This window comes from Falco cherrug, chromosome 6 (genome assembly GCF_023634085.1).
Source record: "Falco cherrug isolate bFalChe1 chromosome 6, bFalChe1.pri, whole genome shotgun sequence".
Lineage (NCBI taxonomy): Eukaryota > Metazoa > Chordata > Aves > Falconiformes > Falconidae > Falco > Falco cherrug.
The window spans coordinates 739160-811248 of NC_073702.1; positions in this window are offsets into that span (position 1 = coordinate 739160).

Sequence of the window (72089 nt, forward strand, 5' to 3'; positions counted from 1 at the left end):
CAGGCTGCAAGTATTGCTGGCCTTCATTTGTAAGGCTTAGGAATTATTCTCAAGGCTTAGCAGATATAGATGTTTATATGATTACTTTAGAGTGTAAAGAACCAGTGAGAAACTGAACCCAGAGGTTTCCTAGACTCAGCAGTGGGGTATCAGAGTTACTGAATGAACCCATGCTTGAGTTTTCAAGGCAAATTTAATTGAAGAAGTGACATGACTGTTCATAGACTGTGAGAACACAGAACATCTGCAAACTTAGCAAGGAAATGCTGGAAGAATTTGGGTTTTTTTTCACCATTTTACCAGTTTTACCAGGCTGTGGTATCTGCTATCATCTTCTTGCTGGGACAGCAATCGCTGACTGTGAAAAATGAGTGTTGACAAATTCTGTGCAAATTTCTGTGCATCATTCAGTGCCAAGTCATAAGCTGCAACAGCTCTTCTATTCTTTAGGAATTAGCCTGCAGTGCTTGCCAGACTAGAACAGTTTTGTAGCTTGTGCAAACAGGACTAGGAAGACACCATCATATTCATTTCACTTGAGCCCTAATTTGACCCAAAGATCTGATTTCCATCTGAACTTCCATAAATTCATTATACTACTAACCCACTCCTCCAGCTAGGCCCTTGAGTTCTTTACTTGCTGGAAATTATGCTCCTATTTAATTATAAATATTTATAAAACCTCTGTGATCTTTAAAAATGTGAGAATTATCACAGTGTTTATAATTGTTATAAAAAACATCCCAAACCCAATAATTGAATCTTTCAAATGTGAGTAATTTTTTATTTGAATTCTACATCCTTATGTATTATGTAACAATTAGTAATGATGTGATAGATAATTTTTGGAACAGTTCCTGATTCCATTACTCAACTACTTGATCGACCAGTAATTATGAATCATATCTTTAATTAGCTGCCGCTCTTCAGAAACATATGAAAGCCAAGGGCATAAAGTAATTGGCATAAAAGTTTTACTAATTAATTTATCTGTCCATGTGAGTAACCGGGACTGGAGTCAGGGGAACATTTATAACTCCAGGAAGGCCAGCCCTAAAACCCAATGTCAAATGAAATTTATATTTCTGAATTATATAAAGAACAACAACAAGCCACAAAATTACATTATCCCCAAATCCAACAATGCAGCACATAACGTGTTGTTCAGAGATGAGCAAAAACTTCTTATTGATCCAATTCATTTTCATCGTATTCTCTAGTGGGTCTTTCAAATCTCTCTGGCTATTTCCCTCATTCCACATAGTAACAGTAATCAAGCACATTAAGCAATTCATTAAACAACAGCCCCACTGACCACAGGGAGTATTACAGCTAACATTCATTAGGCAACTAGCAACTTTATTTAAGCAGAAGAGAGCTCAGGAGTGCAAGATGTGACTCTGTCTTTCCGGAGAAGCCTGGCCTGCCTAGGCAGTTCTGTATCTGCTTTTCACAAACTATAAAACCTTTAAGCTGGCTGGCACAGACAGTGCCTTTTCCAAGGAGCTGCCTGGAAGGGAAGACAAAATGGAGTGTGTGCTGGTTTAATTCTCAGCCTGCCAGAGATTAAGTTAAAATTTGAGCTCATTGTTAAGTACGCGTTGTTAAGATTTATGCCTGATATAAAATGAAAACCTTACAGTATTGATATTTAGGTCCTATATTTTTCCGATCTGATTTCAAGAGGACAAAAGTTGTAAAGCATCCAGGTTTGTTCATTTGAATATCCTGTCTTTCCTGGCACTTTGCAGTAAAAATGATATATATTGTCCTTCATAATAACGGAGGAAAGGCTAAAACAACAATGGAAAAAAAGCCTTTCTACAAACAACTACTAAAAAAAGTGTTAGAAAAGTTTCACTAACATTTGGCTAATGTGCCTGTATGGTGTTTCTGTCCTAATTAACGAAGGATCCGAAGTTCATAGAATCATAGAATCACAGAATCATGTTTGTTGCAAATTCCCTGAAAAGGAGATAAGTCTTACAAGCAAATATACTGCTTGTTCTCTTGCTTGACTACTTATTTGTTGTTTGTTTGTTTGTTTGTTTTTTTTTAAGTCAGACCATATTACAGAAAGGAGGAGACAAAATTAGACAGTATTACTCAGTATCACTGTTTGTATAAAGATTCCTACAGAAATCCAAGCTATTTTCTTAAAAAGTTGACACTTCTAAAGCATTAAACCAATGTTTAAGTAGCTATTTCCACACTCTATTCAGTGATTACATGGAATGAATATATATGCACAAAGCTAAAAAACCCACCTTCCCCTTCCATAGTATCATTATTTTCTATTACTCCTATGAAAGCATAACCAAGTTTGGGACAGTTACTACTAAATCATACAATGCTCGAAATGACTTGGCTTCTTGTATGGTGTAACTTAGCATAACTCCCTTGATTTCAGAGGAACTAGATAAACCGAGAAGCTGATTCATTTTGTCACGGCCCTATTCTGGCTGTAAAAGCCTCCGCTACAGCATTCATGTTATTCCCTTTTGCTGTTACAGAAATTATTAAGAGTATTAAAAAGAATTAATAGCATTACTGATTACTGACACTTATAACTGGAGGGTAGTCAACCCTGCTCTAATCTGAAAATACATTTCTGGGGTGTTTAATTATTTGAAACCTGATGATTAAACCTGCAAACCAACTTCTCCAGAGTAGATTTTCTTGCTAGAACATCGGCTTTCTTTCTAAACCTTGTATCTCACTGGAAAAATACCGGATTCATTCTTTCTCACTCAAATGTATTGATTAAGCATTTGAGATGGTGGCATCAGTAAATAAAAAAATAAAATAAAAAAAAAATCCCCACTTTCCCCAGTATTCTGTAGCAGCAAGGATAAAACCAAAGCATGTGCCAAATCTGACAGAGTGGTGCAGTGCGAGCCCTTGTGGAAACCTGGGCTCAAGGCTTGCTTCAGTCTTGCTCTCTGGGCTATTGTGGCCAGAAACAAGGGAAGAAGTAGGAGGGTCCTTGCCAGAAATGTGATGTTTGCCCCCTCTGGATGGAACCATAATGAGGGGCAGGATTCTCCCACTAAGCAGAAACCATGGAGAACACTTATTGCCCTACATTAAGGAAGATGAAGCTTGACAAGGGATGGGGCTTAATCCAAGAAGCTAGCTGGGGAGGTCACTGGAACCTTCTTTACCGGCCTGTAGGAAAGGGTGTCAAAAGGCAGACAGGTGATGGGCCAAAATGCTGGTATGAAAATGAGCAAGCGGTGTGGGCTGATGGGAGAGCACCAAAATCAAATACAGCCCATTGGGACCCGCTGCCTCCCGTGCCCCTCCACTCACAAGCACTAACATTCATAAGAAACCATCAGAAGATAAGACATTTATCTCTGTCAGACATCTTGACAGCCTTGTGAGCAGAATGCATTTGGTTTGGTTGTATGACTAAATATTTTGGGATAACATGAACCCTGGGTCCACGTTTCTGGCCAGGCAATTCAAACTCCACACAATAGCTGAAGCTCTAACATTGTTACGAGATTTAGAGGGCAAAGAGGGTATTGTGCTCTTTCATGACACAGTCTGCGATCTCAACTCTGTCAAACTACCCTTGGAAAACAGAGCTAGTGACTTATTTTATTAGTAACAGAAAGTATTACAAAAAGTGTATCTAACATACACAGTTGACTGCTTGCATCTTCAGTACTCAGTTCTGATACTAGCATATAAATGCATTTGTACTAAGGTGGAGAGTTTATTATGTATGATCAATGACACTGAAATACTTGTTTTATCCTTCGTGTAAAAACAGGGGCCATAACTCATGACAGGTGCAGCCTCCAGATGCCAACAGTGCTATTGGTTTCAGGGCCAGGACCAGGAAGACACAGATAATTTTGCTAATTCCCTCCATTATATTATTATACTCTTACCTGCAGTGTGAGACAGCTTATCATGGAATCATTAGAGCAAAAATTTATGTTTAATGTTATATTACCAAAAATTAAATGTGTGCTGTAACTCTAGCACCTTTCAAACATTATGCATTATATACTGAACTCTGAGAGAATGCAAACTGTTTGTTCTATTTTTATTTATTTTGGTAGCTGGAATGTTTGAAGACCATGCTTTTATGTTGGGACTTTTAAAGGTCTCCATCATCATACTGTCTGGGTGTGGAGGTCCTTATTATATATATGCTTTCATGATAAAGGACCACTGAGCACAGGCATGGGTCCTGAAACAAACTTTTATGGTTTGTTCTTTCCTTTCTAGTTCTCACAGAGTTTATTTCCCTAGATGAGGACTCCTTAGCTGTAACTACATAGTAACAACAGCTGTAGTAACGGAGGGGAATTGTTGCTTCATTTGTTAATACTACAGGACCACAGAGGAACTTGTTTGGCACTCCCCTACAACCTTGATTGCCCCTCCAACAATTAGGTTAATACTGTAATTCTTGCTTTATAGGTGAGATGGGGCACAGAAAGGAGTTACTTTCCAGAACTCCCATAGGGAAACTAACAGTGCAGGGATGCAAACCAGGGTCACCCAGACTCCAGGTAAATGCGGTAATCACTGCACCAGTGGGCATTTAATAGCTTTCAAATAATCTTTTTTTCTTTTTTCTTATTCTGTTTTTCCACCACTTTTAATTACCTCATGGATTTCAAAGATCTCCCGCTGCCTCTTGGAAAACATTCATTTTTAGAAACAATTCTGCTGATATGTAGTTTACCTTATATAGCTTTCTTTCTTTATTATTATGCAAATGCCTTTGGAAGAGAATAAGTGTACATCTGAAGAATTGCCCTGCTAATATGGCTTGTGTTGCAAGCCATTCTCATTTTGTTTTTGTAAACACAAGCAGCAAGCAGGGAACATGCAGGAGAGCAGACTACGAATCAAGTTCACATTTTCCTTAAATATTTTGTGAAGGTGCCTTGAGAGTACTGAGAGTTTGCACTTTGACCTTATCTGAGGCTCGGATGTTATTTTCACTCAGTTTTTACAAAACCGGCCTCTATAAGAGAAGATTTAGCCGCATTAGAATCACAGTCTCCTGCTGATCTCTGGTATGACAGATGAGATCAACTGAGCTGCTTTAAATGACAGTCACCACAGGAGAACAGAAAGGGAAGGGGACTTGCCATTACTTACAACCCATCAAAACATAAGTCTGACTTAATAAAGAGCTTCACAGTGTCCAACATAACATTACACAAGCTATCCAACAAAACAAAATCTAAATCACTGTGTGGTGAGTACAAACTGGTTGAAGACTTTTGTTTCATGAACAGTCACCAGTGTCTTTCTGCCAGAAGATGCAGGGGAGCCTTGCGACACAGGGTGTGGAGAATACGCAAGGCTCGAGTGGAGGCTGGTCTCTTCATCATGCCTGCAACAGAGGAAAATGTAAAAGTTAGAAGTGGGATGAGCATGGGAGGGGTAGCAAACATTGGAGAGGACAGGGTTCAGGAAGATACTAGAAATTGCCTGGTTACTTCTACACCCATATTCTCCCTCCCTTAGAGCTTCTCGACCTTTGTGTCCTTTGAATTGCTTTTCATACCTTTCCTCTCTGCTCACCCCAAACACAGCCAGTTCACAGAAATTAGCCACGCATGTACGGTGGGTAATCTAGATTGCCCTGGTTGCATCCCAGTGCAACAGCTGAGATAGTAAATCTTTAGAAGATTTTTATGTTCCTACGGTGTTTTCAAGCCATTGTTACATTCACTCTGATTACATCACCCATTTCAGTTCCCCTTTTCTTACTTTATCTTCTCCATAGAGATTAAACTCTCCAGCCAGAAACTGTCACTGAGTTTGTACAGGGCCCAGTACAGCAGGGTCTTGTGCTTGGCTGATCGCCACGTACAAGTGTACAAACCAAATTAATAGAACTGTACAGTTCAACTACAGATGATATGCACACAGGCAGTATAATCTAAATTTTTTCTTAGCATTTACGATTGCTTAACACTATACATTAAAACAATGTCATTGTCAGGCTCCACACCACGAAGTCTCTCTCACAAACTCTCACAGCTTCAAAGGCACTTAGGTGCCCAGTTCCCCTTTCATTTCACCATATACCTTTGAGGAAACTGAGCTAAATTTCTAGGTTATACAATATATTTCCAAGATCCAATATCTGCAGCACACCTAGATGTCACCTGAGCCCTTTCCCTGACATGCCTAATTTTGTCCTTGCATCAGGCTTCTGGCTCTGGATTTGCAAGTGGGCCACAAAAGTGAACACACACAAATGCAGCTATCCTCCAGGACTGAAGCTAAGTTAAATAATGTTTTTGTTTTTTAAAATGTTTTTAAACATTTTAAAATGTATTTAAACACTGCTCTCCCAAAGATGTGACCTCCATTCAGTCTCCAGTCATGTGCCTAAATCGTTAGCTGCTTAATGTGTGAATCAGTGGCCCGGGACATTTGCTTCTTTCTAGTGATATTTGGGACCTTGAATATGGTTGCAAGGTGCTGTCAGAGAAGATGCTGAGTTGTGTACAGATATCTGGCATAGAGATCATGGTGAAATCCCCACTCTGACACCTTAAACTCTACTGTGACAAGTAACATACTTGGCTTATTTAAATTTTATGTCTCCACCATCTTCCAGTAAAATATGAGTTATAATCAGCTAGAAATGAAACATTTTGAAACTTTAATTTTAAAGCCATCACACCAACCTTCTTTCTACTAAGATGCTTTCTACCTATTGGAAAAGAAGATCCAAATGGATGGAAATTATAGGAAGTGACTGATTTAATGAAGTGAGAATAACAGTTTATCAGCACTATTTAGTCCTCTGCAATGCTTTATTAGTAATAAGTACACCTAATACAGTGTTCTATATTCTCCAGTAGTATGAAAACTTGAAAACAAATTGTAAATATGTCATCACTGAAATGCAAGTGCAGAATGACAACTTACTTCTTTTTCTTTACCCCATTAGAAAAGGCTTAATGAGTGTAAATTTGTGCAATTTTCCTTATATTTTTCTTTAAATTTAGTGAAGTATATTGTATTGGTACTTTTTACTATCTATTTGAAAAACACTGGAGCAAGTACTTACTATAGCACTATATTTCTGTATCACCCAATATTGCCATGTATTTTCTGAACATTTCCTTATGCTGGACTGACAAACACTCACACAAACCAACCCAGACAGTTCCATGTAAATAACCTGATACAAAACTCTTCCTAATTAGAAAGCCATTCACCATTTTCCATAAAGATATGTAATTAGAGCTTTTTGGCTGCACAAAAGCTTGGAAAGTTTGAGGGTTTTTCCAGAGCTTTAGCAGTAGGATCTTGGAATAGTTTTGTCCTGACTGGAGCAGGAACGGTGTGCAAAGAGAGGCTCGATGCACAAAAACCTTCTTGTTTGAAGTCGTCCTGTACTTTTATTCAGGAGCTTGATGCACTGGCAGATATGTGCCATTTTGAGGGCTCCTGATCCAGTGCAGCTTGGGAGCCAGTGGGTGCAGGGAGATGGTACCCAAGCAGAAGATGATGTTCCGGTGCTCCCAGCTCTCCCTTGGGAAACCTGAAGCAGAGCAGAGGGCAGATTCAGCAGTGGTCTCAGCGGAGCCATTTGAACCCAGCCCCAACACTGAGATTCAATGCTAAATATCTACCTTATAAAAGAAAATAATCCGGGCTGAGACACATGGCCAGTGCTGCAATTCAATAAAGACTTCCTTTCTGAAAGCTTTACTTTCCTTTGCAGCCGCTACACACATCATTATTTGGCACATGCTTTAGATCTTTAAAGTGTGTATGTGTCCGTTTTGTTCCTTTCAGCCAGATCTTATTCTTCCCCTGCCCTTAACACTTCCCCCTGGGGCCGCTCTTCTCCCCCTCCCACCCACATCCACCAGCTCCTCCTCCCCCCCCACCTCTGGCATTACAGAACCACTGCCTCAAACTATATAAAACCCTTGGCCTCAAACCAGAGAAGACCTAAATGCAGGAAAGTAAGGATAAATTAAAGTGACAGGGTCTCAGCAGTGGAAATTAGTGCAACTCTTCTAATTGCATGTCTAGCCTGAATGATGGGATACTTAATTCTTACACATCCCAGACAATTGCTTTATACTAACATGAGCTCTGGGAAAAAGGCAGATTCCAGAGACATATGGAGCAGTAGATGGAGTGGAAAAATAAATCAGTTGTCCCAGCCACAGTGGAAAAAATGCTTTATCTGCACTGTTAATATAAGGTGTTGCCACCATTAAACAAAACTGATAATGTCTCCTTCATCCATTCTTACTATAAAAATAGAACATTAAATAATTAAGTGGCAAAGCAGGCTTTAGGCTCTATTTATTGTTACTTGAACAAGAAATGAGCTTTGGGTGAGGAGGTTACATTTCTCTAGTTAGTGGACACAGTCCTAAATACAGGATCCTGAGAGACATAGATGCAGAATGCTCTACTCCACTTCTATAAAGACTGCTAATAAAAGGCTTCAAAACTAGCATGGGTTCTTATATCTATTTAACCTTTTGCCCCAAGAAGCAAAGAGCATCTGGTTAAGTGGAGAGTAAAAGCACAGCTACTTTTCATTATCAAGGCATAGAGCCAGACTATGTGGAAGCCTGAGCTGCCAAGCCTGGGTTAAATGCTTGTTGCCTTCACTGCCTGAGGCCATCTAGCGTGTTTAGAAATGATTAAGTACTGCAGCCTAGAAAGGACCTGTCCTGAGCGTTCATCTCTGACTTCCAGCAGAAAAGAGAGCCTGGCAATGACAGAGGCAGATGGATGAGTCTCATTAGTATGGCGAAGCAGCGAACCTTCACAGAGCTGTCCAAAAAAGAGAGAGCAAATTAAAATAGGAGCTGAGAAAACCAATGAGCAAGTGTTTTAACTCTCTGATACCTGGATTCATCCCCAGTAGGTGAGGCAGCTGGCTGTCCTTCCCAAGAAACTCTGATCCATAAGCAGGTGATGAGTGCTTGGTAGGCACAGGAATTTCCACCTGTCCATACTTTATTTTTGCATCTGTTTTTTGGTGAGCTTTGGAAAAATGCAGGTGTCTTATACATACTATACCTCACACACACATACTTGCAATATTCTGTAGCATGGCAAGAGCAAACGAAAGCATCTTGCACTTACAGTATTATATTATCATGCTTAAATAATTATAAAAATCCACCAAGTATGGTAATCAGGTTATGACAGAGAATGATGGTATACAACAGTGGAATGGGGATGTCAAATCTCTTCCATAAATAAATACTACACCCACAAGAGCAATGAAGATATGCAGTAAGGAGGATTATTGCCACTCTAAAGAAGAACATCTCACTGACTGGGACATTATCTGAAACTCCCTTGCACAATAAAAAAGCTGCAATTCTAGTGCTGATGTGCAAGAAGCCCCAGTACAAGAGTTTGTTAACTCGGTGGCATCAGACACATCACCCTGGAAGTCTTCATAGCTTGATGGACTGGCAAACCTGCAGCTATTTTGAATGAGACTTTCTGCAAGACTGATGGGAAATTATATCAATTTATTACCCGCTTTGATTGTTTGAGTTGATTCAGGCACCATCTAACCACGAGAAGTGAAAGAAAAAGCACTTGAATAATTCAGAGTGCAAATTGCTGCATGCAAGGCAGCCATTTTGCTTTGCCTTTTCGTAGAAGATAAATAGTGTAGCACAGTAAAAACGCACCTAATGCCCTTCATTTTTCTTTTGACGAGGTAAGTAGGATCAGAAGCCACAATTTAAAAGAAGAACCTTGAAAGCAGTCAGAGATCTAGGACCTTCTCATTGTAAAAGAGGCAGTAGAACTGCCCCAACACAAATAACACCACAACAGATCTTTAAAGAAATCAGGATTTTGTTATAAATAAAACTGTATGTTACAGTGTTGGTATCTGAATACCCAGGAGTGTATTGGAGGATGTGTTGAAGAAAAAGTTTCATTCTGCACTACAGGTCTCTTTTGTCAGCGAGGGGATGGATGAAGTCACCTAAGAAAAGGGATCTCACGGAGGTTTTGTTTTCAAGGAGTCATAGAAAATGCCTTCTATAATTGCTGTAGAAAGTAAGATCCTTAGGCACTCTTTAATGTCTCTGAGGTCTACAAGGACATGATTTTCAGATGTGTTAACAACTCTGTGCAGTTCCACTTCTTCTTTCCTGCTCAGCACTCTTGGCTTGCAATACTTCTGTGTTTACTCAGAGACTTCATTCCACTGTTGTCATTGTGACCAGAAGAGTCTGGATATAGAGATGTTAATTTTTTTTTTCTTTTTAATTTGACTTCTTCTATTCAAAATGAATGAGAGACCAGTGCTCAAGGGGTATTAGGAGCCTGAATGTTTCTGGGGAGGAGGAACAAAATTACTTTTCTCCTCCAGTGAAACTGAGCCATTACAACAAGGATTGGGAAGCTGTGGGAGTTGTCGCCTCATCCCCAGCTCCTAAGTTATTTAGCATTCAAAGCAGGAAAGATGACCTGACAGAGCATTTTAGTAATCCCTTTATTTTCACTTACCACCTTCTCCTCTGTGCTCTCTTCTACCTGCCAGTGCCAGGCAGCTCACCACTACCCACTGCTCATTCACTTGTTTGGGGCCAGGCTGGGGCTATTAAGGCCACAATTACCCAGGAGGAGAATATTCTTTCTTAATCATCTCACACAGATGATTATGGGATCTGAAAGCCTACAGAAATATTTCTTGTTCACTCCTTTTGTTTAGCTAATAGAGATCAATGCCATCTTTTCCCCAACTGCTTCAATTTAAGGTTAGGTTAGGTTAGTGATTAACTTTCAGGTTTCAGGGGAGACCATGGTGGGCAACTAATCTGAGCTGTGATATGGCAAGAGTACAGACAATACTGACTTCTTAAATTTAATACTTGTTTGAACTAGAGCATTTGCTTTACTGAAAATCTAATCTTGAATCAAAAGCTACTTGAGATAGTGAATTAAAAGCAGTTCTTAATAAGTTCTTCCAGTGGTCAGATGCTTTTGATATTAGATAATTATAATTCCTCACTAATCTGAATTTATGGAGTTTTAACACTCAGCCATTCATTTGAACACCTAAGACATTTTGAAAGAATGGTGGCTATAGTAAATGGTTTAGGCTTCAAACTGCAATTTTTCAGGTGGGTGCCTGGAACATGTAGGGCTTGCTAATAAAAGAAAGACTTTTAAATAAATTGCTTTAAAACCCAACTGCTCGCCACAGAAAAGGACTTGGGTATTTAAAGGACACCTAAGCTTCCATCTCTGAAAAATCACAGTTGAGATATCACCTAACACTGGAAATACTAGAACCCACAGCCTCTGCCCTTTTTCACCTTTACTTTTCCCACAGGTGTCTCAGTATTTCCACGGCTGAACGACTGGGTGCCTTGCTCATGCCTAGAGCCTATCATCACCCACAAGTGAGACGTTCTTCCTCTTAGCTTCATGCAAGGTTTGCGATAAGCATGCTCGCTTGTACACGCCCTTGGAGGAGGCCACTTTCTTTCAGAGTCCAGATTCAGATAAGTTTCCAGGTAAGGTTCACTCCAACATATACCTGACAACACGTTGTGGGAGCACAGACAGCATGTCACTAAGCTGGGTGGATCTACCGAGAAAACTCTTTAGCCGCACCACATGCAAGCAGGCTCATGACCAGCCACCTGTACGCAGCCACGTGATGAAGGACCAGCAGAGCCGGCGCTGAGCTCCCAGGGGGCGGCTGTGGTGGGAAGGGGCCTGGGCTGCTGCCATGACTCATGTTTGGGGATGAGGAGCTGTGTGCCTCATTTGCCAAATCTCACACAGAAGCAAGCTGCTGATTGAAGGCCAGAGAAAAGATACCTCCTCCAAAATACTATTTGGTGCCAGTTATAAGAAAATGCTTATGGACAGGGGTCAGGAATTATACTGCTGTGCTGACCTCTGAAGAAGAGAGAAATAGCAGTAGGTTTACAATCAGATTTAATTACATATTCCAAATTGACCATGAAATTTTATCATTAGGTAACTAACCTCTTTCAAGTGGGAAAGGTGAATGATGGAGTGAGACTGCCTCATTGACTATTATTGCTTTACCTGGATTCCTGTCTCCCTAATGCATCTACTAATCCTTTAGTTTAACTTAATATAAGGAAGAAGTCAGCTTTGTTCAATCCATTTGCAAAATGAGAAGATGCCAACTTTTCCCTTATACACTGGTATTTATTTTAACTAACAACATGAAAAAGAGCAGTAGAGTTAATCACTTTCAATCAATGTCAGCTACATTGTTAGTTAATGGGAGTTTATACTGCATAATATTTGTTTGTGAGCCATTTTCTGATGTGTTACATCTAGTTAAATGCCTTACCCTTGCGTATATTAAATAGAGAAAAAAATGAAGGCTAGAATTGGTGAATTTGTAAACATTGGCATACGGAATTATTTTACTTGATCATAATTAAGACGTAAGTTACTAATGGGAGAGTATGACTTATTTCTGTGAACCACGTGTAGAAAGCTGTACATACAGCCATATTTTGACTTTTAAGTCTTTTGCCAGCTGATTCTGAGCAGATCATTATTTCTACAATCTGATCTGTAAAATTACTATTTATATATAAAAATATTATTTGTGTATAAATCTAAAAATTTCAACATTGTGTGTAGTTATGCAAGTTTTTTAAACCCCATACGTACACCCCATACTCCAGCCTGTTGTCTGCACACTACTGTATGCATCTTCTTGATGTAATCTCACTTCTGCCATTTGAGGATCTGGGAAAACATTCAAAAGCTGCAGGTTTGCCTTGAATGAAGCAAACTCAAATCAGAAAAAAAGCACATTGTAATGAACTTGCCTATTGCTGAACTGGCCAGGAGTCTTGCATTTACCAACATTTTCCACTCCTACTCTGACTTATTATTCCCTCTTTGCTCCTATACAACTCCTCCTTTGCATCATCCCAATCATTAACTAAATGGCCACGAGTAATAGTAGAGTAACAAGTAGATGGAGCTTGAATGAGAAAGGAATGAACTATATATGACATAACTCTTTTTCTTAAAAAGGGCTTCCTGTTCCATTATTACTTTATAGTACAACAAAAGCCTGACCTGAAAGTTAATAAAGGGAGCATGTTTACTAATTAGGCTTTATTCTCATTGGTCCATGTTAATTGCAAAATATCAATCTATCTCACTTATGAATATGCAAATGTATGTCAGAGTGGCACAAGTTTCCAGTACACAGTCCTCTGCTAGCTTTAATTAGATCAAAAGTGGGTCCAGCTTAATTCAACAAGATGGGCCCTACTCTTTAATCAGGAAAATAAGTTTGTCTCCTAACAGTATCTTCTTTTGACAGTCAGCAAACACTAATTAACAGACATAGCTATATTAATTGCATTACTCCACTGTATTCTTATCAGCTAGCTGATGTTGCCTGTTTGCTAATGCAAATAGTTGCTGCTTTGGTAAAGTCAACTTGCAAAAGTCTTTCTAATGCTAACTAGCAATCAATGCATATAAGATTTCTAAGATTTCTGTAGGGAATTCTGCATAATAGATGTATTCTGTCTTTTGAGGTATCCACGGCCATTTAGTATAATTATTCCTTAGAGCTGCACCTATCATATTATCAGCTTTTTTCGGAGGATAAAGAACACAACTTATTTGTTTAAGAACAAAGGACTATAATAATTTCCTTTAGGAATCACTAAATCACTAAGTTAAATGAAGACGTATGACCCAATGGAAAACCTGCATTTATAGTAATTATGTAATTTTTTTTTTTCCCCTTAAGATTCCTTTAACATCTTTTAAAAGGCAACTTACTGGTTTTTCAAAGCAGTGACTTGACAGCCCTGGAGATTGTAATCCCACGGGATGGGTTTTAAAAATACAGACTGTGCTGGGCTAAACCACCCAGGCTGCCCTGTCCATGGGTTTTGCCTTCAGACCTATTCTTTGAGGGCCACTGGGAGGGCCAAGAGGGTAATCCAGTCTCTGTGTTCATTCAGCTCCTAAACTCTCTGAGATTGCCAACTTGGGTGTTGATTAATGCCACTTGCAAGGGAGTTTTCATTATGTAGACAATAGGCTGCCATGAGCAAGGCTGAGACCACCCACCCCTTTCACATTGACTGCCAAGCAGCCATCCCCAGGTTGTTAATGTTTTGTCCATACTGGTTAGCACTGGTATCCTAAAAGGGAGCAGTGCAGTTGTCTATCAGACAACACCACTCTCTGCAGCCAGCCTGAGCTCTCTCCCTTTTGCTCCTATGCAAAGGGGACTGTGCTAAATGGATCCTGATAAACACATGTGGTACATACATAAACACCTGTGTGCTGCTAAAGCTGGGTAAAGTAGGTACGCAGATTTTAGGAAACACCATAACTAAGGTGGCCTGCACAAACTTATAACTGTACTTGCTTAATAACAGTGCATTCTTGCACTTGGCTGCAGGAGGATCTGAAGTAGAAAGATTATCCACCCAGTCCAAACATCCAGGGATAGGTCAGCCGGAGACCGGTGTTACATCAAGTTGAGCTGGCATTATTTTAAGGCCACAACTTTTAATCTTGTGATGCAGAAGGCAACAGAGTCAACAGGGCTCACACACTACAGTATGTTAGCTGGGTGTAATGACACTGAAGGAAAAGTCATGTGCCCACTTTGTATTGCAGCACCAACATCATTACTACCAGTGGAGCCACACCGGAACAGAATAATGCTTATGATTTTTCCTGGTATAAGCAAGACTAACATGGTTTGGGGCTAGTATTCCCATGTGGAATCTGCAAATGGAATTATTATGTATTATTTATATATTTACGGGTATACCTTCACACGGTTGACATTTTAATGAATCCCTACAGGGAGGGAGTGGAAGTGATAATGAAAACTCCATGTCAAAGCCTCTCCAGTTTTTCAGTGTAGCTAGGATCCTCCTTCATCCTTTCCCCACAATTTGTTTGTCTTTCTCTTTAGTTTTTTTCTGGATAGGAAAAAGAAGTTGCAAAAGGGTGTTCAAATACATTTAAAGTGTAAGATTAATAAGCTTATGTACAACAATGAAGTATTTTCCAGATCCTATTCATTTTTAAAACAATGTTTTAAATCTAGGTGCACAGACATAAGGGGAAATCTCAGTATTAGTTCTGATTATCTTTTTGCTTTTTTTTCCCCTTCTGATATGATATTTGGAATATGGAACCTGGTCATGCTGAGTCCATAATTTCTATAGTTGATATGAAACCTGAGGACTGTCTTATAGCAGGATGAATTTTGTAGGGGCATGCCAGAATCAGCCTCAAATTTAGCAAAATACATTGGAAGATTCAAGTGAGTTTTTGCTTTACCACCAGCCGTTTATGCATGGTGAGCTGGCTGTGTATTATACCTCAATATTGTAATAGTAGATTGATTTAAGGAACTTTGCTATACTTTATGTGGCTAGAACTTTCCACGCTGAAAAGACAATATATTTTTTCTAGGTTTCAGTTAAATCTGGCAGATCATTTCTGAAGGGAAGCCTAGAGAAAAGTATGTCAAGTCATTCTAGTGGCTTAAAAAAAAAGTTCAATGATGTAAGCTTTCAGGCAGGTACTTGAAGTTTGTCAGAGACAGGTTTTTTGGGGTAAAAAAATGTACCTACTCTACTCCCTGTGAAAAATTTTCTTGAATTTGGAAAAGTTAGAGCCTCTGAAGAAAACCTATGTGCAGGTTGCATACATTCTCTAGGTGCTTCTTGGAGGAGCCTTCGCAGCCGAATGTGTTGTACTTTAATCTTCATTAAGACATAGCAAGAAAGCCATCAAAAACTTTTAGCTCCATGGTTGGCTCAGCCACCAGACTAAAAGACAAGCAAGAATTATGCTCTGGGTTTCAGTGTAAAAGCCAGAATATCTTGAACAGTTAGGCATTAACTCAGGATCCTACTTCAAACACCTAACAGGCAAAGAAGGAAAGAGAATCCAGGTGCTTCCCCTCTCAAACAATGGGTATGAGCTGAACTAGACTCCCCTGCCAGTGCTGCTCATCTTTTGTATTTAATACTGAAACAGACACCAATGCTGATTATGATTCTCTGGCCTGGTGACAGGGATTGTCACCCAAGAATCAGTTCTTGCCTCACTCAGTGTTGCCACAGCCGGTTTGGGGTGAAAGCACCAACATGATGGACCAGGGGAATCCCTACCTATACCAGCTGATGTTCCCTGGAGAGGCTGAGGCTCAGTTCCCAGTACAAAGTATTGCACCTCCTACCTCCTAGAAGGTTAATTTAGTGACTACAGCCTGGGGTAAAGGGGCATAAATGCCATCTTCTGCAGCTGATTTTGGATTCAGCCTCTCACATCTTTTGTTTGTGCCACAGGACAGTAAAACAAAATACAGCATTAGTCTTCAAGAGAATGACTTAAGTGAAATATTTCAGGCTGGTTTGCTAAGGAAATGAGGCTTCTGTCCTTTCGGCTCTCCACTCCTCTGCCAGTCTTCATAATAACTTTTTAGTCTGTTGGGCAATTTAACCCAAATTTGAAAGAGGAGCAGAAGCCTTCAAGACAATTAACTGCAGTTTTTGAAATCTGCAGCTGGGAAATGGAGAGGGACCCAGCATGAAAACCCAACTGAAAAGAGGGCAGGAAGAACTCTGATGTGATATGTTACGTGGTTCAGTAGTAGCCAGCTGCCCAATCTGCATATGCATGGATCCAGATTAGCCAGGGTATGTGTTATTTCTTGCCTGACAGATGTCAGAGGGTTTACAGAGGGAGACAGAACTATTGTGGTGGGAACAAGGGAAGGAAACAGGATACAAATCTGTACAAAACCAGGATCCATGAGCTATGATACTTAACAGGACAACTTGTTTTCTTTTTCATTTTTCACAAAAAAAAAATATTATAAGCATTGTGGGGTTGTACCTAACCAAGCGGTTTTCTTTTGCTCAATTTTCTCTGTCAGCTAATTAAAAAAACCTCAGTTGTGTAGCCCAAATTTTTTTAAAAGGGCAAATTGTGGAAATATACACAGCAAAAATTGCACTTTTTCCAGTGTCCAGAGGACTAGCAAGCAGCATAAGTGTCACCAAAATGGATAGAAGGGGCAGGATGAGGTAGGAAAGAAATTTGGGGTATCCAATATCTTTTTCAGGGAACTGTGGGAGTGGTGGCAGGGAAACAAGACACCTCTGGGTTAACAGAGTTTGATAGCAGTAGGGAACTGGAAGGCTAGAAAAAGATTGCAGCATGCTGTGATGAGCTTGTAACACATAGAAATGCACCTACAAACAATGGCAGTGATCACTTTGTCAAATTTTCTGTTTCATCTTATGGCAATTATGCCAAGCTTTCTACACCCAGGCTGTTCCACTACCCAAATCAGACAAAACTGGGTTTTGTTCAAAATTTTTTTGTGGTACATTATTTGGAAAAAAAAAAAAAAATGCTCCACCTCCTCCTCCTCCTCACCCAGAGTCCTAACACAAAAACTAGTAACAGAATGAATAGGGAACGACAGAAAATCCATTCTGCTCCCTAGCTGCAGTCCTCCTTTCCCCACATGTATCTTCTGCCCTCACTTACATGAACGCCAGGGTCTAAATATTACTAAAAACTGGTTAGGCTGCTCTTACAGCACCTAAGACTGTCCATCCAAACCAGTGTCGATGCACACCCCCCAGCATGCCTGGCAAAGTTCTGAACAGGCTTCTCTAAAATATTCTCCAAGTTAAGTATAGTTTTGTTCCAGCTCATGGTCTTTCCTGCTAACCAACCTTTTCCACTTCTTCCTTGTGTGCTCACTTAAGGCAGGTTTCACTATATAATAAATACCAGTGCCCCGTGACCCTGCTGTCAGAGCTAGCTGTGCTCCTCCAGGCTCGGAAGACATTACAGCTGCACCGTCTCTGATAGAGCAGATTCCACTAACTGTAATTCACTGTTTGTCCCAGCCTTTATATATGTGATTTTTCTTTGTCTGCCTTAATCCAGTGCAATACAGACTTCTTACAAATTCTTTTCTGAGCTTGTTCTCCTTTGGATTTAAATCAGGACTTTACCAGAGCCATCTGAAGATCAATTATCATACAGAACAGGGCTTAGAACATGACTGACCATCCCAGCAGGTATCAGGTTATTGTTTAACTCTACTCCCTTGTCTTTGTGTATCTATTATTAGCTCCTATTTCATGCTTGGCATATGGTTACACTTAACACTTTCTCTAGTAAAAGAGAAAGCTTGCACTGTTGCTCCATGGAAAATCACATTGGCACTACGATAGACTATCTTGAACTGGCCACTCATTGGAAGAGAATGCAGCAAGTACCTTATTCCTAAGGCTGTAACATCTTCAGGGAAGAAACACTTTGTTTTATTTGTTTTAATTATTATTATTATTATTATTATTATTATTTTCACATCGGTGTTTGTCCGAAACCTATTCCAGTTGTCCTGGTCCATGGTTGTAGCTCTAGGACCAGACTGGGACCAAAGTCATGGTGGGAACTTGCAGCAGTCAGAGCAGCAGAAAAGTGAAGGTAAGAGCAGCAGGAAACCACACACAATGTGAAACACTTGTGTTGCTTTCTCATTTCTCACTGTTTCTTGGGGGAAGCCAGTTACAAGGAAACTGTCAGGATTTCCTTCATTTTCTAGACAGATGCTAGCTAGGACACACCACATTAGGGACTTCAGAAACAAGCACTTTTTCCCTTTAAAGGGCCTGCAGCCAATGACATCATCCAAAGACTACCCCAGAAGAATATTTTAAGTTCACCTCATGGGCTTCCCAGCTGGAGAATGCAATCAAACCAGTGGCACTTGGTAAAGTAAAAAGATCTTTGTTTTGTGGGATGCTCAGGCTTCTTTTTCTCCCTGTGAAAACTGCTGTTAGGGGCTGCCCACAGAGATTTGGGGCTAGGCAGAGACACCTACTTGCCCAGATGAAAAACCTCCATGACCCAGTCACCTCCTCAGCGTGCAGCAGCCCTCTGTGTAACACAGACCCAGACATTTGGGATGTCATCGGTGGTGCTGAAGTTTCAGAGAGGGGGTCTTGCAAAGACTAAAGGCTGAGCAAGAAAGTGCATTTAGAAAAAAACACTTACCAAGCTTAGTCATGATGTTGCCAACTTTCAAAAATATGCTGATGTACCTACACAGCACATCAGAAAGCAAATTCTGGTTCCATGCAAATGACAAACACCTTAAACCCTGCTGCATATTTTGCGAGTGAAGCTGAACATGGAGCATTTGCGCTGAGGCTTGGTGACTTGACAAGCACAAACAGCGATGGTTGTGAGGAGCAGGGCTGGATTCTCTGTGTACAAAAATACAGTCTTCATTTACAGTACAAATATATGACGGCAATTCTCAACAATCTCTTCAGTACAACAAAAATTGTTACCTCTAGCCATCCTCGTTGCCAAAACTTTAATCCTTATCAAATGGAAATCACCATCTGTCCATTAGATCAATGACTGGCACTTCGATCTCATTGATTTAGCTATTATGGAAAAGATATCATATAAGATACATGATAAATTAGACTCTGTCATGGATATTTGGTCAGATTTTGCTCAATCGTTCCAAATGAGATAATTAGCTATAGCTTTCTAATTTTAAACTAGTTTAAGTGTTACAGATTAAGTGACTGTCATCTCTCTTTCTTATCCACTTTTCACATACATGCATAATGAGGCTTTTTTCTATAATTTTGGTGTCACACTAAAACATTAAAAGATGTGATTCCCCCCCTAGTTTAAGATGTGAACTTCTTTATTAGTCAGAATCAATCATTATAAATAAATTCAGAATTATTCTGTGTATAAGCAAATAACAGAATGCCTCAAATAAGCTTCCATCATTTGATCAAAAATTGCACAATATTTTTACATTTTAAACACCTTTTCTTGAAACAACTGCAATGCCACCCCAGACGTCTATCATGGCTGTTATAATTTTAAAATGTATGTGCAATTCTTTTAAATTTCTGTCATACCAGAAAGACAAAGTAATAACTGCAGAAACATGGTAACTGCCTATGTTCAAACATGTAATACGTTTTTGTTTGGTTTTTTTTTCCAGGCTGGCATTTTTAAAGGTCTTGCAGGCACACACTTGAAAGCAGCTGCCATTGTCACCAGCTCTTTGAAAGTCAGTCCTCCCTGTGGCAATTGCTGAACCTGGCTTTGTTACCGTGGATGCATGTGGAACAGCAGTGCTTCTTATTATGGGCTACATGGATACACAGAGTTAATCCATATGATTGCCTATTATCTTTCTTCCATCCGTGTCCCGTCACCCGGCAGACTCAAAAGGCATTTTCCTCCCTTCCTCTGGGTTGGACCCATTGGTCCTTGCAAGTTTTGAGCACAGCTATAGTGGCTCACAACTGACTCTTGCTTCCTCACCTCTCTGCGCTCTGCTTTGCACCCCAATGTCACACTTGGGAGGCCTTTAGGGGTGTCTAGCTCTTTATGTTGCGCAGGCAGAGGGAACGGCATTGGCTTTACTGCCAAAAGTAGCAGTCGTTTCCTTTATTCCCCCCATTCCTCATGCCCAGCTCCTCCATGGCAGCCCACAGGCAGCTGGCTCAGAGGACTGACTGCGGTGAGTGATGAGGGCCATTTCCATTTCATGTTTGTCCATGGGGTAGGTTACATGGGTCAGCTGTCAGAGGTGTTTTGACCTGTACTTACAGGTATGATGGCACAAGCTGATGGTGATGAGGAAGATAGATGGATGGAAATGCCCACTCGGGGCCAGCAGCAGGCAGGACTGCTTCTTCTGGTGGCAATGCTGGCTTTAGCAAATGTAAAGCATCTGTGGAGCTACACATTTAAGTGGTAACGAAAGTGTATACACCATACACCTGGCCTCACTTTCCCAGTGTCAGGTGCATTATCCTCCCCTCCGTCTGCTCCAGAATAAAGCATCACAGCTGATGCTGAAAAGGGAAGTTTCTTATCAATAAAGGTTGGGGGAGTAAACAGAGGAGAGCCCTGGGCAGCCTGAAGGGCTTGAGCCTTAAGCTCCAGCTGAGATTAGAAGATGAATCTCTGTATCTAGCACAGCACCAAACCAGCAGTCATCCCTATCTGGTTAGTTCAGAGCAACACCTCCGCCAGCTTCCCCCTTTCCTCCTTTCCTACCCCACAGGCTTTTACTAACTGTTTTAAAGTACTTCTCTCTGCGAGCAATTACCATGTCCTACTTGTTTAGATTAAGTTGCTGTCAGTTCATTTTCATCCAGATTCCTACTTTAGTCAGACACTGAGGAACTGCTAATGAGACAGCGTAATCTGAGTTCAAAGAAAACAGCAGAGCAGAAAACATTTTTCCTGTTAATACACTCTCAAAATTACCTTATATGCTGGGCTATGTCTTGTAAATTCGTGGCCACCGAATCTGCCATAGGACCCAGGGTAACTTGCCAAGTTATGGTGCTACAAAGTTTTCATGAAAATATTCAAAATACAACTAGTCCCAATGGGATTTTTAAGCCTTCTGGAATAATTTAAACTGAAGTAGATTTGTCCTCTTGGACCTGCAAATAGCATAAAGCAACATTTCTCAGGGAAGTGGGGGACTGCCCCACTCATTTCCAGATGTTATTTCTGAAGGCTAACGGAGATGATGCACATTTCAATTCTTATTTCAGCTGTTAAACCCCCTAATAAAAGTACAGCTATATGGCTATGGGGATGGTTGTCTTGTCAGGAAACCCATATATTTAATATCTCTGCAAATCTTACATTGCAGTTATGAATAATAGTAAGTATATTGTTGAAAATCCACACTAGAATGAAGTTAGCAAATAGCACAACCATGGGTGGCCTTTGGACTTACTAGATATAAGTTAATGAGAAACTTTTTTTTTAATGGTTATCTGAACCTGCCTCAGGATTTCCAAGGAGTTGTTACAGCTTCTTACAATGAATAAATCTAGCTAGGGAAGCCAGATGTACACAACCATGCCACAGAATACTCAAGCCCTTGAATTTATAAGGACAGGAAAGATGCACATCATCTGGGGGTACAATAAAGCAAAGGACTGGGCAGCTAGAATACAGACACAGACATACCCCTGGCACTAGCACTTTCCTACGTCAGCTTTGACTACAAAAAACCTGAAGCTTTGAGCTTCTAAGCAGGGGCAAAATCTGCCTCACTTTTGCCTGATGCTAGACCAGTGAAGCCAATGGCATCCTCTAACATTTCATGGGATACATGCTAGTGTGGGATTTGCTGCTGCTGTTTTCGTGCAGGCTCCCATTTCCTTAAAGCTGGCTGTTCCAGAGCTGTTAAAGCCAGGCCAGCTTGTGTATGTTAGCTTCCCATTATTTTTTCATGATACCTCCTAGCCACTGTAACTTCCTTGATGTTATAGGATTTAAAGTTTATGTCCTGAAAGAAAGTACTTTCATGACCCTGAAGACATGTATAATGTGTTTCCAGTTTTGCTGTGTTGCTTAAAGAACCCCACAACAAAACGCAACAAGCAACCCCAGTAAGACACAAACCGAGAACCACTAAATGAGAGTACCTAATAACAAGGTAATTCACAGGATCCTGTTTCACAGCAATCTAAGTAGCATACAAGCATTATTGCACAGCACAAAGTGATGTAAAATGAATTAACAGCCACAGAGCCTGTGCTACCGCTGAAACTCGCTGCTGCCAACTTGTAAGTGAGAACTAATTGCTCATATGATTCACTTTTAGGTTCCCTCCCACCTCCCCATGTAACTTCTCCTCTATTTGCAGCACTGTTTTCAATAAATCTAATTTATTGCCCGGTTTACTGTTTCCTAATGTGTCTTTGTTTGAATAAGGCAAGAGTCTGCATGGGAATCTTTTGTTGCTCAGCAGAACTCTTGCTTCAGTGGAGGAACAGTCACACTTGTTCTTGTCTTTTTTTTTTTTTTTTTCTTTAATAAATGCCATATACTTTGTTACTAATTTGAGGTTTTTAAGCTCATATAAAGTGCACAGATTCACATCAGAAAATGTACAGAATTGGAATCGACTTCCTTTGCATGCATACATTGCAAGATATATGCAGGTAGAGTCCTCTTTGTTCTAATACTCCATATGGAAGATAATTGTACTTAGGTTGTGACGGAAAATATGCTCCTCATGTTAGAAAACGCACCTTATTGTGCAATAGCGATGACACCACGTTGAAAAAAAAACCCCAAAACTCAACTCCAAAATAAACCAGAGCAAACCCCCCTAGCATATAGTTTAGGCCAAGCTGCCAAATCCTATTACAAATTCAATCCTATTAAAACGTTCCCAGGTTTAAGCCTGCTTTGGAGTTTTTCATACGAGTGCGTGACCCGAACCCAAACCCCTCCATGTGTGGTCAAGGGACCTGCGGATAATTGTAAACTTCACGGGCTCCCATTAATCTCGGCACAGCCAGATATTAGCGCTTGTAAATCAGCACCTAAACAAGGACAATAGTTAAAGCCATCAATAGTCTTTTAATGAGGCAGATCAAAAACAAATGAAAGCAGCGGGGCACTGGGATCTGCCAAGGCGGGGCAGGGAAGCCAGGAGGCTTTGTCTTCCCCCCTCGCACACAAGGCGGTGGAAGGCGCCCAGCACCTCTCCCCCGGCCGCCGGGCCCGCCGCGCCGCCGCCCCACCCGCCCGGGGACGCTGCCGTCCGCCCGGGAGCAGCCCGGCCGGACCCACGGCCGCTGCTCGGCGCGCTCCCACCCAACCGGGGCCCGGCGCGGCTCCCTCCGCCCGGCAGCCGGGCCGCAGCCCAAGGGCCTCCCCGCCGCCACGCAGGCGCGCCCCGGCCCCCCCCTCCCCGTTGCCGGGCAACGCGCCGCGGCGAGCCGCGGGGAGGGCGAGCGGCCGGGCGAGGCGGCGGGTTCGGTGCCCGGCCCCGCTCCCCGTGTGCCGCCGGCTTGGCCGCCCGCCCCTCGCGTCGGGGCCGCGACGGAGGGAGAGGAGGCGGCGTGTCGGGGTGGGGGGGAGCGGCGCTGCCCGCGGACGTGCAGCTGCCAGGAGCGCCCTGCAGGCTCGACAGGGCCGGTGGCGGGGCCGCCCGTCCCGTGACGCTCACCGTCGCCTCGGGGAGGGGGAGCGGGGCCGCAGGCGTGCGCCGCTTGCGTTAGAAGAGCGCCCGCTGTTTGGCGGGGAGGGCCAGTGCTGCCGGCCCTCTGAATCACCCCCGGAGCCCCATGGCCTGGGTTCCCTGAGGTAAAGAGTTGGCTGAGGCGGCAGCGGTGAAAGCCCGGCCCCCTTAACATCAACGGGGACATCCCGCAGGGGCTCCGCAGCCCCTGAGCCAGCCGGGCTTTGCCCGTGTGGTACAGTGGGGAGGAGGGGTGCGAGGAGGGGGCCCGCAAGCCACACCTGCTCCAGTGGGTAAGGTTTGCGTGGGGACAATGCGTCTTGATAGCACCTCGGTGTGGCACCCAGCTGCAGCTTTGCGCCGCGTGTGGCGATGGAGGCCACGGAGAGGTGCCCGTGCCCAGCCAGGCCGAGCCAGGCTGTGCGGGCTAGGAGGCACTGCCAGGGCCGCAGGACAGGCACCAGCCTCCTGCTCGTAAGCTTATGTTTGGGGTTTTATTTACCCCTGTGTCAGAACTGCAGAGGTTGTGTGTGAATAAAAGTTAGTCATTATATTACTGTGAAATAATTCTGTGGCTGATAGTATTTTCTTTCTCTTTCTAATGAGATCACCTCACACTCGCTGGCACAGATACAAACATTCACAGCTAAGTGCTCAAAAGAGGTTGAAGTACAAATTGTATATAATTCATCGCTTGAGAAAACACTGTTTTAGCACAGCACAATGCAAGATACTCTCAAGTATTCCTGAGGCAGGAAGAGTGTACCACAGTCAGGCTGAAGTGACTGTTTACATCAACCTGATTGCACTTATTCTGTAGTAAAGCTAACAGCTCTCTGCATTATTAGCCCATCTTCTCAGTTCTGAGCATCTTGCAGATAAGGGACAAAACCTAAATTACGTGGTGTGGACGTGTCGTGTTCTATAGCATGTGCAGTGCTGCAGGTCAGCAGTTGGAAGCGCTTCGGTGTTGGGTTGGCATGTAAGGGCGCTTTTGCCAGCTGCCCGGCCCGCTTTGTAAGGAAGCCTGGAAAAATCTCCTCCCCACTGGGCCCTCGCCGTGGTCACAGCCAAAAGGTGGCGGTGTTCAATCCGTCATCCCTTTCCGTGCAGCACCCGGCCAGGTGCCAGCCTCCAACAAGGTCTTTCATCTCACCGCAGCACTGTTCTTGCACCGATTTTCATTGCAAAAGCCCTCATCTTACCCTGGGCTCAAAATTTAAAGGAATTAAATAGCTAACAGAGTTAGAGAACCTTGTAAGCTGAAGAACAAAAAACAACCAGATCACTCACAGGTTTTGCAAGACCCCCCGCCCTGGCTTCACTGAGGATGTACCCAAACAACTTGTTCAGACCATGGTTTGGTTTTCCTGGTCTCGTGCTAAAACAGAAACATGGAATTTAATGAAATCTGAGGCTTGCTGACTAAACTTACAGTTTCAGGAATAAAGAGTGAAGCTTATATGAAGAGTAATGCAGAAGTGATGACAAGGCATGCTGTCATATATACATCATGACTAGTAACATCACATACATACACGTATGTATATGCATACATGTGAAGGATTTTTCAGTAATGAATATACAATCTGAATTTTTATAGTAAAAACATCATCTTGATGATTTTTTTTTCAAAATAATGTATTTTCTCCAATAATTTCTTTCATATGAAATCTGAAGAGCAAGCAGATTTGGTCCTGAGAGTGCACAAAACTAAGCAGGTCACTGGATTTCTTGTGAAACCCCAGAAAACCAAAAGAAAAGAAAAATTGACCCAAAGCAAGTATTTCATTATTTATTTAATGGGAGAAGCCTAGTTTCTAAACAGGAGTCATTATTATTTTTACAGATATAGGATACTATAGAACAGAGGAGCACTCAAATTCACATACTGAGTCAAGGGCACAGTAATGAGTAGAGCACAGTCTGTTTTCTGCCTGCTGTCTGATACACTGTAGTACTCTGCCATGTAATTTAATCTAGTACAGGTTGAAGCATTAAATAACAGCCGGGACACAAAATATTGTCAGTGTGTCAACCCTAGAAACTATTAAACCCTTCTTAAAATGTTGCCCTGCTGTCATTAGTTCCCCTTTTCCTTTCCAAAGGAAAAAAATAAAGGGGAGAAAGAAATAAAGTTGCTATCTTTCCAATCCCAAGGTGAGGACACTCCTGTTTTTCCTGAACTGTGCACTCCATTACTCCACTAATTCAGTGGAAGGGAACACCACAAAAAAGAAAATCTAGCTGTGAGGATAAAATTGAGAATGAAGACTCTGATTAAATATGCTCTGATTATTATTATTTTTATTAAATATGCTCTGATTAAATACCTTTACACCGGATGCAATACTGGGTTACAAAACGTGTCCTGTTGGCTTGGCTGCAAGGAGTGTCCTCCTGACCAGGAGAGAGGGATGGGATTTTAGGGTAGTCACTCAGAAGACTTGCAAACTCTCCTTACTCCACATCAGCCTTTGCCATTAGGGGCCTCGAGGCATTTGGAGCTGTGTGTGGGGTCAGTTAACTCACACTTACCTTCTTCCTCTGAGAGATGTCAGAAGGTAATTTTATACACATGCTTATCCTCACCGGGAGTGCCACATGCCACTTCCCTGCTCCATGTGTATGTAATTGCAAAGCCAGCAGGGGATATTGGATGATATTAGGAGCTATGGCACCATTAGTATGTGCTGCAGCTTCTTGTCATTAAATACGGAGTGTACATCTCTCTATTGTCATCAGGCCTGGCTAAGGCAGGAAACTACAGGAAAAGAAACTGATTTTTCAGGCAGGAAAAACAGGAGCAAGCTGAAGTAGTTAGCCATGACTTTGGGATGCCTTGCCATCCTTTACCAAACAACTTATTTTCCAAGCTGTCCTGTCCCGCTGCTGAACATAGGTGGTTTCTCAAGGATCAGCTGTGGGTTCCAGTTTGTTGTCACCTGTAGCTGGCATGCTTTCTTGACGTGCAACTCACTGAAGTCAGTCACAAGCCAGGTACTGCAAGTGCCTTTCTTCAAAACACCCCCCCCTAGAATTGCACATGAGCTTCTCCCAGCATCACTGTTACCTTGTGTCTCTGTTAGGGGTGCAGGCATTTCTGCACACAAATCATGTACATCCAGACTCCTACTAATGCACTGAATTCCTGCTAATTTTGCCTGGCAGTTTAATGAATGGAGATGGCATTAATGTTGCTAGCTGGTTGGAAGTTAGGTGTCCACTCTAGCCTGGATGTCTTGATGCCATCAGTAGTCGCTGGTGAGACACTGGCACCTTCAGAAAGAAATTAATCTCTTTTTCAGAAATCATTTTAGGGTGAGAGGAATCACCTGCTGAAATGCAGTTTTTCTCTGTTTACTCTAGAGGGAATCTATATTAGCTTAAACCGTACATCTAACTGTTCAGCCCTCAGCTTTTTTTAAAAATGTCTCAGCTTGGTAATTATTATACATCCTTGAATGCTACATTTCATTTGTCCTTCCCTGCCTGCTACATTTGGTGACTAGTCAGTTCCTAGCTTTATCTTAAATAAATATTTATCTTAAATAAATCTTACAACATACAACATTGTGAACTAAACTATTATCATACTCATTATCACAACAACTTGTTTTATAGAACTTTCCTATTAATCATGGCAGCTGTATTTGTGAGGGATGTTTGTCAACCAAAAAGAGATAGAACAACGTATGATTCTCACTATTTTTCTGAAGACTGAACCTCAAAGTATGTTTTGAGTTAGAAAAATGTGTGTGATGTTGTATGGCATAGAAAATTAGAATAAAAGCTTCATTAGAACAGATACTCCATAAGATTTCAAATGATTCTTATGCCATTAAAAATATGGATACTGTTAAAATACTGTAAATAGACCTATTATCTCAAAATTTGCAGTATTGTGTAATTTTAAGAGGTTTGGGAAAATGGAGTGGTATTATATAGTCCAAGCTCTCATTTCATTCTAGAACCTGGTGAGTTTAGGGTAGAGAAGTGGTTCAAGTGTAAGCGCAAGGCATATGCATCTCTGGGAAACAGTTTGTTGGAGGCAGGACCTTGTAAGTGCCTTAGAGTGAAAAGCTTACTAGGATGCTCTGAACATTTGCATGATAAGTGTCTGTAAAGTCACAGGGTGCAGTCCTAGTCCTATTTAAATCAGTAGGGTTACTGATTAAATAGACCTTTATTCTGACTTTAGTGCTGCCACTCTTGTTCTTATTAAATCTGTTTTGTGGCCAAAATATTGAAATTTTTCAGGGGCATTAATTGTCCCAGGAGATAATCAAATAAGAATGCAAATTTTATCTTATTTAAACCATGCTTTTATTACAGGTAAATCAGGAAAGCAAGAAACAAAATGAAGGCTACAGTGTGAGGGTTTTTTTGTGTCTGGAGAGCTTATTAGTTATATATCCAATGGTTTGGTTAAATTCTGTTGCCTGAACTGTAAAATATTAAAGATCAAAGACAAAAAAGTGCTCCCATGCTTCAAATCTGACCAATTCTATTGCATGCACTCCTGAAGGATGAAACTTTTCTCTTGGATCAAAATGCTGGCAAGGAATATTTATATTTTATATAAAGCTGTCTTCAAGGAAACAAGTAGATGGAGTGAAGCAAGCAGCCATAAAATGACTTCTTCTATTTTGAAGTAGGTCAACACTGGGTATATTATTCTTATCGTAACAGCCATGTTCAGCTTTTCAATTAGGAAAGAACATGTCTATGAAGTTCCTCCAGTTTTTATTGACCCCTGTGTCATTTTTAGGGTGATGAATATCTGTATCTTACGAAACTGAGCTGAGAAAGTGTTTCTTTCCTGACTTCATCTGTTGTTGAAGGGAATGGCTTTGGCTATTTCAGTGCCCACCCACTTTACCATCAAAGGAAGCTTCATGTATTTTTAATGTCTTTTACAGTGCCACCAAGCTCTAAACTCCTCAGGAGACACTAGTTTGCTGCAAAAATTCTGATCTGTGTATTTCCAAGCCTCCAAAACATGATTCCAAGCCTAGTTCTCTGGGAAATTATCCCAAGTGCTAGACACTTTGAAGCCAGGGAACTCACTATTGCATCCTCTCAAGACGAATGCCTCAGCTTCAGCATCCCCAGATCCAGACACATGCTTATGACTTCACTGTGAAACTGGGAAACCATCATGAACTTTGGAAAAAAGGGAATTAGGCAAAGCAGAATTACTAGCTCACTACAAGAATTACTTACCCAAAGCAAATTTCTCTTAAACAGCCTACTCTAGTACTGAGTGCTGAAAAAACACAGGCAGCCTCCTTAGTCTACTTTCTTCACAGCTGTGATCCTAAGGATGGGCAGAGTCCATAAGCTGAGGCAACTTGGCTCTTTAGTATATAAGCATGGGAGAATTCTGCTTCACAGAGAGGCTGTTCCTTAAGGAAGGAATAAGAATTTATCTTTATTTTTGTCAAGCTAACAGAAGGTATGTTTTCAGTTTTCTAGCCATCCGTATCCTATGGGAAGTTCCTGTGCTCTCTATTTTTTTTGGCAGGTCATTATGTGGATGAAATACTGAGCTCATTTGCTCAAATGTGCTATGTGGAGAGTTCCAGAAATGGGGATAATTTCAATACTGATGACCACAATGTCTCTCCTACCTAGTTGTGTAGGCACACAGTGTCTAACAGGAACAAGATCTATTCATCCCCAGATAGTATAAGAACTCAAAAGTATAGATGCAGTGAGGGTTGTGATCCAATCACAGTTAGAAATGGCAGGGTTTGTGCAACTAAGATTGGGTTCATCGCAAGACAGGGACATATTCTTTTTCCTCAATGTATCACAGTACATAATTTTCTTGACTATTTTTAGACTGTGCTACAAAAGAATAACCCTATAGAAGATGTTAATATTTGTTCAGAGTAATTCCTTTGTATCATGCTTCAAAAAGTAATAAAATTGCGGTCTTGGATCTGTTTTGTGTGGTCCTTGGACATGACTGCAAGTAAAATTAAAAACGCAAGAAATAAGAATACTAAGTAATCATGTGATCCTCATACACCTTCCAAGACAAACCGAACAGATGGACTGTCTTTTACCCTGTGGCCACCTGGTGCTATGGTGATCTATTGAAAGATGAGTAATTCTGCCTCATCTTGCAAGTATGAAGGACTCTTTTTTAATTTCCAGAATTTCTTTCCTTAGTTTCACAGTGCTATGCTAGCAAAAGGAGGTATCCAGAGGTGTCTCATTACTTCACATTATCTCAATCCCATTCAAAAGGCAAAAGTTGCTCCCTACCCCTAGGCAGGATTTTTGTATCCAGTATATTTTTCTTCCTTGCCTCCTTCCACCCACCAGCATAAAATGTTTTTTGCAAACATTTCAACAACAGCTCATGACCACCATAACCACTGAACAAAAATGAGAAAACTCAATAAAACCCAGTCTTCTGCCCTTCTGCATTCCCCTACCAACACATCAAAGACACAAATCCTTAGTATTTCCATCCTTGGTGCCACCCAGCACTCCATTTGGAGTGAATGCCACAGCATTTTGTTTCATCAGTCATGTCTCCTCTCCCCTTCCTCTCTTGTGGCTTAATGCCGCCCACTTTTTCTACTTTTCCCATTGGATCTTCCTTGATGTCTCAGAAGAGCATCCAGTGCGTCCTGGCATCTTCCCAGGTGGACCCTGCCCTGGTCCCTCAAGCACGGACCAACCCTGCCTTCCGTTCTAGGGTTCCTTTCTCTGTATTTTAGTTTTTGGCTGGATGCATCAGCTGCCGCTAACCTAGCTGAGAAGGTAGGCTTGTGCTCTCTTTGGCTTTTGTTGGCATGGCCTAACCCAGGCTGCCTTTCTGCCATACCTTCAAGGAGTTTTTGTTACCAACACAGCACAGTGGACTGGACTGGCGTGCCAGGCTGTGTGTTGTTAACAGACCAGCAGAATAACTGGAATCTGCTGGAGGTGCAATTAAGCCTTTCTTCCAGTTTCCTTTCATGTGTGCCAGATTGGCCTAGCCTGCCATTTTATTGAGCCTGACAGCAGCTTTCATCCAAGCGACATTGATGAGAGTGCGTAGTTGCTCACACCATCAGCCTGCCAGCTCCAATGGACAATCTGAATAGCTCTGATCCTACATTAAAATGTCAGCATTAAGGGAGGAGAGTGCACCATTTTGTTGCACAGCTGTAAAACCACTTCAGCAAGGCTTTCAAGCTCATTATTGCACAAGCAAGGGGTTTCAAGCATGAGTGCTCATGCCCTGTTCTCCATCCTGCTCCCCCCACCCCCCATTCTCAGCCTTGCTTCTATAAATATATATATTTTTTATTTTTTAAAATTGTATTCCCTGCCTCATCAAGGAGCAGCACTCAGGCTGGGGCAGCAGCATGGTTGAAGACATAGTAACGACACAAACTACAACTGTGGAGCAGGATGGTGAGCAAATGAGGGGCTGTATTTCAGAGGCAGTTAGATCTCATGTTCAGTAAACTGCATGCAAGCTGTCTTGCTCGTACAGAAACAACACACTACTAAAGGGGTTTTTGGTAAGTGGCTGAGGGTGAGGGTAATTCATTATTCAAACAAATAAACAAACAAAAAAAAGGTGTAACATCTGACTGCAACACTTACTTTCCCTCTGCTAGGAGGACATGTCTGCTCACAATTTCTTCATGATAAGGTCCCGTAATTCTTTCTCGATTGTGCTTTGCACTTTGCAATTACTTTATGCAGAAGGGTGCTCTGGAAGGGTAAGAGAAAGTAATAATTGTACTAGAATGTGATGAAATAAAAATATTCTTATTTTATAGAAAATAGAAATCTGTGTAGAAGTATATATATCTGCCTATATATTCACCACTTCTCTCACTGAGCCACAGCTTCCCTTTAAAGCATCTCCAACTCTCCAAGTATACTTGAAATTCCTGTCAGGTGCTAAGAACTGAGCCTTCCTATATACCCTGTTGGCTCCCTCTCCCCCTCCTCCCTCCCCTCCCCTCCTCTCCCAGTGAAGGGCACTGCTGCAGCTGCATCTTGCCACAAGCAGACTCTTTCCTGAGTACCCGTAAATTCACCAGCACACCCAGCGTATCTTTAGTCTTCTCGATGGGAAAAAGAAGTTTTTACCCTTCTGGCAGTGCAGAGGCCTTTTACCTAGACAGACATGTCATCTCAAAACTACAGCATCTTATAATGAAACAGCTCCATGCTAATTTGCTGGCTCTGCTAGATGCACCTTGGATGCTTTGCAGTAGTGCGGGCCTATTTCTAGTTTTGATCACATCCCTTTTGGCTTCACACCAACGTCCAGGAGACAGCAGGATCACTTACTGATAGCTCAGAATAGAAGTGAGCTGTGTACGTGCTGACCAGACCTTTCAGCTGCTGGTATTCTGCAATTTTGCCAGCTATTTTGAGAACCCAACTACCTGACTACTCTGCTAAACCTTACAACCATTTCTAGTCCCAAGAATGTATTTTACAACCTGTGTTTTTGTTTTGCTGTTGTTCTTCTTGGGAATTCCGTGAGCATTTGGCCTTATATCAAGTAAACAGAGGCTGATATGGTGAAAGCACACTTCTGTGTTTGGACCAACATGACCACCTGGAGAACTGTCAGAGGAATTTAAACAGAAAGGCTCCAGCCATTGAAGGTAACATTGTAAACAACATAAAAAGCTAAAAATGTCTTCAGCTTTTTAGCACTAAAGAGTGTAGTGTTATCTACTCTGATATTTGCCTCTGCATTTGGTTGCCATTCATAAGGCACGCTGCAAGTGAAAATTTGCAATGAAAGTCTGGTACAAAGAAAAGGAAAATTGCTTTTGGAATGGTGAATGTTAGTAAATAAATACTGAGTACCGAGTTCTTTCTCAGGCTTTGGGATAGTTTCTACTCTTATGAGCTCAAAATATAAACCAGATGAATATCCATTACCTGTGTTTGAGTAGAAGGACATTTTATCCATTACTGTTAGAGCTCATTTGGCTGAACTATTATCATCTGGCAGTTAGGAGGTGGTGCAAATTAGTGTCTAAGATCCCTGTGCAGCCAATGAAAGTGGTTTAAACACCTCCAGATAAGGAATCCAATGCTAGAGGAAGTGTTAGGGGTAGAAAGGCTTGTTCTCTGGAAGTTCTTGTCTCCCCACCCATGGATTGTGGACTCAGCTCTAAGAACCACCATATGACCTGTAGGTGCCTGTGATCAAGTGAAGTGAATTCCACAGAGAATTGTCAGCTGGCTTCCTGAGCATGTGGTTGAAGCAACTGCTGATCTGTCAGATGATGTTTTATAGTCACTCAGAATATTAAGCTGTCCTGAGTTAATGGATGTGTTTATTTCTCTATTTTCTCAAAATTTCTGGTCATTTTAATCTTGTTTAAAAATGAGAGAGCTTTCTTCCTTCTGCAGCAGGATTATGCAGGACTGCTGAGGGACTTCATGCAAGTGATGCATGTGTTTCATGGTGTTTCACAGAGTTCTGAAAATTCTGTCATCGGTGCCTTAGAAAAGGGCAGCTTTGGGTTTTATCTTGTGGTTAAGGATGTAATAGAGCTTCCTGTTAAGTAGGAATATGATTGAATGGATCTTAGTCCTGGTGTCCCAGTGATGTTGATACAAATTTTGCAGCAATATCAGTCCATTACAGTGTTTTCCTGTGACCCATCATCTTTGCCAGTTCTTTGAAGCCGTGCCTCAAGATGCTTTTGTATATCGCTCAACACTTAGTAGTGTTTTTTCCCTAATTTATTAAACTTTGTGTATTTACTTTGTTAATCTGATTGCCTTGTGATTTTCTCCAAGTGTATCTTGAATCTGTGATCTGGTTTTGATTAAATTTATTACAATTGTTAAATAAGAAGTCTATTTAAGAAGAGGAGACAGGAATAATCAAATTCTCAGAGGTTTTACAGAAAGTGGCAGCTGGATGAGATCCCCATATTTGGCACTTTCTGAAGGCAAGGTAGGCTGTGTGTGTTAGCATAATTGTGTTGGCTGGTTAGATATTCAGCTAGGTCCAAACTGGTCCAAGTATAGGCTCTTCCTTGCCCTGTGCTGGTGTCAGAATGCATGTGTGCAGAAACAGGACTCTGCAGGGGAAGAAATTAGAGGGATGGTGACAGAGAACAAGGCTCCATTGGAAACCAGGTTGCTTTAGACTGCACAGAACGACTTCTTTGTAAACAAGTTGATAAAACTTTATATTATTCAGATCCCTTTTATCACTTACAATGAATTATTACTTTATTTACTACACTTTAGGAGAGCTAATATGTGTGAGGCCATTCTCCACCTCCAGTAATAGTGTGCATCTCCTCTGACTCAGTTTGTATTGGCGTGCTTAAGTTGTCATCAGAACCAAACACTTTCCTTTCCTGTGCTCTGACTCTTTCCAGAAGATCAGTCATTTATACACATTAGCACTTGAGATATGCTTGGAACTTAAAAATTCTGTTTATGCAAAAATTAATCATTGAAGAACATCAGATGTAATTTTAGGATTATGTGGGCAACTTTCAGAATGCTATTTCCTGGTGTATAAATGCAAAAGTTTACTAGTCCATCAGGTTGTTTATTTAAGACCAGCAGCATTCTTCTGGGCAGCTGACAAGGACAGGGACACACCAGGTCAGTGCTGCTCTTCTGGTGTGCATACCTGTTCTTTTATGCTTTCCCATATCTTTTGTTTAAACCAACCGTGACCTGTAGGCACAAAATTCTGCAGTATTTAGAGGACTTGTTTGTTAATTTTTTTTTTTTTTAAAAAAAAAGCTTTCTTCCTATGTTGTGGGAAGGCAGTAAAAAAAAACAAACCTCAACAACACAACCCATCACAATAAAATACACGGCCCCGCCAAGAAAGGTTTTCTTTCCTCTGGGCTCAATTTTCCTTATATCCTAAATGTCTTTTACACTTGTGGAGAATTGTTTTACTGTTTGATATGTCCCATCTGTGATGCATCACTGAGCACCAGACACCCACAAGGGAGCAAGCTAAAATGTATTTACCTGCTTGGAATTTTCCTTTTTCTACATCGGCTGTGGAAAGCCCCCACCCAGAACACTGTCTCATTTGCATCATGTCTCTAATCTTCCTTTTGTCCGTCAGAAAGCACTCCTCTTGAGAGCTAAGGGAGAAATCCTGCGATTCCTTCATTTTGGTATCTTGCTTTACCATCTTCATTTCCATTTTTTGTTTGATAAATTAAATAGATAAAAGCAAACATTTCCTGCTTGGAGATGGCTAATCTTGCAGAATGTTTATTCATCAAGATTTGTAGTTTGTCTTCCCATTTTGGGAAGCTGGCACTAGTTTGAGAAGCTAGCAAAAAAATCAGATAGCTTCTTTGTTTGGAGCGGAAGAATAATCCAGCTTTAATGGGTCACAGAGGACCCAGTATCCACTTCAGAGAAAGAAAATTATGAGTAGGTAAGTACGTTTTACATCTCTCTCTAGTTTGTGGGAAGTGCTTTGTTTCTAAATGACCTTTATTTCCCATCTGGGCTCACTGGAGCTAAGGCCAAAGATATGGCTGCATTATGAACTACGTTTAACAGCTTTCACTGCTCTCCTGGTTCTCGTCTTGAGACTGGTAGGAAAGTACAAGATGGCAACATGCTCCTGTCATGAAGCAAAGCCAGGTGCCTTGGAAAGCCAGACTCGTCTTGCCCTCTGACACTAGGACTGAAAAATGGGCATGTTTACCAAGCAACTTACTTTCCAAACACCACCACTTCTCTCCCCTATGAGTTGTCTCCTCTGTAAGAGTTAATTTGCACATCAAAGGGGACCGCTATAGTCCAGGATGGTTCTCTTCAGAGGCTGCCACCTTCTGGAGAAGACATTGCAGGATCGTTAGCTTTGCCCTAACACTGGCTACTTGAAGTCTCAAATTCATTGTCTCCTTTTCTTTGAGAAACACACTGTGTTTAAAGTCCATGGCCCTAAAGAAAAATACCTCATAAGCTCAAGACCTTTGTAGTATATGATGAATACTAAATGGTTTTAAAAGCGCATGATGCACTATTTGTCAGGCATGAGTTTCTCCAAATAAGAGACTCAAATATATTTAAAAAGAAAATTAATTACAATGCACAGTTCTAGGTTCATTTAAAATGACAGCTCTAAAAAGTGGTATTTTGCAAAAAAGGAAAAAAAATAGTGTTGGACTTCCTCAACATCAAAGGAATAGACACATCGGGAATATAGTTTGGGCCACTGCTTTGTTAAGTAACACACCTGGGAACTATCTTTCAACAACTCACACAGGACTGGCCTTTCATCTGCAATCTGTTATACTTGATAGAAAGCTAGACTTAGCCCTCCTTCTCTCTGACACATTGGCAGAGGTTTACCATCAGCAGTCATCCTGCCATGCTGGCCGTTGATGCTGAGGCCGCTACCCTCCCCTTGTAAGGGACTCCTAAGGGGAAAAAGGTGATGGTGTCTTTATCAGCGGCATTGAGAAAACCACCCACAGACCACATCTTCTTTAGGAGATAGCTTGCTTTCAATCTGATTTTAATCCCATCTCACTTCTCACGATCTGCCTCAAAACACCATATAGCCTTTCATTATCCAATACAAATTTAGCAAGGATTTGGTCTCCTTTCTGAACATTTACTTTAACTGAACAAGTGAACACATGACAAGTTATGGAAACGGCATCTTTACCACCAAACTTATTCAAAATCACCATTTTCTAGGAAACATTAAGAGGGAGAACCCATCAAATTCTTATTACTCAGATCCCCCATTGCTGGAAATTCCTGCTGAGCGGCTGGCTAGATGTCGTCAGCATTGTTGAAAGAAACCTTCTCCATTAGTAATATGAAATAGTAGACTTTGCTAAGAGAAAAGTAACCAGTCTGCCGTTTTCAATGAGAATGTTGTGATGCAATGCTGTGATTCAACATGAACACTGTGTTTTGTCACTTGTGCTGTGGTAAATTTCACATACACCCTGAATTTTTAATCTGGTTAATACTAGGCTTTTTCCAATTAAGTCTGTAGAAGGGTTGTGTAAATGTTAAAGCCTACCAGAGTCTGCAGGCTGAGCTTAGGCTTTTGTCTGACCAAAACATGTTGGACAAAGGTATGCTTAAATTCTAGGTAGGAAGTCCTGAGAGAACTTCTGAAAATACCCATACACATAAAGAACGGAGAGGGCTGGGCATTTCTGAAGATCCTGAGAGATCAGTCTTGACAATTCCACTGAGTGTGGAGTGTGAACAGTGCCTCCCTCAGTTTGAGATGCAAGCTGTCCAGCCTCTTGCACAGGTAGGAGGATCTCATGGAGCAAGGTGTTCTTATGAGAATCAGAGTCCCTGGCAGCAATGTGCAGATGTGACTTGCTCAGGAGGTGAGAGAGGGCTGAATGCCCATGTGCCAGGTGTGAGGATTTCAAGTGGGAGACAGGAAAGACACCCACAGTTGATGTGAGGCCCTTATGGAGTTGGAACGAAAGTAGGATCCTGACTTCTACCTGGGATGATGCACAGCTAAAGTTCCAGATCTTGGCCCTTGAAATGAGCATAAGGCTTAACAGTACACTCTCATCAATAAAACACTGTGTACTCCCAGGACTACCTTTCCTCAGCATAAGTCCTAACCTAGAGACTTCTCCAGCTTCTTTATATTTCTCTGGCTTGCAGGGAGAGAGGTGTACACCTAGCGTAGCCCTGGCTTCATATTTGAGGCATTTTTGTGGACCCTAGGTTCATATCCCTTGAGGTAGGGGAGTCTAGCATCCAGTTTTCTCTTCTTTGCGTATTTTAACTACTAAATTATAACAGAAGAGAGACCCAAGAGCAGCTTTATGTTAAACTCTGACTAAACTTTCCAGTTCCAGCAGGGAGGATGTAGGTGACTCAATATTTAGATGCAAATTTCCTCCTTCTTAGAAGCAGGTTCCTATCCTGCAAGAAGAGAGTGTTTCTGAGTACATTCTCCTCTAACCATAGACAGCTGGAGAGCTTTCCACAGACTGTGGAAGAACACACCAGGTTTTAGCACTGAAGACTTCAAGTAATGCTGGGGTGTAGGCAGTCCATATTGTTATCTGTGATTTAAGGTGGAACTTTGGTGCTTAAATCACAACGTAGAGGAGGTACAGAGGGATGGTACCAGGCCTTTATGTTTTGATTAAGGAAGCTAGGAATCTCATAGAATCACCAGTCTCAAGGAGTAGATATTTAAAGTAAACCAGTAAGTCTTGCGGAAGTCATGATAAAATTTTATAGACCCTATATGGAAGAGAAATACATTTTTTTTCCATCCCAAATCCTGTAAATGCTAATATGCTCTTTTATCTGCTAAAGATAAGGCAAGAATTCAGTTTATAGACAGCCTGAAATATAATTTAATCTTAGTGGGACCATTAGCAAACATATGCAATTTCAACTACTAGCACAGCTAAAGCAAGCAGGAATCCATTAGTTTCTGTTCTCTTTCCTAGCAGTACTTCATTAGTGTTCATGGGAAAATAATATTTTATGAAATAAAATGATAAAATATTAGAAATTGACAGATAACATATTTCAGTTTAGAAAAAAAAAAGACATAGATCTGAAGGAAAGCTACTGAATACTCTGGAAATCCAGTTCAAATTTTCATCTTGGGACCTTAGTAGCCTCCCTTAGTAACTTTTATCTCTTTGCATGCAGTATCTGATGAAACTGTAGGACCTTTTTGTGAAAGTGGGGTAACAGGTCACTGGTGAGCATGCAGGTGAGAAGGTACAGACTCTTGGGATGCTGAATTCAGCAGTGTGTCACTTACTGGGACTAAAAATTTCTGCTATCTGGACTGCTGGAACCTATGAGCTGATAGCAGCCATTGTACTACGGTTACATGGTGGAAATGTCTGTCCTCCAGGAAGAATTCAACAGTGGGTGCTAAATGCTATTTTTCTTTATAGCTATCAGTACTTTTTTAACAGCTGTTAAAATTAGCCTGTGCAACAGGCTGGAGAAGACTGTTTCCAAGCTCTGTGACAGGTTTCTGAGAACTTGGTGGCTTTGCTGCAGGTACTGAATCTTGTTAGAGCTAAATCAGAGAACAAAGATCATTATGGAATTTGGAACAAATTGCCTAAATTAACCCTAACAAGAACCCACTATTACCAGAATGGTTTGGTCTGTAGGAATCTGAAGACATGCTCAGTTACTGAAAGACCAATAACATTTTTTTGTTAAACAGAATTATATATGTTGCAAGGTAAAAGCAAATTCAGTAAGCTTGCTTTATTTGCATATTTATTAAACCAAAATCAGAAGAAGTTTATATCTGGGCACGCTAAGCTCTCTGATGTCACTGAGCTAATATTTTATTGTTATTTATTACCAGACATTTTAGAAGTGAAAGATATCGTTGTGTCTTGGCGTACTGTATATTATTTGAATTAAGAGTAGTCCAACTTTTCAAAAACAGGAAGGAAATGTGTGTCAACTGAGGGAAGATTAACCAGAGGAAAGTAACTCTACAGTGTTATCTTCACAGATGTGGTTTAGATTATTTTATAGAGGAGTCAAAGGTAGGCTATCATTTCTTCTGAAATCAGCAAGTCAGAACATGCATGCCTGGGTAAAATTTGACCCAGAGGATTAAGCCTGCCACTGCAAAGAGAAGGTCGGTGCTATCATATACAGCCATGTGTACACGTATGTTTAAGGATGGTCATACAGATGTGGAAAATCTTGTCTACTTTATTGCCTTTCTAAATGCCCTCCCAGGAGCTTTCCTCAACGCTGTCAAACATTAAAGACTTTTGTTTGTAAGCGTGGAATTTGCTTTGTATTTCCTTGGAAAGGAATACATCTTTCACTACCACAACCTTCTGTAACCCTCCTGCCCTCCTCACTCCCACACCCCCACACAAAGACACTCCTTAATTGTATTACTGTTAGGCTGACCTCCAACCCCTACTAAAATGAGGACAAGGCTAGTTTTGTGTTTCATGGGATAACAATTTATGAGCAATTAAAAATGAAGAGACACAAAGCATTCATCACAGTCTCAGCTAGACAGGCAGCTGAGGTCAAAGGTTCTAGCAATGAAGTGTGCACAATATATTTTTATTTCTGTTTTCACTAAGAAGGAAACGGGTTAGCTAAAAATTATGGCGTGCAGCCTCCAGTTCAAAATAGGTGCACTTAATCTTTCAAGACAGTCCATGCTTGGGCAGATAGGTTATGACAGCACACACACATGCACACACACACACACACTTCCAGTATCTGTAGAAGAATTCAGAACATATTATTGGCAAACTCAAACACATGGTTGCTTAAAATGAGATGTGTTGAGTGCCCCGGATGCTTATGCAGCTTACAATTTAGCAGTTATAGTTGTCATGTGAAACATAGCTTTTTCTCTGATCTCTAAAAATGAAGTACAGTAGGATTTTATCCCTTTTGTCCATATTCCAAACTGCACGTGGGAGTTCATGGAAACTTCATGTGTTTACATTCCTGAAACTACAGTAGACAATTTACGTAAATATGGAAATAAAGGTTTCCATGTTAATGTCAGTATCATGGTACTTCTGTGTCTTCACAACTGAAAAAAAAATGTCCTGTAGAGACTTCTTGGTTTGTTTCTGTTTGTTTGGTTTTTTTGGGTTTTTTTTGTTTTGTTTTGTTTTGTTTTTTTTAAGGTAGACCATACAGTTCCAAATCAGATACTGATGGCTGATCTGCCGGTCTGTTGCTCAGCCTGGCATGAGCAAAAGTACTGCTGAATCATCCATCTATTACCTTATGCCAGGAATCAGGCTCAGTGTGATTTTACAATGTGTCATATTTCCAACCTGGATCCATGAAAAGATGAGAGTGAATGGTTTTGAATTGTCATTCTAAAAGGACTCGATCTGCTTGATTTATCAAAGCACCTGAACGGCAGTGCCAACAAGAACAAAGTGAAGCATCACTTAATGGGTTCAATTTTGGTAGAATGGTGAATGAATACAGGCATATATACATGTACAGTGCTTGTGGGATTACAGTAATTGAAAGCCCACTTACATAAATAGGGACATTTCTAGGCGTCTGTAGTAATTTTCTATTAGAAGAGAAATTGTTAAGTTAAAAATGTATTTAATTTGCATCAGAATCATGTCACTTTACAGGTGGATAAATAACGTAAACTACCAAAAGGTGCCTGGGATCTTTGTGCTCTATTTTTATTGACTGAAATGACACTACAGTTTATTCAATAAGGGATTCTTTTGAGAAAAAAAGTGATTTATGTGAAGCATGACATCTTTTCTTCTGAATTAAGCCAAATGATCAGTAAAGAGGGTTGAAATTGATTGGACTATATAATATGGTGCATTTGTTAAATGGGAGTTTCTTTTCATTGGGGCTGAAAGCCAGTAAATAGTTCTCAAAGAAAACAGGGGAAAGGTAAAAACTCAATGAGACTTTTAGTTACTGCTGGTGACTAGAAAAAAGAAAGCTTAATAAGAAAGCAAAGTGAGAGATTTAGTGGATTGTGTCAGAAGCACTTATCTGATTTCTGCAATTTTGAGAGCATTCTTCAACAAAAGAGTGATTCTGTCAAAGATTAGTTGGAACATAGACATGAAAATGGAAAGATGCGTTAAGCATCATAAGTATCTACCATGCAAACATATTCTAATAGGGTTAAGTGCTGTCCTACATGCTAGACCTGAACTACCCAGAGACATACACACTAAAAGCTGATGGGACCTTCTTGTGTGTTTCTCATGACCAAGTCGGTTAACACGTCAGCTATGCCCTGGGACTTGTACTGCAACGGAACAGTGATTCCTCCTTAAACATCTCTGAGTCAGCCACACTGACAGTGGGGAAGACCTGACAGGAGGCTCTGGGAAATAATTACTTATCAATTATTTTTTTTTAATAGTAGAGGACAATAATGCATGAACTTGGTTTCTTCTGTCTGAGTAGGAGCAGTGCATGGGGAGAGAGTAATCTTTCAGGACTCATAAAAAGCTATGTCATACAAGGGGATTATGTGAGATAAAATACAGAAATTATTGTAAGAATACTGATTTATGTATGTATATTGTACATGTATATTGACTATATATATAATATAATGTTCTAACTACCATTGCTGTTAGAATGTGCAGTGGAATATGAAATCTTTACTTTCATCTTGAGTGGAGTGAGGGATCAACAAGGCATGTAAAGTCTCTGAGAAATCACAAACCTGCCACTAACAGTAATCTCAAATTATGAGTTAAAGAATAATATTTTTGGGTGGCAAATTTTGTAAGAATTTAAGAATGAAAAAATGATCATTGTAATTCAATATTTTAGCTAATAGCAGATGTCTATGGAATAACAGAATGGGGAAAGATGTGAGAAAACAGCCAGGCCTCCGTGAGTCCTTAAAATTATCTAAAGAAACCTTTCCAAAAGCCTGCCTCTATTTTATCATTCTTTTCAGGGCAGTTTAAATGTTTGGGCTGTGGAGCATGCTGTTCTTGCAGAATCACATGTGCTTGGCAGCTGTGGCCTCTCCAGCCACCAAGGAACCTACATGATGCCTGAAAAGTTCAAAGTCAAAAAAGTCAAGGTGAGTCTGCATGTTTCATCTTCTTTCCTAGGAAAAGAATAAAGATCCCTCAGATTCTCTGCCTTTCTGTTTTTGGCAGAACCCATGAACATGTTCATATGTCATTCAAGGACTCAACATGGGGAAACAATTTGTTGTTATACTGGCGTGGCGTCCAGACGTTTAGCACTGCCCAATGAAAGTGTTCAAGAATTTTGTGCCAGTCTGAAAGTAGGTTAATGATTCTTTCTTCTTGAACAGCAAAAAATGCCTCTGGTGTCTTACCAGATTGCAAACTGCAGTGGTTATGAGAAAATCCACCGCATACATTGCCTTTAATAAGTTTCCTGTTCTTTTGGAATTGGAACAGTCTACCGACAAGGAGAGCTTGGGCTGGGGTATGATTTGATCAGCTTGCTGACAAAGGTCCCACTTCTAACTGACTTCCAGTTGGTAGGTGAGTGGCAGAGCAGACAGTGTGCTGTTGAGATTTCAGTGGAGGGTTGTGCTGCTTTGATTGGATTCTGTGGCATCTGTCCACACATGGGTTAGGTTCAGTGCTGTTGTTTTGGCTTGTGCAAAGTTGGACTGCATCTGGCAAATCTTGACAGGGGCATAGATACTTGTCTTAATCACTAGAAGTTAGCAAATTATTTTTTTTCAGGATGGTCACTAATATCAAAGAGATATTTTTAGGTTGTGAGTGTGAGACTGGATTTCTATCCCTAGGTCGTTCTTTTTGTGGCCATCTACCAACCTACTCAGCCTTCGAGTGTCCACATCCTGCTTCTGTTTGGGATCAAAGTCAGCAAAGAGAGTATTTTTCTGAAGGTCACAAAAGCTAGGTTTGGCACCTTGTTCTGCTAAGGAACAACTGTGAGGGATGGGGGGAGGGAAGGCTGGGAGAAGGCAGGGAGTGCATTCTGCAGTTCTCCGGGCCAAGAGAAGGGTAGGCACATCCCCTCAGGAGACATTCGATATCCTCTAGAGAGCTCCATGGGAAACCTCTGATCTGATTATTTATATTGAGCTCATCAGGACAGTGTTCAAGGGTATCAGGAGGTCACAGGATATTAGTTAAAGCATCACCACATTTTTTGGGGATTAATTCCGACATTAGGCTTTCTGATATGTGGAACACTTTGTGTTTAATTGTGTTAATAAATTCAATCAAATGTTAACATTTGGTCTGCAAAATAAGGAACCAAGCCTCAAAAGCATCTTGATAAGTGACAAGAATCTTAAATAGGTGGCTTCATAAATTATAGATGTGTATATTTACAAACACATACACAGTGGTATGAACGTGCCCTTTAATAAATGAAACACAGCATACCTGAAGCCTGAATTGTCTCTTTGTGGGCCTTGGAGATGTGCTTTTGGACAATACTTCTCATATAGCTGTGCTAAGTCTGTTTCACCTTGGGCTTAGCTCAGGCCACTTCACGCTTTTGCAACAGCTGGAAACAAACCTCCTGCCCCATTTTTCTCCAGATAAGAGGATTTTGGTGTAACCTAAGGCTAAATATTTTGTTGGCAGTGTTAGATTTTACACTGTGAAGAACTGTGAAGTCAGGAATATTGAAATGTTTGTAGAATTGACAGGCACAGAGACCTGGGTGTAAAACAGAAAATAAAATCCAAACCCTTCAAAACAGCACACTCTTCTACTATCTATCCTTCTGTATGGAAAGGTGTTTTGCTCTTCATCTCCTCCTTTTTGACTGCTTGTCTGCTGGTTTGTTGTTGCAGTAGCACTTTCCCTGAGGCTGAGATCTGAAATGGGACACAGATGATCCTTGAAGGCAATGGGATCTTCAGCAGGAGCTTCTGGGTAGCTGAGGATGTTTGGAAATCAGCCAGCTAGTTTTCAAAAATCCTGCCCTAAATATTTACAAAAACTATGTAACATTTCACGCCTCTCCGCTGTCGCGCTTTGTGGGCTTGATGAAAAGCATCACAAGAAGAAGTGCCCTGGTCCTGACTGGTTTCCAAGTCTCATTAAGTACAATAGGTTTGCAAGTGCTTCCGTACATACCGTCTGTACTACATCATCCCTTGCATTCCTGGGGCTGAAAGCTGCAGAAGGCAGCCAATGCGGAGGGGATAAAGAGCACACTTTTTGAGACTTTCTTTTCCCAGCTTCTATTCTTTGCTTTTACGAAAGGAATGAAATAGTAAAGCCATTACCTCATTTCTGAATAGTTTGGAAGGCAGATCGCTTCACTGTTTCGAACTTGGGGGATTTTCTAGTTGCACGGAAAAGTGAAAATTTTGTAACTGATTTTTGTTTGTTAGTTTTATAAAACTCACACTTCATCACAAAATAAGCATGAATTGGTAGTGAGTTGGAAGTTGAAATGCGAGAGTTTGCAGGGGCTTGTTTCCCAGAATTTGATTACAGGCATATGTCTCCCCTGCAGCTTTTAAGATTTTAGTAATTAATTTTTTTCCCTACAATTTAGATGATGCTCTTCCTTTTTTGCTTCCCCCACCTCTCTTTTTTTGAATACCACCCGAGTTCGGTAAGGAAGAAATCATCTTTGGGATTTTGTAAGGCTTTCTTGTAAATCCTCTGCTTTAATTTGTTTTCTTCAAGTTGCTTGGTACAAAACATACTAAAAAAAATCAGTGCTAAGAGGAGCATCATATAGAGAAGCTTTAATCATTCGAGTAAAATAACAGTCTCACCTAGACATAATCACAAACGGAGTAGTTTGTTTGCACATGCTATCTAATTAATTTAGTCTTTCTAATGAAAAATTTTTCCTTGAATGGAGAACCTCAAAATACCAGACAAACCTCAGTGCATGTCATTAAATCATAATTAAATCAACAGATGTTCTTACATCAGAGCTGGTGCTTAGATATTGTCTGGGCTTTGTATCCGTTTTATACAGGATACTCCTTTTGTGGGGATCCAGGCTGAGCAATGGGGGTATCTTCTGCCTGCTGGTGCCATAACAAGCAAAACTCATTTTGCAATGCAAGGCAAAATGAAACTCTTCATCAGTTTAATAGCTTTCCTTTTGACTGAGTGTTTATGGCAGCCCTGACTTGATATCTGCAGTGTGCTGCATGTGCAGAAGCTCCTGTGCCTTTGTAGATGTGTAGTGCTTGGACGCTGCTAACCTGGTCCAATATACAGACCTTCATCCTTACTTTTAATGTTTTGCAAGTGTCTTGCCCGGGCTTATCCGTCTTCCTAGTCTGTTGTCCAAGAAATACGTGGCTCCCATAGGTCAATGTCTGTGATTTTATTTGGAGCGTGGCTCCCTCTTCTAGCCCATCTGTCTCTCCCATGCACTGAAAGATGCAGTGACCCAATCTTTGTCCCTCAGCAGATTACTATCTCTTTATGATTAGACATTATAAAAAATATTTACAAAGCCTACTGAAATTTCCTGCTGTGCTGTTATATTATATCTGTCCTTTTTCACTTTTTATACCAGCTAGTTAAATTGTTTCTCTATTGCATCTATACCATGCACTAAATTAAATGCTGTGTAAAATGTACTTAATATGTACTTTGCTTCTATGGTGTTTTGACCCTGGCTGGATGCCAGGTGCCCACCAAAACCACTCTATTGCTCCCTTCCTCACCTGGACAGAGGAGAGAAAATATAACAAAAGGCTTGTGGAACAAGTTATGGACAGGGAGACCTCTCAGCAATTACTATCATGGACAAAACAGACTTGACTTGGAGAAATTAGTTTAATTTATTACCATTCAAATCAGAAAAATGCCTCCCCCCCACTCCTCCCTTCTTCCCAGGCTTAATTTAATTCCCGATTTTTCTATATCCTCCTGCCGAGTGGCGCAGGGGAGAGGGGAATGGGGGTTGCGGTCAGTTCATCACATGCTGTTTCTGCTGCTCCTTCCTCCTCCTCACGCTCTTCCCATGCTCCAGCATGGGATCCTTCCCACGGGAGACAGTTCCCCATGAACTTCTCCAGTGTGAGTCCTTCCCCTGGGCTGCAGTTCTTTGCAAACTGCTCCAGTGTGGGTCCCTTTTGTGAGGTGCAGCCCTTTCAGGAACAGGCTGCTCCTGCATGGGTCTCCTGTATGGGTCTCCTGCAGGGTCACAGGTCCTGCCAGCAAACCTGTTCCAGCACAGGCTTCCCATGGGTCACAGCCTCCTTCGGGCATCCACCTGCTCCGGCATGGGGTCCTCCACAGGCTGCAGTTGGGTATCTGCTCCACTGTTAACCTCCATGGGCTGCAGGGACACAGCCTGCCTCACCATGGGCTGCAGGGAAATCTCTGCTCCGGTGCCTGCAGCATCTCCTGCTCCTCCTTCTGCACTGGCCTTGGTGTCTGCAGGGCTGTTGCTGTCACATACTTTCATTCCTTTCTTCGGCTAGGCTAGCATGGAGTTTTTTCCCCTCCCTTCTTAATGTGCTACCTCAGAGGCACTATCACCGTTGCTGATGGGCTCTGGCGGGCAGTGGCGGGCCCACCTTGCAGCCAGCTGGCACTGGCCCCATCAGACATGGGGGAATCTTCTGGCAGCTTCTCACAGAAGCCACCCCAGTAGCCCCCTGGCTACCAACCCCTTGCCATGGAAACCCACTAGAGCTTCCTATCAGCAATATCAGCAATAAAAATCAGCAATTTGCCAAGATCTATCTGATTATGTGTGTGAAATCACACATATAACTGTTGTTATAAAGGATAAGATTCTACTGAGGTAAAAGGCCTTGTAAAACATGTGTGTATCGGCCTTCAAAACAGCCCTTCAGCAGGACTTTTGAATGTAGAAATCTTGAGTCGCTAAAATAAGATGATTTCATATTTCTACCTATCAGGGCATACAATAATGAAATGTGCTAAATATGTTGATATAAAAGTGTTTTCCGTAGATGAAGAGATATATTTTAGGAATTCAGAAGACCAAATCACATTTTATCAAACCAGTGGTGTACTAGTTATAAATGTTAGACAGGTAGAGGAGAAAGAAAAAGAATTTGTGAAAACATTTTTCAGTGCAAAATCAATGACTGAAAAAAAGTCGAAAACATCAGAAATCTGAAATAATAACTTTTTGTCCTTCAGTTTTCATAAAAAATTCCATTTCCCTGTCATAAAGAAACAGCTTTTAAAAATTTCATTTTCAAACAGGATCTATAACTCATCTACACATGCAAGGGCTTTTGGTTTTTTTCTCCTTTTTTTATTGAATATATCTATTAAGGCTTACATATATGATAGTTAAACAGCTTTTACTGGTTAGTAACTAACATATACTACTACTATTATGCAGCATCTGAATATTTTTTTATGAGACAAATAACCATCAGAGAAGATTTATTTCATGAATTGTGTATATTTTCCACATTTTCCAGTGTTTGCCTATTCATCAGGTTCAAAGTGATGGTTCCATTTAAAACACAAACCCTCAAAATCACAATAAATTTTTCAACTTGAAACATAAAACCTAAAAATCACAGTACATTTATTCTGGCTATTTTGGATTTGAATCAGAAAGCCATATCCATTAAGCATTTAAGCATTAAAATTAATTGCTTTTAAAAGGTTATGCTTATGTATGTTGTTAAGTTGGAGACCCTAGAAATGACATGTAGCAGGCAGTGCCTCTGCATTTCTAAATTTCAGACAGCAAATTTGCTGTGGAAGGAAAGGAGCTAGGCAGAACATCTTTGTCAAGATTATGCCAAAATATTTTGCAGAATTTTAGTGGTTAAAATTTTAAGAGAGTCACTCTTCCATATCCAAGCTTCTGTTGAAAAGGTCAACTTCAACACAATTCTCTTCACATGAAAATTTTAGAAAAATTTTGCTTTCACTCCAACCCAGAATAAAAACAAGTGTTAAAACCTCATTTGTCATTAAAAGGAAATGTTCCTTTAGCTTTGGTGGCAAATCCAGGACCATGTTTCCTTCAATGAGTGTCATTAACCATACCCCAAAAGTGAATCCAAAGAGAGTATGATTGTCGCTGTCTGCAATAAATGTAACACCATCTCCTTGTGAGTTATGGATGTCAGATTTTTAGTATAACTTCTTGCTCACAGAGGTCTTGATCTATCAAGGAATTTCAGAATGTGCTGAATTCAAGTGCAGAAAGTAATCTAATATTAATGAGATTACTCCTATATTTTTTTAAGCTCAGACATATGCTTAAGTTGTACTGCAACCAAAAAACCTTCATTCAGGGAGCCATGATACAAAGTATAAGACCAAACTGTGGTTGTAAAACTTGAGCATGTTTGATCTAAAACTAGTAAAATGACTTCTTAATAGATGTATTTGAGCTGAGTTTATGTGTAACATGCAATGTTGACTCCTTGAAGATGCAGTAATAGCAGCTAGACTGCTTCCAATATCATGGTTTTGAGCTGTCCTCAGTTTATGCTTACTGTAAGAGTATCTTATACGAGCGGGTGACAGAATATCTGAATGGCAACATTATATAAATGGTGCACACCAATACACAGGCCATTAATAACATACGAACCCTGCAATATTTTCTCTTTGTTGTTTTTTAAAATGACATTTGTTGTAACCCTTATGAATAATGCCAACAAAGACACATACTCTTTTTTAAATACACTTCTCATCTTTTCTCACATCCAGTGCTAAAATCCCACTACTCCAGCTAACAAATTGTAGGAAAGATCTATATGTGAAGGGAGACATGTTAACAGTATAAAACTGTAAGCAGTGCACATTAGTGTACTTCTTATAGCTAAAACTAGTGTACTGGTTTTCATTTAACAGTGAGAAAGATGTCCTAGGATACCACGGTGCAGGAACACAAGGGGAAGCCTTTTGGCTGTAATCAAATGTTTTATAATTTTAGCTGTCATTACTGAATATAACTCTTCCCACAGCATATTTTCCTTTGAATCATGACTGACCTTCAAGACTGTCGATGCACCCTTTCTGCCACAAGAGCCCTTTTGACTCTCTGTGTTTGTGTGTGTGTGTGTGCCCGTGTCCATTCTGCCCATTTCCTCCTTGCAGTGAAAAACAACCGCTTGCATTTTTCTTGTTTTTCTTTAAGAATCACAATTTGATCAGAACAGATTAAATAAGTCAGCAAGTGATAATATGAAGCCATTAATACAACTTTTCTGCTCAAGTGGTTTGGCAGCCTTTATCTGCTGGCTTAAATTTAAACAATTACAGGCTTCCAAACTAATTACAGCATGGAACATTATAGGATTTATGAAATTTGGCAGCTATCACTTAAAAAAAAGGGGGAAGGAAAGGAAGGAAGAAAAGTTCATAACTATCCATTATGGAAATGTCCTGAAAGCTCCTCGGAACAGAAATAATATACTACTAGTAAAGCCCTTCAGCAGCTCTGAGCATCTTGACTTCTAATTTGTACATTTTGTTCATTTTTCATGCTTCGTAATCAAGTGTATGGAAAATGCTGTGCAGATCTTATGCCAGTAAAATGTTTTCTATACCATTTAATTTACAGCATCAATGCCTTAATTATATTAACTAATACACAGCCTGTAAATAAGTTGACAAGTTGTCTAGTGAAATCCCTGCTGTAGCTTCCATCCTTTGCCAGACAGAGCTCTAGTCCTCGTTGTTATAGACAGATCCCAACAGGGAAAACAATGGGGATTACTAATGGGTAACAGATTGCTTATGGACTGGGAGAAGAGAAGGGAGCACCAGCACATCCCAGTGCTTCTGCAGAGGAACCCGCATGTGGGGTTGCCAGGACCTGGGGACAGGTGATGAGTGTGGAGCAGTGCAGACTGGCCCCACAGGAGTGCTATGGGGACATGCATCCTCCCAGCTGGAATGTGGGTCATTTAGTTTGTCATCTAAACAACCAAAAAGCCACACACCACAACTACAAGGAGACTCTGGTCTCTTTTGGATTAGGGTAGGGGCAAATCAGAGTAATATTGTTGATTATGCTGATTAAAGTCCAAGAGCTGTAGCTGCAGTGAGGGCAAAAATGTTTTTTTTTAGTGTAGGAGTGGCCACTACACATTTCAGGCATCATGAGCAAGACCTCCCCAGAACCATGAGATTTCCTTCAGTGTATGATTTAATATAATTATTGTACTGATATCTGACCGTGTAGGGCTGCAGTACTTGAGGGGCCGGGAAGGTTTTCTAAACTGAAAGTGAAGATCTTGTTGTAAAACATGGTTACAAGAGCAAAGGTTTAAGAAAAAACCTAAATAATGGCCAGACTGGGCAATGCATTGTGGGTGATACATTCTTCCAGGCTGAGGAGCTGTATGAGACCTACAGAATTCCTGTTCCCAAGGAGAATATAATTAGTGGCTGGCATTGTGTCCATACCTTCTGCTCAGGAAGATCTCCAACTGTAAGAGGAGTTTTGTGATCTTCTTCTTTCCTTAGGATAACTTTAGTTGATGAACATTCCCTAGAAAAAATGCTAAGAAAGCAATCTCATTTATAGTACTGGCAATGCAATTCCTGCTCCGTGTTGGTGTTTCATTCCTGATAAAGCAAAAGGATCATACATAGGGAAGGGAGAGCAGATTAATCTTTTTAAGTAAGACCAGATTTCTTCTGCTGAGGGAGGTGACAACTACCACCACCTGCAACAGTGATTTTTTGGTGTAATTTACCTGCCTGCATACTATAAGAACCTGTCTGAAAACCAACTTGTTTTAGTGAGTGTCATTAAATTATATTGCACTAGGCTTGTAAGTGAGCGAACTGGGTCAGGCCAGATCTCAGACAATGGTTGGGGTGGAGGAGGCCCATGTACCAGATGTTGCAATGTACCAGAATGACTAGGAGCCCAGCTACCCTCTGCAAAACACAGATCAACTTCAAGGCTCAGCCTTAAGCTACATTTATTATTCCAATTTGGGCTATGTGCTGGCTGGGCACTAAGTAAATCAGAATCATAGAATATTTTAGGTTGGAAAAGACCTTTGTGATCATCAAGTCCAACCATTAACCCAGGACTGCCAACCTGACCACTAAACCGTGTCCCTAAGCACCACATCTGTGCATTTTTTGGACACTTCCAGGAATGGTGATTCGACCATGTCCCTGGGCAGACTGTTATAATGATTGAATGCCCTTTCCATTAACATTTTTCTCCTAATATCTAATCTAAACCTCCTTGGGTGCAGCTTGAGGCCATTCCTTCTTGTCTTATTGCTTGTTACCTGGGAGAAGAGACCCAGCCCTGCCTGTGTACAATCTCCTTTCAGGTAGTTGTAGAGAACAGTAAGATACACTTCCCCCCCCCCACCCCCCCCCCACCCCCGCCCCCCACCCGAGCCTCCTTTTCTCCGGAGTATCCGGAGTAAACAACTCCAGTTCCCTCAGCTGCTCCTCACAGGACTTGGGCTCCAGACCCTTCAACAGCTCCGTTGCCCTTCTCTGGACATGCTCCAGCACCTCAATGTCTGTCTTGTAGTGCTAAGTGTTTTTCCTACACTGTCTTTCATCACTGTTTTTGCCAGAAGTGGTAGGTGGGAGTCAACAGGATGACAGCAAATTCAGGGAAAGCATGGGCTGGCGTGAGTCAGGTTCTGCCCCATCGCTGTCAGTCTGTACTGAGGCAAAACTTGCCCAGCGCCGTTTGAAGCTATCCAGTCCTCTGTTCTGTTCTGTCTTAATCACCAAACGCCTAGGCATTAGTCTCATTTTTTCCCCGTGATTAATTAATCGATCATCTTCTTTAAAGATTTATTTCCTATTCTGAAAAAATAAAAAATTGATGGGATTTTTTTAAATGGAACCTTAAGATTTGATCAATGTCCACAAATGCTATAAGAATACTGTAGGCAAAGCAACAAATTTTAAATTGATCTTTTTTTTTTTCTACATCCACCTCATTCCTCTATGGAGGAAGTCCACAGATAAAAACTAAAATCCAGGCTGAGGTGAATACAAAACCAAACCATGCTTTTAAAAACATACCTGTAATCTGATGGTCAGCACTGTAACTGATTCAACACAGACACTCCAGTACTTTTTCTTGGGGCAAAGCACCTTGAATTCTTGCTGTGACATATACACATGTACACAGACACACACATGTACGCAGACACACACACATATATATATATAAATATACACATGCCTACAGGCACACATAAATATTTAGTTTCCTAAGTATGGCTAAAGAGCCACTACAGTTAAGTAATGTGATTCATGGTTAAGTAGCATAAACTTAATGTGACTAGATTTGACCTGGCTAATTAAGGTTAATTCAAGTGAAGGTAGATTTGCCTGTATTTCAGCATGGTGCATACTCCAGAATGTGCTGTGGGAAACCACAGACCTTCAGTGTGATCTTACATTGCTAGATTCCAATGAAGTGTGCTTCACCATGTTTTGAATACTACTACAATGTGTGCAAATTAAATTGAAGGTAATATGTGTAAAGGCACTCACATGGCTTTGTATCTGCAGTGCTGTTCTATATATTGTGGTACGATCCATGAGGGATTTATTAGGCTGGGTGGATCTAGATTTTTATAAAGTGCCAGATGATTTTTAAAAGGTATTTGCCAGGTATTTGTTAAAAGAACACAAGTACATTCTTTTAGTGCTGAGGTTTACATTAAATAACGCTAAAACTCACCAATAGCAGACAATGCTTAGATATTACATAGTCCGTGTTCACCAAAGACTACTCATAATTCTCCTACTCTGCTTAGTCAACAGTTCTCCTTCTGATCTGCCTCACACTCTGCATTTCATATCGACAGCAGAGTGCTGATGAAATATAATAGATAGATTTGCCAGGTCTGTCTAGACTCAAATATTTTCCCAGAGCATCCAAGCAAGAATTGGCTGAAACACCAAAAATAAGCATGTTGCTAGTGGATCTCCTTTCTCTGCCGCCGCAGCACAGAGTCTTTCTACTGGCCTATTTGTAGGGAAGATGGGAATTGATGGGGCAGGGGATGTGCCAGCTAGCTTTTCTCCTGAGAAAACAGTATCCTGTCCTCCCTCATGAATGCTGATCCAAATTCTGCAGTTCTAGATGGTCCAAGTTATAATCTTAACTTGACACATGACAAACACTCTGAAACACAGATTGCTGGAGCCAAATACAGACATCTGGGAATCTGAAAAAAACAAGAGATAACTAGACATGTGCTAGTGGCTTTAAGACAAATGCTAATAAAGGAAACAGAAACGTGATGATTGCCTCTCCTAAAGGATTGCAGGAATCAAGGCCAAGCCTCAAAAAAGGTGCAAAAGTTTGGGAAAGAGGATGAGATAGATGATATGTGACATGACAGAAATTTTAGCAAATCTAAAACTTGAAAGCGTTCAAACCCTCACAAGGCAGTATTCAGCTTTCTCTCAGTTTATATTGTAGATTATGCCATTTCTTCTTTTGTGTGACAGGAATTGGGTCCTTTCACATGGCTTACCTCAAACTCAGGGAGGCCAAGGGTAGGACATTTTATGGCATAGAGTCCTGTCATGCAGGAGAAAGTGGGCGATGACCAGATATGTGACAGCTGAAGAAAGTCACGGTGACAGGGAGTAAGGGTTTGCTTGCAACCTGCTGCCAGGGTTACATTTTTGACCTAGCTAGGACAGGGCTTTAAGAGATCTGTGTGCTAGAAAATGAAGCATGTGCAACATAGAAGTTCCCTCTATTGTCTCCTGAAGATCGATGCGGACTGGTGCATGGAGTTAGTTTCACTTCTCAGTCATGTTTTGATGTATTCTGTGTGATGTTAGACAGCACACAGATTTGAAATGAAGGAAAACCCCTCCACAGATAAAACTTCGTATCTACAGTATCTTCATGCAGCAGAGATGATGACCAAAATTTTAAGGCCAAGTGAATAAATTCAAGTTCCTCAAAACATACCCAGGCCCATGAACAGGAAGTGGTGGTGAATACACCCAGTCTCTGTTAACTTCACAGAAAGTAAAACTGAGGATTGGCTTTGTTTAAAAAAATATATCAGCTGTTATTTCAGGTTGCCTCATCAGGCAGAGCTTGTGGCTGCAGGCTTTACAGCCCTTAGTAATCTGCTGCAGGAAGAAGGGCAGAAGAACGGGAAGCAAACAAAGGTGCAGAAGAAAAGGGAGAGAGAGGTGAAGGGATTGGACAAGAGCGAAAAGCATGTGAAAAGGGGAAATTGCATGTTGGAGACCGTGAACTGGGAAGAGAAAGGAAAAAGAGAAGAGCGTAAGCACAGATGATGAAAAAAAAAAGCTGGAGGAAAATGGATGGGCTGCAGTGAAGACAGGAGAAAGAAATGACTGAAGAAAACGCACCCAGGGACTCTTGCCAGTCATGGACAACACAAAGCGCTGACCCAAGGGAAAATGATTCTGAATCTGCCTGGGAAACAGGCAGAGCTGTGAGCCTCTGCATGGGATTTTGAGGAAGGGACCTTGCTGATTTTCCTGAAAAGTGGGTCGCCATGGGTTTTAAATGTGGAAGAGCATATATGAAAAGGCAGTTTTGATCCCTGTCAGAAGACAAAAATTGGAAGAGGACTTGAAATGTACCATTCTGTATAAGATGTCAGATAGCAGACAGACAGAGAACAATTAAGACTGCACAAGGCTCTCCATCAGCAGCATACAATGGGAATAGGATTTTCTTTTTCCCCGGATGTCAGCCCAGCCACTCAGGCGAGACGAAGAGAATTTCTTCCACTTAAGAAATCCTTTGTTTGGGAAAGAGCTGTTCAGGCCTCTGTTCTCTCCCCAGCCAAATTGTATCTAGTTTTCACGGAGAAGACTTCACTTTCTGAGGGGCACTGGTAACCAAACAGCTTCTGGACGAAGTGCAAAGTGCAGCGAGTCCAGAGTATCCTTGGAGTCTGACAGGAAGGCTAAAGAATGAAGGGAAACATTTTCAAATGCAAAAAGGTTGATATTAATTCTTGCAAAATTTGCCATAGTGATTTTTGTCCTGTGAACCTTGCAAGAGCAGAATTCATTTTTGTTTTCTGCAGGGTGGATGCTTGGTCCTGTCCGTGCTTTTGTTGAATTGTGTTGACCGTGTTCTCAACAGAAGAAAACTGCATGTAAATCTAAATAAAATGTGCCTAGGTCCTTGTGGGAGTGTAGATTGTTTCCATGAAAACTGTTTAACTAGGCCATGAATAGCCAGCATCTATGCTAGTTTAGTTACATATTTTCTTTTCTTCTGGTGTGCAATACTGATATTTTAAAAAAAAAAAATTGCAGTGGAGCTGTTCAACAAAGAAGGGAATGAGACATCCCTACTACTAGCATTTACTTACCCTTTGCTCATGGGATTAAGATGACTGCATTCAGCAGAAATTAGTTCTCTATCTGGTTTTTTTTCACTCATGCCATGAATACGTATGTGCACATACATGCAAAAATGCTGGAATGTACATGCACACACATGCATAGGCACATGTGCACATACACACTTACAGAGATGGAAACTTGGAACATAGACTTTATCACCCAACTAACTGTACTAATTTAGTAAACTCTCTGGATTTCATGACCCTGCTGATACTATAGCAAAGATACCAGGTTATCAATTGAAGACTCATAAAATAATTAAAACAAATGTATGACTTCCCAGCTTGTGCACATTACTTGAAATTTCTTCTTCATAAAGGTAAAAGATGTAGTTTGGAATACAGAGGTACTTCAATCAGTTATCTTTCCATTTTACTTCTATTTCACTATGGCTGTGTGTAGTGTCAGCATTTACATGTAGTGCCCTGTTTGCTCTTACAGACCAGACTAGAAGTCTCACAACTGGGTTTGACACTAGATCCTACTCAGTGGAAGGAAAGAATGCTGTCTGTCCCACCATTTTAAGAAAATGTGTAACTAAAATGCACATTCAGATCTTTATATCATAGCCTAAATGCAGAAATAGGAGTCCTTTCTGTCAGCAGTATCTTGCTTATTGGGTTACTGATTACTGGTGACACACCTTACACAAATTGGCATCTTAAGATCACTTGGAAATTTCACCTGTTGCATACAGTGGCTATTCACTTGTTAATGGCTGTTTCTCACCAGGATCTCATTACATCTGTGCCCCATTGTCTGCCCTCACTTCCACTTCATTTTCAAATGTAGTGTTATTTGCTGATTCAAATTTTTGTGCTTTTAAATGGTTTGGTTCCTTGATACACAAAGAAAACACCTCTCTCTTCATGTGTGACCAGGAGACTGAGATCAGCAGAAGGTGATGAAAACTGTAACTTGCTTCCCAGGTTGTCCCGTCAGAATGTGTGCTGGCTGGTTGGTAGGTCATAGAGCAAAGCTTGGCTTTTCTTTGAGGGGAAAAGGAAGAATGGGCTGTATTGATTGATAAGGGGGCTATGAATGCTTGGTGGGTGGAAGTGGAAGTTATTTTAGTGTTTTGGATACTATCCCTAATTTAGAACTTCACTTTTGAGTGTGTATTCAAGTATCACATGGCTGTATTCATAAATACATCAAGTGGATTCCAGAAAAAATTAGCAATTAAACAATTAGCTACAGAACTTGCATCGGCAAGTGCTTTTTTGCTGCACATATTTGACATTCTTTTCCTGGCATCCTGTGCTTTGTAGTCTGGGTGTCTTTACGCATCCTGATACTGCTGCTTTCTAATCCTTCCTTATTTTCATCAACTTAATACAAGTGAAGTTATGTGTCACAACTGAGAAACCCCCTCAAATTCTACATTAACTTATTTTTTCAAAACCAGACTACTATTCCCGTTGCCTCTTACTATGAAAACTATGAAGTGCACATAGGACAGGACTGAAAGTCCAGGTTTAAGCAGAATACATGTTGTCATCATTTTTCTTTGACAATTAGGAGTAAATGCTGGATGGGAAAAAAAATCCAAAAAAGAAGAAAAGCCAGAAAAGAATATCAAGTGTTTTGTATTCTCTCAGTTATCTGCTACTACATTTGTACTGCCTATTTACTAAAGCCAGGGCTGCACTACCCAGTGCTTCTCATTTTAAAACAATCATTTATGGGTGTTAAAGTATGCCTGTGAAAGCAGAAGTGTACTATGTCAATCAAAGCTAATCACTGGTACAGGCAAAGTGCTTTTGTTGGCCTCCATGCTCTAAGCCGTGCTTCCACATCTGTGTTTGAAGAGATTAGAGAGGTGCTTCATACAAGAACTGTATTAGTTAAAGCTGATCGACAGTATTTGGAATAAATCATGAAAAAGTTGAGTGCCAAAAGGAAAGGCATGGCGAGCGAGTTTGAAATGGACTAGGGCTAAATCCAGCTCCTTCCCCTCCTTCCCGCCCTTCCCTCCCCCAGATGCACACGTATAAACATCTACACACTTGCTCTTCTGAGAGCAATACTGGTTACCTTCCTCCAGCCTCTTTGCAGCAAATATGCAGCTGCACAGCCAAACGTACTCAAGCTTGTTTTTACTGAGATACACACTGTTTATTGGCTGAGGCATTGATATCATATTTGATGTGTTTATATCAGTCAGGACTGGCAAGGGATGGGAAAACGAGTGTTAAAGGAGAAGAAGAGCTCTTGCAAACTGCTGTGCTTCAGAGTTCTGCAGCTCCCCCCACCCCCATTTCCAGCAGCACTCGTGCCTCATGAATGCCATACACTTTCACATAAATTATGAGTGACAAGTATTTGAACCAATAAAGAGGGCACCATATTTTATATGCAGTAAATTTAATTCCAGATTGTGTTTCACCTCAGCAGTGTGACATGTTTATTGCCACTGAAAGATGAAAGCACCAGGAGTTAGAGACAAGCGTCAGCAATTCTAGTGGGCACCAGCAAAATGAAGATTTGACAGACTGGTGGCTGAGCCTGTGAAATGAAATGCCAGATCAAATTTTACCCAAAAGGGGTCAGATGTACTGTCATGCCCCCAGACTCTCAATACCAACTGAATAAATGACTCTGGTTCAACAAGCTGCTGAGGAAGGTGGTGTGTGATCCATAATTCACTGCTAGAGGGCTATGATGCCTTTCAAAATGCACTGATGACTGGTAGTGCCAGAGCTGGCTTTGAGGATATAATGAGATGGAGTAACTCTGTTGGTAATGACAGCTTTTGAAAAGTACTATTAACCAACTTCCAAAATGTGTTATTTGGTCTGCCTTTGTCACCTTTGTCCCACAGCTGGCCTGCAGCTGCCCACATTAAAAGTGAAAATCAAGTGATAAGCCATGAACTTGCTTAATAATATATGCATACCTTTGAGAGATTTCTCCTTCTGTTGGAGTGGCCCAAATCTGAGGAACAATGCTTTGGCAGTCTGCTGTGAAACAATGTTTAGGCAGCATCACTTTGGAGGCTGAAAATAATAGAGAAGCATCATGCTTGTTCATTCCAAGCCAGGCTTTGCCACCCTTCGTCATGTATAGCAGCACTTACTCATGTGAGTTGTCCCACTGAGAATTCTTATGAGCTGTTTTTTGAGGGTTATTTAACATAAGTAAGGCTGGGAGAACCGGATCTGGTATTTGCATGCAACAAACTGTATTAGGGGCAACTTGTAGGCAGATTTAATTGCACAACGCAGGAAAGACATTTAGAAAATCTTTCAGCTTTAGGGGGATGTGTGCACAACTGACTCTTCTAAAAGTTTCAGATCAAATACCATCCATTGACAATGGCCACAAACACTAAAAAATATCTATCAGTGCTGATATTGGCAACAACGCCTCCAAGATTCGGATAACAACAGAGTGTCAAATCTGCAGGTCATCAGAGTAAAAACTATGCTTCTTAAATCCATCCTGTACCTGCTGGGAAGACAAGACATATTTCAAGATGCTGCTGCTTAGAAGTAGTTATAATGTTTTGTCTTCCATAACAGCGGATGGCTGTTCCAGATGTTTACCTCTTTCCTGGTTATAAATCCCCTAGTTTCCAGACTGAAGCTAGTCATGGGCAGTTTATACCTATTTGTTCTTGTGTCAGTCTTTTCAAAATAGCTTTAAACCTGGTAAATAGCTTTTCACTCTCCCAGGTATTTCCCAGCCTGATGTGTATATAGCCAGTCACCTGGGCTTCATTTCGCTCAACTTACTGAGATCCTAGACTTCCTTCTAATATGACAGGCCCTGCAGTCCCTGGCCATCATAGTATTTTCCTGTCACTACTCCAAATACACCAGCAATTATATATACCCTGCAATCTGAGTCAAACTGAACGTGGGTGAGCAGAGCTCTAAACAATATTCCAGGTAAGGAATATAGTGTCACGTAAAGCTACCCATAGGTTTGAACCTCTGTCAGAAAGATACTACTTGGTCATCTTAATTGTGCTCTTGCCCTTTTCACGGCAACTCTATGGAGTACCCTGTACACATAATACAGGTACAGCCAGCACTTGCGCAGGGCCACATCTCTAACATCTGGAACATCTTCTTTCTAGTTTCTGATTGTCTGATCTCCCAGATTTGATCTGATGTTTGTGATATTTATGTACAGTGACTGACTGCCTTTTCCTTGGATTTCCCAGGGTGGTACTGGGTGCTTATTCTAGGTATTCCCCACTGCCATCTCCCCTTGCTCCTGTGTGCCCGTACAAAAGACTCTAGAGAAGATATTGGTAGTGTTTTAGTTGGCCTCAATGGAGGCAACTACCAAGTGAGGAACCTGGGACAAATGCTGCTAGAGTCTGTCCACCTTCCAAGCCCATTCCTTAAACCTATAAAAGAAAAGGGTTTAAATGACATATCTGAAAAGAAAGAAGCAAGTGTGGTTCCCTATCACTCGAATGAGGTCTTTTGCTAAGTGTTCTGCACTTGGGTTTGATTCTGTCTGCAGGTCATTTGGTTGCTCAAGACTGCCTTCATCATCAGGTTGCCCGGAGTCCTTGCCCTGATTGTCACTTTCTAACTAGCATGGACGTGCAAATCTGTGGTTAAGGCAGGAACATAACATTTGTGTGATCAAAGTAACATGCTACAGGGAACATCAGGGAACGTGGCCTCCATTCGATGTTTTCTTGCATATCCTGCAGATCAGTTTAACCCTAACTTCTGCTCATCCTTCAGTCCTTTTAAATGATGCCAGTGGTTGACTTTTTAATAAAGAGTTATCATTTTGAATAAACGATACAGGTTTTATTAGTTTAAAATTTGTTAAGCCATGTTTTATTTTAGTCCAGCTGTAATAAAGTTAATGAACTACAATAATTGCTACAATAAAATCCTATGCAATGCATTGCACATAGAGTACAAACACCACCAGCCCTTGGGCATTGCTAACAGTGTGCAAAACACTTCAGCATCCTTCCTCCAAGAAAAATAAACAAAAAAATCCCATTTATTAAGAAATTTAACATGACATTGCATCAGGCCTGACTGTTATTCAAGCTACAAGCTTTCTGACCACAGGTCAGTAATTCCTGAGCTAAGCAAGTGCCAGGCCTAGGAAGCAATCATTAGAGTCCTGTTTTATTGCATTTTCATATATACATACATATATGTGTGTATATATATATGTACACATATATAGCATCAATTAGTGCATATATAATTTTTTCAATTAGCTTCTTTAGCTTTGTTTTAAATTTAAATGACATTGATCATGCTTTGTTCTTTAGGAACTGTCACACAGGGAGCAAGCATATATTTACTCTGAGCTAGTGTCTTCTCATCTCCAACTTTTATGATTTTATTGTTTTCAGTATATAGGTATTGCTGAAGCAATACTTCATTGAATGTCACTCAAAATCTCTTAAATTAAAAGCCTGAGAAAAAAAAGACAAATACTGATCCAACTCCTTATGCAACACTATTGGAGTTGTGGGTTTTGGTGTTTGGGTTTTTTTTCCATTTGTAGTTAGGGCATCACTGAAGCTTTTCTGCAGAAAATCTGAAGGTTTTACTCTGAAGGACTTTCTACAGCAGAACTCCCAATAAAAACAGCAAGAACAGGCATAAAAATATATATTAATACAGAAAAGCTCTGTGTTTTGTTTTTACGATAACCATTTTTTTTCCTGTAGAATCAAAGTAAGTATTATTACTAGTGAAAGAAGCAAAAATTTATTTCTTTTATAAAAAGAGGATCTAGCAAAGGGCAATTCATAAGCACAGGGTTTTCTTTTTTATTTTTCTTTATGAGTAGTTGTTTCTATAGAGTTAGATCCTTTACATCTTTCTGTAATTTGTATATATTTGAATTTTTAAATATATTCTAAGTCATTACTATATTTGATCCTGAAAAGTACCCAGAAAACAGATTTTTTAAAATCTGAATAGAGCAAGTGGGAAGTCTTTTACATTTTTTCTTACAATAACCTCCCAACTTACTTTTATTTGTATTGTATGGAAAACCTACTGAAAACAAATCAATTCTCTTGTTCTATTTCTTTTCAATCATTCCTTAAGTTGATTAAAGGTAACTCCTGAAGTCCTGCAGATGACCAGATCTTACTACTTTATTTAAATAAAACTTTTATTTGAACTCTTTGGGAGTCTTGTGTAATTAATAAACCTATGAAATTTAGCTTTTACTCATTCTGTATTTCAACCCTCTCTAAAGGATAGAAATGTCTTTTATGTACATGACTGTAATTTGTGTGCGCCCTCTGTTAGTAATAAATTATAATTTCTTAACAACTAGTTGCTAATCAATACAACATATGTAAGTATTTAATTGTAAGCCTGTTCATAGATCCAATAATGTTGACAAGGATATGTGTATGTTTTAAATTATGTAATTGGTTGCAAATTGGGCTCTAATAATTGTAATAGTCTAGATCAGTTCACTGTAGGGATTAATAGGGCGTTTTACTCTGCCAGACCCTCAACTAAGAATAAGCTGAAATAGGTTTGGCCCCACATGATGTGCTGAGTAGTTCAGACCGTATGAAGTTTATGTTATTTTAATATACATCAACTTTTTGGGAGGGAACAGTATTGAAGAAGAGCCTGAAGAAAATGGATTCAGTGTCTAGCTCAGGCAGAATTTCTTTGTCAATTTGGGTAAACCCCTTGATTTTTCAGTGCCTCAGTTCTCCATCCATAAACTGAGGAATTAATATTAGCTCCTTATCTGCCTTGTCTATTCATACAGAAGACCCCTTGGAGCAAGGATTGGCTCTTGCTCTATGTATTGCATGATTGAAGTGACATTGCATCCATTCCCTTCATTTCTCTTTATGTTCATCTGAGTCAGCCTTTAAGGTTCTAAAAGTATGTGCTATTTTATTAATTTTTGTAAAGTGGTTAGTGCTATGTAAATGAGGAATGATAAAAATAAAAGCAAGTAATAAATCATATTTAGCAATGAAAATACTTTATGACTGGAACTGATGATAATTTTAACATTTCTCCGGTCCCACTCTAAAATTATCTCAATTTAAACTCTTCTGACAAATATTCTTTCATTCCAAACTCTTATTTAAGATGATTTTTTGTTCATTAACCTTACTTTGATCAGAATACTTCTTTTTTTAACCTTTTAAACTGTACTCATCCTTTTTTGCAGGCTAGATCCTCAGCTGGAGTAAATCAAAATAGTTTCAAAGTAATTCTGTCAAAGTATAAAGCTCTGAAGAGCAGTATTGACCTGCAGGTACTGATTTATGCTGACTCAAATCTCCTGTCTTCCTTTATACCATGGAAAGATCTTGGCCCAGTCCCTCTCAGTGAAGAGCACAGAAAATTGTTAACATCAGAAGAAATCACACCACTGTCTTCCTTCCAATTTCAAATGGGTTTATCTTCTCAAAAAACTACTCAGCTATTTGTCCTTTTAAATTTTTATTTGTTTACAGTTTTAAGAAGTTTCAGGTCAATTTGAACATTTACTTTGTTACCTAAGCAATTACTATTTTGAGGGAAGGAACTCTCCCCTTAAAAAGTTTGCCTAGAATCTGATTCTACATCTACATCTCAATTTTTGCCTGAATCTAGCAGGAGAGAGTGCATCAAGTCTTTGTTTTTGTTGTGTTGACCTAGATATTAAAGAACGTGTAGTTGTTGTACAGTGATAGAGGATATAATTATTTTCAAATATTCATTCTAAGATAATGCACAACCAAAACCTATCTGTTTGCATTACTTCTGAATGGTTTTATAAGATCAGGAAATATTAGGATTTTTTTTTCTCTGTATCAAGAGTGCAGTCACATCCTTTGAACTACAGAGGAGGCATGGAGCAGGGCTCTGATCCTGCACTGAGATTGGGCTGACCTAAGAGAAGACCCATTGACCCATCCAAGCTGCCTCTGTGATCAGGCTTTTGGGGACTGAGACAAAACATTCATGTTAGAGTGTTAAAAATTTTTGATTACCACATCTTATGAGAAGTTAAGAAAGAATAGTAGCTGAAGAGAAGGTAAGTGGCAATACAGAACACAATAGAGAAGAATATTCCTGTAGTGTTTCATGAAGGAACTTTTAAAGCAGAAGAATCATTATTCCTAACCCATCTTTGAATTTAAATTGCACACTTAAGCAAACTTTGAACTGTACCACACAATAAGCATAACAAGTAAACCTATGCTTTTAATAGTTAATCATCTGATGCATGACAAGGATCATTCTGAATTCTGTGTGAACTGATTCACAAAAATAATTCAGTAAATTAATGTAGTTTTGCAATATTATCAGTAAAATAGGCAAGCAGCCAAATGTCTAATGACAAATTGAAGGGTTTTGAGATGTGTCTGTCTCTGTGCAATATCAAAATTGTTTTCAAAACACAAGCACCCGGGAAAAAATTGAGCAACCACGTGAACCATAGCACTATTATGAAAATGCAATAAATAAATAATGCGACTTATATGCAAATAAATTTATCTATCCTTCAACTTTTTAGTGGCTCACTCTGACTCTCAGTGAAATAAATGGCAACATCTCCTTTGGCTTTCAAAGAAATGGATTTTTTCCTATATACAGCATTTATTCAGATCTGGTGTACTTTTTAGGCAATATAAATACCGCATTTGTAAAGCCTGAAAAGGAACCGCTCTGAAGAGAGGGTAGCAATCTGTCAAAGCAGTGGTTATTGTCTGGAGCATTACCTGTCTTGCAGGTGCTATTCCCCTTCATTTATCTTCCAGTCTCGATCTGATGGATTGGGGATTATTGCTCTTTTGGCAATCAGATCCTGAACATGTCTCCTATTTAACTCTGGGCTGTAAAAAAGGGAAAATTAAAAACCATTATGAGACCTCCATATAATTAATCTTCAGATGGCTTGAAGCTTAAGCATGTAATGTCCTCAGTATACTGTCTGCTATAACAAGTAACAGGAGGGGAAAAAAAAAGAGGCGACATATCAGTACGCTTTATCCAAGGGAAGAAATTCCAGTTGTAGCATTAAATATAAATACAATAGTGTGTTGGCATAATGTAGTAAGGTTCCTGTACTATTAAAGGCTTTGTTCTAAAGCGTATCTGTGTACACAATGAGATGATGAACACAGTGCATCACATAGCTAAATTTAATATATGCAGGGGTATGATGTTTGCAATGCATGCATTTCAGCAGGTCCCATTAGTGCGCCTTTCCCCTCCAGTGAAAACAGAATGAACCACAGCCCCTTCTGGTTTGCATAAAGCAAACAAAATTAGATTTGCTTTGCTGAATTGAAACCCGCTTGGGATTGTGAGCCTCTCTCGGGGACAAATTACTTCAAACAATCCCTTTGTACCATAACAAAATCAAAAAATTCAGGCCAATCAACATGGCTCAAAACCCTTAACACAAGAATTAATAATACAACCTAGTCTATTTTTATTGCTTCTGAGCTACAGATTCTTGTTTTAATATAATTACACTTATTTGTGGTCCACATGTTAAATAAGCTTGCATATGTTAACTAATGTGACATAAAACAACTTTTATAATTTCACTATTGCAACCAGTTTTGTTCCCCCTAGAGTAACATCCCTAACATAGGACAAGCTAAACTTTGATTGCATTAAATTAGATCTATACTATGATTTTTTGCCCTATATAGATAGAACAGTAGACATTTCTGGAGTTAGACGTGTCAAAAATATTTCATATAAATTCCACTGTAAGTCATATTTCCTGATAGGTTTCCAAATCTAACCCTTCCTTCAAAGAAATAACTTATTCCTTCTAGGAGGGAAACCTCATTTAGGGTGGCAAAATGTTTTCTTGCTTATTAACAGAATAACTTTACCCTCAGTGGTGTAATCCAGGTCATGAGCACAATGTACTTGCACACCACATTTTACTCCAAACTAAACTGATTTTTACAATAGCTCCAGAATTTTTTAAATTACAACATTCTGAGCAATGCAACTACTTAAGTTGAAAGCACTGTAAGCAAAGGCAGAGAGTTTGTTTGCTTTCTTCATCAGACACACCCAAAACGAACCATGGGGAAGTATGTTTGTCTTTTGTATTTTCATCAATATTTTATATATTGCTTCAGACAGTATTATTTCTTAGCATTTTTCAGACTCCAACCTTGGTGTTGCACAATATTATTTTAAATATGACAAAATAATGGCAAACATAACCAGCTGTGATTTTCCATCTTAACGTAATACAAGATTATGGACAAAAAAGCAGGAGGTCACTTTTATTACTTTCTAATAAGACTTTACCTTATATGAGGCTATAAGCAATATATCAAGATGTCACTTTGTGCCTTCTAATATGACATTGTGGTGATGGAAGGAACCAAGGAGTTAGCACAATTTTCTGAAGTATTCTCCCCAGAAGCACGTTTCTGCAATGCACAGTTCCAAGCACTTGGAAAGGAAAATGCTGACATAGGGCAGAATTATACCCTGACTCATAGTCCATGTAACCCAACTGATGGATGCATAACGTATCAATCAAGACAGTTCTGCTCCTGGAATATACATTTTCTTCACAGAAAACAAAAACAACCTTTGCCCAATTTAACCTGAAAACTTAAGCCTGGAGATACACAGAAGAAATAAAAGGTTGAGGAGGGTAAGCAGTGCATTTTTGTTATAGCCAGAGGAATGACAGAATTAATGTTTACATTTAAAATAATGCTAAGAAATTTAGATACAGGAAATCATATAAAGAGCACCTTGACTATGCCGTGTAGTGTCCCTGTGCATGCATACATGACTATCAGATAATAAGACTTCTAATGTCTGTAAAGCTGACGATGATTTCTAAAGATGGTTTTGCATTTTCCATTTTTCCTCTCATGTTGCTGGAAAGTGGGCTTAGCTGGACTGCATCCCTTAATTAAGTCTTTTTGCTATGCCTCCAAATTCCTTAGGACTATAATCAATGCATTGGCATCTATTTTCCTCAGGCTTTTAATAGTTTTTTTATGTGTAGAAGGCAATAGGTCACCCCCCACCCCCCCACCCCCCCCGATTTAGCTTCAGATAGATGAAGTTTTGCAGTAATATCTAAATATTGTTTTATGTTGGGAGGAACATGGTCTCCAGAAGAAGGTCAAATAGTTGTATGCCAGACATTAGGGGAGTTAATAAGAAACACTGTAACTAGAGAGAAATGATACCCAGGACAGAATAAGGAATGATAAAGATTGTTTGAGCTCCATGTTTTAGACAAATTTTGGTACTTTAAAACAATGAAAATGGGTTTGCCTTATGAGTTCCTTGTTTTAAAGAGGTTAGTCCCAGCAAAATGAATTTCATTTTCAGACACTGGTAGGTTTGTTGGGCTAAATCACCAATCCACAGGAGATACAGATGTTTCTGCAGAAGGAAATTCCATGCAGTTTACCAGGATGAGTGGGTCAGCAGCAGAGGCAGTGAGAGGGCAGCTCCGGTGACAGCAGCAGGCATGAGTGGTGCAAGTGCAAAAGAGGAACAACTGATGCAGGGGAGCCTTTAACAGAAGGGAGAAGTGAGGTAACTTCACTATGGGCCCAGCCGTAAAGTGGTTATCTGATCTAAAGGCTAATATTAAAAACATAAAACTACTCCGCATTTTCTAGAACATTTCTTACCTGCTGCTGTCTGGTTTGCGTCAGTCTAGATCCTTCAGCACAGGCAGCTCTACACTGTAGCCTGTAAAAGCCTCAGAGCTATGATATTTTTTTGTCAAAATCCCCTCTGAGTGCAACTGCACGGATGCGTGGATGAACAGTAACTCTACAATGTGTTTGAATACCAGTAAAAACAATGTCTATGGAAACTTGTTGTGTGGCATAACAAGTTTTGATATGTTGTCATGTGCTAAATGCTGTTCTTACTTGTGCAATACTGTTGTCTTAAACCTCTGTTGCACCATGCAGCCACTGCATGTCACTATTAAGACAGAGCAATAGAGAAAGGTTTCAGAAAGATTTATAAATTTCTAGTGGAGATGGATGCCACTATCAGCTAGATAAAAGCTGCCCCTGTACGTATTTATTCATTTATTGTTTAAACCGCAAACGGTTAAAGTGCTCAGGAGAGTTCACAGTCCACTCTGTGCTACACAGTTTAGATTGTGTAGGGTTTTCCATGCATTTGTTATATATTTAAGTGTGTGTTAAACCATTAGATCCCAAGAAAATCATAGTCGTTCATGATTCATTGAGTCATTCATATCTGAAAGTTGTGCCCTAGCGCCAGCGTATTTTCTCAGGTTGAGATATGTTCCTACTACAAAATATATAAAGTATTATCCATGGGCAATTACCCACTTCTACCCATATTTCAGAGGAAGCACTTTTAGCAATATAAATTATTCATATTATATAAAGCAGCATACAAGTGGTCTACTCTGTCAGAAAATAAGACTTTTTTGTTGCGTTTTTATGTTTTTAATTTTTATTTTTAATTAATCTGAGGGCAAAATTCTGTTCAAATCCACATGATAGCATTTGCTTCAGTATTCTGGACTCCTTAGGTGTGCAGATTTCAAACCTTTTCAAAGGAAAATACATATGTCAGTACAGTAGATCAATGTAATTAAGAACTATAGAGCAGATCTGAGAGGAATTTTTGACCTTGTAGGAAAATACCATGCTTTCAAAGGAATGCAAGGGTAATTACATTTCTATAATTAAATCAATTATGGGTACTAATGTATTTCTTAAACTCTATGACCTGGAGAGGCTTCTTGCGTCCAAGATTTGGCGCGTCCCCTCCTGCTGTTGTCTGGCTCCATGCTAACACCCAGGTCTGCTCCATCTCTCCTTGCTTCTTTTCCCATTGCACTGGAGAGAAGAGCAGGACTTGATGTGGAGGGAAGGTTGGTTCCTGACACAGAGAGCTGGAGAATCGGGACCCTGCCTCCATTTGCTCACACCTGCCGCACAAACACAATGACAAAATCAATACAAGTTGTAGCTCCTCTGTGCCGTGTTGGACAAATATAGATTAAAAACATACCTACTGTGAAGTGCTTATGCTCACACCCTAGATAGTATATAACATGATGTTTGATTGCTCTCGGAAGCTGGATTTTATTTTCCCACCTTAGACCCCAATTTACCTTTTTGCAGTCATATTGCTATGAATTGTTTTAAGAGGTGTTCACGGAGCAGTGATGGTGATCCTTAACCGTGCTTTTCTAAGGAAGTTAGGCACCACCATTGCAAGAACTGTTCTGACAATCATATTATTTCACTGGCTTTTTATGAAAACCATGATACTGATCTTATAAATAGTTCCTGCTAATACATTTTGGGTGAAATGCTGCCAGGTTTTAGTGATGCAAATTAAGATGACTGTAAAATTGTTACTTAGCGATTTTGTTAAATGTAAATTTGCAGTGTTGGACAGTGTCATTCTGTTTCTTGCCGTATGTTCAAGCTAGCAGGCAGAACTGCGCTCATTTGTGTAATGTCAATATCTTCTTGCTTAACTTTTATAACATTCTGCACAAATTAACGTAAGATCCTAATAATCAGGCCAGCTATTAAAGAATTCTGTGATATGTTCCAAAATGAAGTGTGTAACGCCTATTGGGTTCACACAATAATTACAGCCTGACTGCCGTCTGCTCTTCTCATCACAGTGACACCTGCTAACAAATATGTTGCTAACTGTGTTTGCAGCATTACAAATAGGTAGGCGCTTATTGGCTGCTACAGGGCGAGGGTACATGGCCTGTGTACTTACCAGTGGAAGGTGATTTAGCAAGTCTGCTTTGATGATCTGCTTTTCACAGTGTGAGACTGTGTTTTGCACCCTAAAGTTCCCAGGTATGGTGTCACAGCGCAGATACTTCTCCTTTCACCTCTCCCTTTTCCTGCTATAGCGTCCTTTTGTGGTTGCAGGGGTTTTCGTTTTATTGGCATCTCTGCTGAGAAACATTTGAACAATTTGGGAAGCTGGGGGTTGGAAACTTCCTTTTGTATATGTCTGTGTGCATGAATGTGTGTGTGTGTGTGTGTGAGGCAGAGAGAACAAGAGTGAGAGAAAGAGATTTCTTCTTTGCCATTGCAGCTTTATGTATTCATGTTTAGCTACCTGTGGACTGATATGCAATAAAAATATAAGACATATGTCTTCAGAAATAATTGTGCAACCTTTCTGGGAACATTCTAATGACCTAAAATGTGTTTCTGCAACTCGTCTTAGATAATGAAAAAGATAATTGTAAAAACTGGTAAAATAAATTCATGACATATTAAAAGCATAGTTTCATACAACACAGAGGCATCCCTGGCTCATACCACACTGTAAACAGAGTCTAAGATTTGGATTAATGTTTGAATGTTAAATTGAAAGAAGTGAACCATTCTGATAGGTTTTTGTCCTCTCTTTTAGTTACTTGTTTATGAGTGTCTGGTTTAAACTCCAAATACAAAACCATAACCTGAAAGGTAATAGTATTTTCCTAAAGCACCAGCTTCATGTTGCTTGCAACCCTTCAGACAGTCAGGGATTAAATATGCCTGATGAGCATACTCAGGGAATAGCTGTTATGCAGCCCCAGGACATATGACGACTTCCGTACTACTTCTGTTGTATTACTAGAAACAACAAACTGTATCAAAAGCAGGCTTTAAGTCTTCCAAAATATATGACAGATGAAAATTAAATTTGCAGAGTGAAAATTAAATGCACATTTGTAGATGGGATGGCATTGGGGCATTTTAGAAAGGGAGGGACTGTCTGATATCAGGATGCAGAAAAGTCTTGAAAATGATGCAAAGTTACTTTCAATCTTTTCCATTTTCCTAACAGCCCTTCTGAAAATGGGAAAGCTCTAATGAATACACAGGCTTAAAAAAACTGAATATTCAGTAAGCTGCCAGGGTGTACAAAACGGGAGGCTATGAAACCACGGTAAGTGTTTTTTACATTGTCTTCATACCTTGTCCTTATAATGTAAGTTTGGTGATTTGGGCACAGAGCGGTCTGAGGAAACAGATGAGATTTGACTACAAAAATAATCTGGTCACAAAATCTGCAACATACTGATGTAGATTGCTGTTTTTCCAACCCCTAATGGATAGGAAAAAACTCAAAAGTAATTTTCAGTTTAGCCAATCAAGACCTTCAGGGTTTGTCTTGCCCATAACCAGAAGCTTGGACTTTTGTAGTGTGAACATTTTAAAGTGTAGTTCAAGTTATTTTGATGTAAGATGTAAAAGTTGCCCCCTTCCTGACTCCACTGTAACTGAATGTTACTTTTCAGCTAAATTCTGAAAGTTAGAGAAAAGAGAAAAGGGCTCTGCACTCACTCGGGAATACTATGGCCAATTTGTGTCCTACTAGTTTGTGTGTTATTGTTTGAAGCAATGATTATGAAGGATAAATTAAGTCTGGTGTTACACCCATGCAGCCCAGTTTTACCAGATGATGCTCTCCTGGTAAAGGAGACCGATAAGCCAGGTGTCTCTGAACACTTTGAGGGCAATGAAGAAGATTGAACAAAAGACTGCTCGTCATTTGGCCTAAGGATTCTCTATTAATTTGAACTATGTGAACTTCTTCCATGGTTTCCAAACATTAAATTTTCCCATGTGTATTTTATATTTCAAAAAAGTTTCATCTCACTGTCATTGTGAAAAACAAATGAACTGTCAAAGAGCACCAAACACTATAAAAGCAATTTACTTCTTTCTTGCCTTCCAAATAAGGGTCATGTAAAAAGGCCAGAGGTGTGAGCAAGGTCCTCCAGATATCTGGATCTTGTGAAAGGCCTTTCACAGGGAGGATGTAAACAAGTCCCAGAGCCTCAGCTTTCTCATTAAACAGATGTAATGTGTCTTCTGACCCTCTCATCCATCCCACTTTTACTGAAGATAAGAGATCATTTGTTTCTGTCATTTCCTGCCATTTTCTTACATTATTTTATACTCTGTCCTACATCTAGCCATGCAAAAGTGAAGCTGGAAAACGAAAGGTAAAAGTATCTAAAATATTCCCAAGTCTAGTCCTACACAGGACCAGTATTTACTTTCTTAGTCAATCTTCCTAACACCCATAAGGTAAGGTGGGAATGACAGATGGTGGCATGGTTCACTCTAATTTTAGGCTTGTGGATAGATTGCCTGCTTGTCTTCTCTTCTGGCTTGGACTGGACCAGGAACAACCACTCTCCCAGTCATCATGTCCAGAATTTTAGGAAACTTCCAAGGAATTTTATATTAGTAGAGGCTTATTCTCAATACCCGGTGAAGCATAAAATCC